The 69630-nt window shown below is 33.9% G+C and overlaps 9 protein-coding genes and 1 long non-coding RNA gene across 19 annotated transcripts; 6 read left to right on the top strand and 4 right to left on the bottom strand.

Annotated features, from left to right (window-relative positions):
• The first annotated feature begins 4527 nt into the window (after nucleotides 1-4527).
• LOC140818144 (senescence/dehydration-associated protein At4g35985, chloroplastic-like) lies at nucleotides 4528-7119 on the top strand. The gene is made up of 5 exons (XM_073178003.1): nucleotides 4528-5190; nucleotides 5825-5958; nucleotides 6062-6228; nucleotides 6378-6462; nucleotides 6859-7119. The coding sequence occupies exons 1-5, from the start codon at nucleotides 4612-4614 to the stop codon at nucleotides 7007-7009; spliced, it is 1116 nt and encodes a 371-aa protein (XP_073034104.1). The 5' UTR covers nucleotides 4528-4611; the 3' UTR covers nucleotides 7010-7119.
• Nucleotides 7120-10752: 3633 nt separating this feature from the next.
• On the top strand, nucleotides 10753-14799 carry LOC140818508 (uncharacterized protein C3F10.06c). Of its 2 annotated transcripts, none has more exons than XM_073178489.1 (7): nucleotides 10753-11136; nucleotides 11539-11693; nucleotides 12286-12955; nucleotides 13152-13249; nucleotides 13400-13508; nucleotides 13852-13911; nucleotides 14170-14796. In XM_073178489.1, exons 1-7 carry the CDS (start codon nucleotides 10845-10847, stop codon nucleotides 14346-14348), a joined length of 1563 nt encoding a protein of 520 aa, XP_073034590.1. In that variant the 5' UTR covers nucleotides 10753-10844; the 3' UTR covers nucleotides 14349-14796. The 2 variants fall into 2 exon arrangements, with proteins under 2 accessions (XP_073034590.1, XP_073034591.1); XM_073178490.1 differs by having other exon boundaries at nucleotides 10910-11136; nucleotides 11544-11693; nucleotides 14170-14799.
• A 9504-nt stretch (nucleotides 14800-24303) lies between these two features.
• On the top strand, nucleotides 24304-25775 carry LOC140818352 (uncharacterized). Its single transcript, XR_012114961.1, has 2 exons — nucleotides 24304-24378; nucleotides 25075-25775. It is a non-coding gene; the product is annotated as an uncharacterized lncRNA (long non-coding RNA).
• A 6500-nt stretch (nucleotides 25776-32275) lies between these two features.
• On the top strand, nucleotides 32276-38456 carry LOC140818032 (azadirone synthase LFS-like). 7 transcript variants are annotated; one of them, XR_012114894.1, is made up of 11 exons: nucleotides 32276-32448; nucleotides 33273-33468; nucleotides 34504-34602; nucleotides 34849-34900; nucleotides 35820-35941; nucleotides 36026-36126; nucleotides 36208-36266; nucleotides 36694-36750; nucleotides 37237-37282; nucleotides 37769-38019; nucleotides 38157-38456. XR_012114894.1 is itself a non-coding variant. In XM_073177831.1 (11 exons), exons 1-11 carry the CDS (start codon nucleotides 32338-32340, stop codon nucleotides 38242-38244), a joined length of 1011 nt encoding a protein of 336 aa, XP_073033932.1. In that variant the 5' UTR covers nucleotides 32276-32337; the 3' UTR covers nucleotides 38245-38456. The 7 variants fall into 7 exon arrangements, 5 of the variants coding, with proteins under 5 accessions (XP_073033932.1, XP_073033933.1, XP_073033936.1 ...); XM_073177831.1 differs by having other exon boundaries at nucleotides 37940-38019; XM_073177832.1 differs by lacking the exon at nucleotides 38157-38456 and having other exon boundaries at nucleotides 37769-37843; nucleotides 37940-38003.
• A 3215-nt stretch (nucleotides 38457-41671) lies between these two features.
• On the bottom strand, nucleotides 41672-42256 carry LOC140818719 (uncharacterized). The gene has a single exon (XM_073178762.1). The coding sequence runs from the start codon at nucleotides 42254-42256 to the stop codon at nucleotides 41672-41674; it is 585 nt and encodes a 194-aa protein (XP_073034863.1).
• A 4990-nt stretch (nucleotides 42257-47246) lies between these two features.
• Nucleotides 47247-48858, bottom strand: LOC140818668 (pentatricopeptide repeat-containing protein At1g77170, mitochondrial). Its single transcript, XM_073178715.1, has one exon. It carries the CDS (start codon nucleotides 48829-48831, stop codon nucleotides 47413-47415), a length of 1419 nt encoding a protein of 472 aa, XP_073034816.1. The 5' UTR covers nucleotides 48832-48858; the 3' UTR covers nucleotides 47247-47412.
• A 608-nt stretch (nucleotides 48859-49466) lies between these two features.
• LOC140818034 (uncharacterized) lies at nucleotides 49467-50280 on the top strand. The gene is made up of 3 exons (XM_073177839.1): nucleotides 49467-49718; nucleotides 49832-49888; nucleotides 50023-50280. Exons 1-3 carry the CDS (start codon nucleotides 49659-49661, stop codon nucleotides 50143-50145), a joined length of 240 nt encoding a protein of 79 aa, XP_073033940.1. The 5' UTR covers nucleotides 49467-49658; the 3' UTR covers nucleotides 50146-50280.
• LOC140818033 (protein CONTINUOUS VASCULAR RING 1-like) lies at nucleotides 50085-56067 on the bottom strand. 3 transcript variants are annotated; one of them, XR_012114895.1, is made up of 8 exons: nucleotides 55746-56067; nucleotides 54889-54941; nucleotides 54020-54129; nucleotides 53573-53740; nucleotides 53394-53491; nucleotides 52598-52724; nucleotides 51014-51141; nucleotides 50085-50912 (listed from the first exon to the last, which is right to left on the bottom strand). XR_012114895.1 is itself a non-coding variant. In XM_073177838.1 (7 exons), exons 1-7 carry the CDS (start codon nucleotides 55929-55931, stop codon nucleotides 51137-51139), a joined length of 747 nt encoding a protein of 248 aa, XP_073033939.1. In that variant the 5' UTR covers nucleotides 55932-56067; the 3' UTR covers nucleotides 50085-51136. The 3 variants fall into 3 exon arrangements, 2 of the variants coding, with proteins under 2 accessions (XP_073033939.1, XP_073033938.1); XM_073177838.1 differs by having other exon boundaries at nucleotides 50085-51141; XM_073177837.1 differs by lacking the exons at nucleotides 50085-50912; nucleotides 51014-51141 and adding an exon at nucleotides 51468-51794.
• A 1488-nt stretch (nucleotides 56068-57555) lies between these two features.
• Nucleotides 57556-62324, top strand: LOC140818718 (protein NRT1/ PTR FAMILY 1.2-like). Its single transcript, XM_073178760.1, has 5 exons — nucleotides 57556-57646; nucleotides 57735-57952; nucleotides 58858-59399; nucleotides 60872-61352; nucleotides 61423-62324. The coding sequence occupies exons 1-5, from the start codon at nucleotides 57556-57558 to the stop codon at nucleotides 61849-61851; spliced, it is 1761 nt and encodes a 586-aa protein (XP_073034861.1). The 3' UTR covers nucleotides 61852-62324.
• Nucleotides 62325-62815: 491 nt separating this feature from the next.
• On the bottom strand, nucleotides 62816-65321 carry LOC140817793 (uncharacterized). The gene has a single exon (XM_073177581.1). The coding sequence runs from the start codon at nucleotides 65046-65048 to the stop codon at nucleotides 63450-63452; it is 1599 nt and encodes a 532-aa protein (XP_073033682.1). The 5' UTR covers nucleotides 65049-65321; the 3' UTR covers nucleotides 62816-63449.
• Nucleotides 65322-69630: the final 4309 nt, after the last annotated feature.

Here is a 69630-nt window from a genome sequence, read left to right as displayed (position 1 = left end):
ATGAATGTTAAACCAAAAAATATTAAATTTGACATTAAATAAAATGACGGGTCATGTCATCAAAATTTTTAGTATATAATCTGATCAAGTTTTTTTAAATATAGTTCCTTTCGCATATTTTAATTCCAGTTTCAGTTAAATTTTTTTCATTTTAGAAACTAAAATTTAATTGCAAGTATTCCGTTTTGATTCCTATTCTGGTTTTTAAGCCAAGACCGTCGGCTTACAAGGTTAATATAAATAGAGCTTTATTGGGAAATTATGTTTAAAAAATCAATGGAGAATTGCTGACACTAAAAGTTATAATTGTTCTAGATCAATAAATGCTACAATTTTGAAGTGTTTCAAGGGTGATTTTGAGAGCCTACTTCATCGTACCACATCGGATTGTGAGACATATGCGAATGAGTTACGACATAACTACCCAGAAGACTCCTATTGCTAGGGGTGAGCAAGATATCGGTTAAATCGAATTAATCGACCGAACTGAGCCAATTCGAGAATTCGGTTCGGGTATTTCGGAAATTCGGTTTTCAAATTAAAAAAAATCGGTTATATCGATTAATTCGGTTCGGTTACGGTTTTCAAAATTTTGAAATCGATTAACCGAATTAATCAATATAATAAATATTATTATTTAATAAATTTTTTTATTTATCAATTTTTATAAATATTTTAATTTTTAATTTTAAAATCGAAATAATATGTATTAATTATGTTCAAATAAAACTTATATATTTGTGATGTGTGTGATTTTATGTTTTTATGCATTTGTGTGAACTATAGTGTTTAAAAAAATTACATATATAATTAAAGTTAAATCACAAATATTTTTTTAAACTAATCGGTTAATTCGTGTATCAAACTAATCCTTTCACCTTGTAGACCAAAATATGGAAGATAAAACTCCATTTTTTAAAAAAAAAAAAAACAGAGGGGCATTCGGATTAGTTTCGCACAGCACTTAGTAGGAAAAGCCAAAAACAGAACCAAAAAGAAAAAGTCTGTGAGTCACAAACAAATTCGTAACAGGTCTTAAGACTATGGGTGGGAAAAAAATATTGAATTTTCGGTATGATATATGGTATGGTATCGATACCGTAATATTCGATATGGTAACAGTATAGAATTTGAAATTTTTGATATATATCGAAATACGAAATTATATATAAAAATTAAAAAATATATAATATTTTAAAATAATAAAGTTAAATTTTTAAAAAATACAAGGTATTTTTTTTTTTTTTATAAAACGATATATATTGATACCGTACCAAAATAAAGAATTTAACTTCTGTTTGGACTCATCATGTTGGAATAGTCCAAATCAAAGTTCAATGAAGCAACTCGACTCATAGTTGAGAATATAAACTTTTGAAAAGTCTTATTTTTGTCGTCAAATCTTACAGCTAGCTAGAGAACTGTATGTTGGGCCTCGACTTGTTAAAAAGCTGACAGACTTAAAAAATCGCAGGACCTCTGACATTGTTGCAAAGATAGCGGATGAAGAAGTCACACATGATGCATTTGAAGTTTATCGGTGTTCATTGATGTCTTGGATCTCCATACATATGTTGCAGTTGATGTTTATGGTCTTGATTGATTTGTTTTGTATATATCTTTCCTAGTCTCTTTGATTATCTTGAGGGATTTGTTTAGTATTGATGATCACTGGCCTTGGAATTACAAAAGAATGAATTTTTTTACATATAGTTTCGGTATGACGATATTTTACCAAAATTTCAGCATGCCGACTTTTCGGTACCGAAAAGTCGGTACGGTAACGATATCATCTTTCTCATACCAATATTTTTGATACGGTATATGATATCTGAAATTTCGGTACGGTCAACCAACTCTACTCAAGACCCTGAATTCCATTTTTCTCTTACTGATATAGTACTGAAACTTCAGCATATCGACTTTTCGGTGTCCAGTGACGGTATTATTTTTGTCATATCGATATTTTCAACATGGTATACAGCATCCGAAATTTCGGTCGGGTACCGTACCACCTCTACCAACATAGTATACAGCATCCGAAATTTCGATCAAGTACCGTACCACCTCTACTCAAGACCCTGAATTCCATTTTAAAACCCACTTTCAATTTTTAGATAATTAAAAGATGGGGCCATGCAATATCAAGTTTTGTAATTTCATCAATATAAAAACCTCAGTGGTTACAAATTTTCACAAAACCTAAGCTCTGACAACGCCAAGTTTATAGAATATTTCCGAAGCACAAAAACTGAATCGTCACATGAATATTCAATAGAATTCTTCTATCGTACCTTATCTAATCGATGTAAAAACATACTGTATTTAACAAATGGTCATTGTTTTAATAACTAAAGCTAGGCAATAGCAGTAATAAAATCAAAATAACTTAGATTTGGCCAAAATGTGTTACTCGTCCATCCCATGAGGTATCTAATCCGGATTGGACCTGTTTGACCAGATAAAAATTTTATACTTTTTAAAATTTAATTATTATGCAATAAATTTTTTAAAAAATAATAATTATTAAAATTATTTTTTCTATTAATAATATTTTAAAAAATATTGTCGGAAATTAAAATATATTAATTTATATTCAACTCATAACAAAATAACATTATCATTATATATTTTCATTTTATATATGAATGATTTTTAATTTCATTTCTTCGGATTTCGAAAGAATTTATTGAGGGATCGACCGGCCAAAGCTAAGTCCAGACGAGCTGTGACCACCATATTCCAATACATGGTGCATAAAGAGATCAAGAGTAGACTTTTCATTCGTGTGGCGGAGTAGCGATTTAGGATACTATGTAAGCCAATTTGATATTTTGGTATTATCACGACAAAAACAAGCTTTCAAATTTTTTTCTCATTCATTTTAATCGGTAGAGAAGAGGGCTACTCATGTGGTGCTACGATAGAGGAAAAAGACATTATTGCCGATAAAGTAGAATCTACTATTGTATGCTGCCTTCCATGTCATTCAATCTCTCTTCCTCTCGGGGTTTAGCTCCCGATCATTAGATAGAGAATATCACCAAAATTGCATGATCCGCTGCCGAGCTTATTCCAATTCCAACAGTTCGGATCGAAACCGATTCGATCCGAGTTCTCTAATTGAATGGCTCATTCAACGAAAATAGTTTATAATTCCTAAAAGTGGATGACAAAGAGTTAACCTTATCGTGCTTAGTGACATCTTACTTCAAGAAGAAAGACGGAGCGAGCGCTTAAATAATATTGATATTAATATTAATTTTTTTGAAAATATTGATAATGATGCCACCCGGGTCAAACGGTCGAGTCGGGTCGGGAACTCTGCCGGGTAGACTATCAAAAATGTTGAAGAAAGTATGAGTCTGAGCGTGGAACTTTGGGTTATGACTCCTCGAGTGCTGCGAAGGACCTGAGACCAAGGAAATCAACCACGTGAATGGGCGCCGGAGGGGTGTCCGGCGTGGCCACTCCGATGCTTAAGTCAGCAGGGTACTCAAGCAATAAAACCAATGTAACCAAGTGATGCTTGTGGTGATTGGTGTGTAATAAATGAGAGTATTAAATGTTCATCAATAATCTGAATGAATATAATAGGGTGGCTGATTGTACCCTATTGTTCTGACATATCAAATCGTACTAATCATGTCCAATCTGTCTTGTCACCCATTAATGTTAACCAAAGAAAGATATGTCGGCCGCATGCACTCTATTAATGTCAACGCAATTAAATGCTTGAAAAACTTCTTGGGTAATTGTGCCAGAACTCGGGCGCCAGGCCCTAAACCCACAACCCGGGATATGAGTGTGTGCTTCCACATTTAATTTTAACAATATTCTGTCCTGACCCGGGCGCATTCCACATGTCCCGAGAGATCCCGGGCCCTAGCAACGTCCCGGGACATATCGGGGCATCACCAGATAACATCATTAATAATAATATAATAATAAATTCAGGTTTGGAGAATCGCTCTGTCTCATTAATATTTTTGAAATGAGGATGAGACTTTGATTTCTTATATTACCTAATTTCGAAAAAGGGAAGATCCATATGGATCTAAATACTGATATAAAATTCCCACTCCGTTTTCATCCCTAAGGGTGTGGCCGTCTGACTTGGGCCGGGTCTCACAATGATATCGGAAGTCGTAATGTCTTTTAGAAAATGAATTATTCTGTTCATGTACTAAACTTACAATTTATCCTTCTAGTCAAAGTTGGAATTGAAAACATTATTAAATAATTAAAAGTAATAAATTATTAAGTATTAATTCATGTATTTTTATGTAATAAATATTAAGGAATTTATTTATCGGTTACTAAAATCGGGAAAAAAAATATTTGGACTAAAATGAGACAGACACAGAGGGAAAAAAATGTAATTTTCCGTAATAAATAAATATTTAAACTTTTTTTAATCCGATGCTCTCTTATTCCTTATCAATTAACACCGCCGAAAGCAACATATTGGCATCAACTTCTTCAACAAGAACAGAATAAAGTCGGAAATTATGGAATCAATCACAGCATATCTTTCTCCATTAAATTTTCATCTTCACAAATTTATCAGCATTATCTTCCCATATTATTTTTCAATTGTAATTCAAGAACATGAACTGTTTCAAGCTCAAGAAATCAAAAACTTCAGCAAAAACCCCATCACAAACTGAACAAACGCAAGTAATCCCAGAAAACAGAATCGTGATGCATGAAGTTTTGCTGAAAATAAAAGATTGCAAGGTCCATCTTATGGACGAAGAGGACGCATTGGAACTCGCCAATGGAGATTTCGAGGTTTTCCGAGTATCGGACTCGAATATATCTCTTGCCACGACTATAAAAGTTGGCGATGAACTTCAATGGCCTCTTACAAAAGACGAGCCTGTGGTGAAGCTTGATGCCTTTCATTATCTCTTCTCTTTGCCGATGAAAGATGGCAAGGCTTTGAGTTACGGGGTAACGTTTTCGCAGAAGCAACACGGTGATTTGAGCTTGCTGGATGCATTTCTTAAAGAAAATTCACTGTTTACAAGTGCTGCTTCTTCTTCTAGCCGGAAGGAAGTTGTCGACTGGAAAGAGTTTGCACCAGCGGTAGATGAGTATAATAGTGTACTGGCTAGGGCCATTGCTGGAGGGACTGGTCAGATCGTTAAAGGAATCTTCAAATGTAGCAATGCTTACAGCAATCAGGTAAGAATGCGTTTTAGTAGATTTGGAGACATAACTTTTACATTAATTTGGGAAAATAGTTTGTTTTTTTTTTTTTTTTACAATTTTTTGTTTGGCCCACTAAATTTTTAAAGTTTGCTATAGTATAATAATTTTTTATTTTTAGTTGTTTTGGTGTAATAGTTAACGTCACATCGAACATCAATATTTTGTCACATCAGCATTTTGTTTATGTAATTCATATCAGCATTTTCTAGTATCATATCAGTAATTGAACTAAAATAGTTGAAAATTAAAGATGACATATTAAAATTAAAATTTGAAAATTTAGTGGACTAAAACTCAAAATTTAACAAATTAGTACAACATGAAGTTTAAGTTAAAACAACGAAACTAAATTTGCTTATTTTAGGTTTTCGTTCTCCAAATTAAATAGTCAAAATTTGGTGAACCGACACTCTTTTTTAGTAAACAATTTTCGGTGTTACGTCACTAGCTCACACATTAATACTCTGAACCAAAACCAACATACTGCATCAAAACCAAACTTAGAGTATATATCTGCATAACCAAGACCCAAAATAAACTTGGGAACCATTTCAGACATTTTTCCCGATATTTTAAATTATGATACACATGCATGTATTAATAATAGGTGCACATGGGAGGGGAAACAATTTTAATTCGTGCAGTGGAAGATAAAAAACGGCTACCGTCAAATGAAATTCGCAAAAGCAATAGCAATGTTGCAAAGAAAAAGAGTGGTACTGTCAACCAAAGCCTGAAACGGTACTACTTCATCACTGCGAAAATTAGAACATCTATACATTGTGTATTTGTCTATAATTTCTGTAAATCACTCCTTCCATTAAATTTTTGCCTGACACGAAAGGGTGAGAAAGCTATCCAAAATGACTGAAAAATTAAGCAAAACAATGCTTGATGCTGTTGGGGTTGCCACTGGCTCCGTGATTGTGCCCGTTGTTCGATCCGGACCCGGAAAAAATTTCTTATCCATGGTTCCTGGAGAAGTTCTCTTAGCTTCACTCGATGCTGTCAGTAAGTTGATATCTATGACTATGAGTAAATCTCTCTTCTTCTTTTTTTTAATTAATTTACTTCCTTTTTCTAAAAAAGTGCAATATTACAAGTACGTGCGTTTTTGGGAAGAAATGAAATGGTTTGTGCATTATTATATCAAATGGCAGATAAGATAATCGATGCAGCAGAAGCAGCAGAGAAGCAGGCCATGGCCGCCACCTCTGGTGCAGTTACAAGGATGGTAACTGAAAGGTGACTCTAGATACCATTAATATTAGCATAATAAATTAACTTTATGGGTATTTTTGTCTCATACCCTTCATTTCATGTATGTTGGATTGTGGGAGAAACTTGGACGAAGTTATAAATTCTTGAAATTAATATCACAATACTTTTTTTTTCATTACATCCGGAGGTGGGGTGATTTTTGTTTTTACATGCGATCGAAGTTCGAACCAACGTGATTTTAACGGAGAGAAGGCTGCTGAGGCTGAGGCCGGACTCGGCAGCCATTTTCTAAGTGACCCCTCTCACCTAGCTCGACATGTTTCAATCACCTCTCGGTTTTGCATATCCGTCCCTAGGTTGGGCGTGAATCCTACACAATTTTTATACATAAACTATCAATGATGAACACGACGCATGCAGGTTTGGAGAGAGTGCTGGTGAGGCAACAGAGGATGCACTTGCAACTGCGGGACATTGTGCAGGAACTGCTTGGAATGTAATCAAAATTCGGAAGGCCATCAACCCTGCCTCGTCGACGGTACCCTCAGGACTAATCAAGAGAAAGCCATAAAATTATGGATCATCATATATATATTTCAGAATTAAGTCTTGTCTGTGTATTGGATCATTTAAATGAATTAAAATGAAGCTCGTTAGCATTTACATTAGCAAACCAGATTGCTTTCGAAACAATATTTGATATTTAAAAGAACATATATATGACATCGTTCTGGTTATTAATATTTCATGCCCGCTCTAGCACATTGATCAACGTATTGAGACCAAAAAGCTCCTGTTTTTCGCACATTAAGCCCGTTCAATACGACATACCACTGATTGACATGTTTTTTCATGCTTTTGACCAAATCGTTGTGTTGATCTACTCGTGTTTCATGCTTAATCCCGTCTTTTAAAAGACTGATATATAGAATAGAACAATGTATAATATAGAGTCGAAATAAAGACTAGACATCTACCAACAAGTATTAAATTATTTCTCAAGCCGTTTATAATGTCTTTCTCTGGTACCTAAATCTTTCTTCCTCAATCACTGGCTTCAAATTAAAACTGGTTTAAAATTTTGAAAGGAAGCGAATAAAGTTCAAGAAAGATAATAAAATTGTCACGTCTCGAGACCAGTGTTAGTCGACACTCGCGTTATTCAACAATCACATAATTGCTAAACAATAAGGCTCGTAATACAGTATAATCCAAAATCAGTTTGTTTCATAAATACCTTAAAATGGAATCATTTTTACAACGTTAACTTTGAAAACGATAAAAATATGTGGAAGCGTTTATAACTTTAATAAAAAATTCAAAAGAACATAAACTTAATTAAACTTCTTCATTGTTCATTGTTAGCCCCAAAACTGATGTCTAATTTTTCTTCCTCTATTTATTCTTCTGACTTATCTTGGGAGGGTAGAGTAAGAGGTGAGTGATATGGCTGTCACTCAACAAGTGGGGGCCGTTCGAGCACAACATAACAAAATACATACAATTCGAAATGCATACCATGCATAACATGACTCATAGCACATGCATATCATTGATCAGACACTGAGATTTCTCTACTTTCTATAGTTTACTGGTATTAATTCCTAATTTTTACTTCTCTAAAAAGGCTAGACCGTATAATAGTTACAATCTCACCGTTCAAGGGCCATAAACATATTATGCATATTGGAATTCTCATCCATGTCTAGTCAAATCCTCACAGTACCAAAATACAACTATAGGATAATCGTATCAAGAATGGAGTAGAAAAAGAATTTGCACTCGACCGAATTTTCAAAAAACGAAATAATTCATAAACAAAATTATATTTATAAAACAAGTCCACTTACCTTAGACCTGGAATAAAACGTGAAGAATTCAAAAATCATAAAAGAATCATGCAACTGGCACTTCAGAAACGCAGCATCACATCGTCCGGAAAATTAGCCGTCTTGAAAAATTCTTTGCCTTATTGAACTGTTGGATCGGGCTTAAACTTTTACATTACGTTTAAACTATGTAAAATAAATTGTGAACGGTGGATATCAGGTTTGGAAGTCCTTTTAACCTACTTATGAACGAAAAATCGTAGGTATGTTGTTTTCACCTAAAATATGAACAATTTTCTTGCGAAGGATAAATATGAAAAATTAACCATTGGTTTTGGCCGAATTTTGGATAAGTTATTTGAAACATATGGAAGCATATTATGAACTGTGAAGATCAGATTCCGAGCAGTTGAGCGAGTGAAATAATTTTGTGAATTTGGATAGAACTTTGATCATGACTTGTGCAGAATTTTGGATAAGAATTTCGAAATATGAGCAAAAAATGAATTTCGAAATATGAGCAAAAAATTTGATGGGTAAATGCAGTGTACATTTCGAATAGGAGCTTATCCTATTTATAGAGATGGGTGCAATTTTCGGGTAAAATAGGGTAAATAGTCGGATCGGGTGTGTATAGAGTTGGTACCCGAATTACCCGATCGGGTACCCGATTTTTAAAAAAAAAAACATATTGGCTTCTAATGACCGGTCACTTTAATAAATTGGAAAGGCCAAAGTCCAAAAGCCAAGCTTATAATTCTACGTTTCAGAATTCTAAAATCCATTCCAAAGGCCGAAGCCAAAGCACCTCGTGAGACTTCTACTTAGAACGGTTATCAAACTCAGATAATGAGATTATAGAAAATTCAAGAGTTCATCAATTGGACCAGTTTTACCTTATCAAATATTTTAAAAAAAAATTTGAAAATTTATAAATTATGAATATTACCAAAGTATATAATTCAAATTTTTTTATTAAAAAAGTCTGTCAATTACGAGAACGATTATTTTTTGTTTAATTAATTTTAATATGTTATAAAATTAGTACTCTATATTGTGTTGTTTGTGGTATTAAAAAATGAGAGCAGAAGCAAGAAGAAAACAAAGAATATGGCTTTGTAGAGGCAAGTGTTGAACACTTTCTCCTTAAGAAGAATTTGCCCTCACAATGTGCTAGAGGTTGTGGCAATCTTCTCCCAAAATACAACTACAACACTTGAATAATGATCACTCAAATATTCAAGTTCTATCATAAAGAAATGAAGAAACTCTCTCTTGTAGAAGAAGAAAGAATATGCCAAAGATGATATGATGTAATGTGTATTTGATTTTTAATAATCAATCATTTAATGTTTTTCATGTTAAAAGACATGATCTTTCATTCATAGGGATGTCTCTTGGCCTTTGTAACTGACCACAATCATCAAACAATGTCAAGAAAATGAAAAAATGCAAGAAAAATTCGAAGGGACACGAAGACCTGCAGGGACGACAGGCGCGCACCCGCCCGCGGGTGTACACGCGAAATTTATTTATTTATTTATTTATTTTTATTTATTTTTCTTTGATTTTCGTCCCTTACACGTTCTGACTACTCGTTTAAGTTTCTTTCAACATTTGATGAACTCTTCTCGAGTTTATTCAGAACCATCGAACTTAATATTCGTTCATTAAGCTTCGTTCTTCGTTTCAAATTTTTTCAACTCAAACACATTGATTTATTTGCTTAATTTTCATTCATTAAGCTATCAAAATTCCAACAAATGTCAATAGTTTATGCTCGATTTAAAGATTTGTTAATTATAATACTCATTCTAAGTTTTGAGATAAATATTTGTTGTGTAACTTTTGTACATATTTACGAGACCATATTATTTTGATAAGCCAATTGTCTCGTCATATATTATTTGTTAAACACAAAATGACAAAATGTTACTTTGTCCAAAAAAAAAACCCGAACCCGACCCTTACCCGAACCCGAAATTATCGGGTAGTGGCCTAAATAAATCGGATCGGGTTCGGGTAACTAAAATGCTACCCGAAAAAATCGGGTACCTGACCTGAACTATCTGAAACCCGAAAAATCCGACCCGTGCCCACCCCTATTTACTTGTAAGACCATCTGATAAGATTTATTTTTTCCAAAAATAACAAAGAGAATGATGACAAACAAAAAATAAGTAATCAAATAATACTAAAGTTCTCCAAAAACTCCGAGGTTTTATATATTAATCAATTTTACGTTAAATTTTATATTTATGGATCCATCACGCTTTTAACACCAACAAAAGTCGAATATATTGATTTTTGAATTTCTCAACATATTTGTTCGATTCGATCGGTTGAGCTTCGTCATCATATATGTACAATTTTGAGAAATTTAAGATTTCTAACAAAGATTTTTAATGTATCAATTTTTTAAATTTGATTGATTTTTGTTCTTGTTAAGTAATTATTATTAAAAATTAATTTTGGAAAAAAAAATTATGTACCTTGGAAACGTGTTAACACAGAATTTGTCCGAAGGACAATACGGCCGCATCTACCTTCTCAGTTCCGACACTGTTTACCCCTGCTATGGAATCCACGCAAGAGAGATTGAGCAACAGCATATACAAGGTGTCCAGAGCCATCAAACGCAGGGATAATTCTCTCTACAACGCTCTCCGATCCATTTACGAGGATTCCATCTTCGTCGGAGAAATCTCGCAGCTGTGGCCTGAGCTGCCGCTTCTGGCCAACCTCCGATGCGGCCTTTGGTACTCTCCAAAGTTCGACTCCAATTGCTACTTCAAATCCACCGACGGCCACACCAACAACTTGTCCTTCAACACCTCCCGCCTCAACCTTCACGTTGCCCTTGTTGCTGGTACCTTCTTTTCTTGGGAATCACTGACTTTCTTTTGAGCATGTATTGGAGATTCTTCATTTGTCAGACATCGGTTTTATAAAATTTTATTGGTCTTGTTTTGGAAATCTTGATTATTCCATCTCCTGTATCCATGTTGATCTGCCAATGTTGTCGCAAATAGCAAGAAAATGTGTGATAAAATGAGGTGTATGTCGGTTATATTGTAACGGGTGAAAATGAAATTATAAAAACATGCTAGATAACAAGAAAGAAACCGAAACTTGCACCGTGACACAAATTGATGTGGATTCACTCTCATCACTCTTGTGTGGTGTATATGCATTTCATGTGGCAAGCTGCGCAGTCATCTATGCTGATATGGAACGGACAATGACTTGTTCAATTTATTTCTGGTGGTAGGACAGAGGGGAGGATGCATGATCGTTGATTCAACGCGAAAAGGGAAGAGATTTCCCGACAGCATGTCCAAGACTATACCGATATGGACTTGTGTCTTAAATCGTGCAATTCTCAATTATCGCATGGCATTGGGTGGACTTCATGTTTCTGAGAATGTAAGTGAAAGAAATTCCATTTCCTGGATAGAGTGCCTTCGATATTCACACTTGAAGAAATGTGCCTATATTATTTATTCAGATTTATGTTAATTGATGATTGTATGCTGTGAACAAGTGTTGATAATAAATAGCCAGTGAGAAATTTGATTCTGCTGTAATAGGGAATACTCATAGTTTGTTATTGCATTGTGTTTTCAAGGCTAAGCTTAAGATGTTAAATGACAGAGGTCACCTTGTAGCATTTACTTCAAGATGGTCGCGTATTTTCGCAAGGCTTCTCTAATATATCATCTTGTGGACTGCTCGAATAGGATTGATCTTGAATGCTAGCTTCATTTTTTGTAATTAATAAATATTGCGGGATGTATCCTATCATCCAGGAAAATGATTTGAAGCTTCAAGAACTTAATTTAAACTGGAATGTTATATATTATCCATTAACATTTTTTTCACACTCAATTTTCAAAATTTGTCCATAGTTAAAAAGATTTAGGTCATCGAACTGTCAAGTGGAGATATAATTACTTGTTGATAGATTTATGTAATGATATTTACATGCATCATAATTGACTTAAATGCACTTCAACAGCACTCAAATGATTTAGGACAAGACTCGACATATTGGGATTGTTCCTTGCATCTTCCCCTTTGGGTTTCACAAACTGAGAAACTAATGATTGAAAACCGATTGGAAGGGTGGACCAAGGAATTGGAGGCTAGTGGAGCTGATATTGCTTCTGTTGCATCATCACTTAAAAAGCCTCTAAGACCATTATGGATTTCACAGAAGACTGTAATATGGGTGAATGAAGTCCCAGATTATGATTCATGGGGTTTTACACCAATAATACTTGTCTCAGCGTCATCCTCAAATGGCAATTATCAACATCATACTTCTTCAGAGTTTAGTTGGAATTATATTGCCGGGGCGGGAGACGATGAGGAAAGTTGGTCTAGAGGTCTACGCCCTGATCTTTTCTGGAAACATGCCCATGATGTAATAAGATCAGATCCAGCCTCGTGTAATCAAAAGATTGCGGATATTGTTGAAAAGGACAGAGTTCGTCGTGCACAGAGGGGGGAAAATGCTCCTCAGGTGTCTGCCAAGCCTTCAAAGCTGGGGACAGAGAACAAGTTTGCCCCAGAAAGGGCATTAGACTTGGATACTAAAACCGTAATTGAGAATGAACAATTGTTTGGAGAGGTTTCTTTATTTTGGTTGGGACCAACCAATATAGCAGTTGGCAGAACTCAACTTGGTACAACTCTTTTGTTTAGCAGTTCCCCTAGTTATTTACTTTTCAAAGCATAAGTTTGTGAAGTCACAGATGGGGTCAATATCATATGAAAGTTATGTTACTTGAAATTTTACTCCAGTTATTTTCTATTTCACCGGTGCATCTTTATTTGCATCTTGGACTAGAAAACAAGTGCACTAAATTTCCAATTTTTCAGCCATGGAGGTGACTCCTGATAATTGCATCTTGAACTGTGATAAAGAGTCTAATGTCTCTCCGAAGAACTCTGGATTTCATTTGCACTTGCCCATTTTGGTATGTCTGTCGGTTGATTCTATTCCATCAAAATTTTCTACATTTGTGATTCATTTTGTTTGTTTCTTTCGTTCTGTTTTTAGAAGTGAATGGGATTCCAAATTCCTTCTTTGTCAAGATTGCTCAAACTTATGTTCTAATTGTGAACAGGACTCCAAACATGATCGTTTCTCTTTGTTAAGACATCTCCCTTCTGCGCTGAATTTTTCCCAGACACAGTTGCGCGAGGGGAGAAAGCTTTTAGTTTGCTGCCAAAATGGTAAGAATTCTATAATTTTGAAATTATCAGCTACATTGTTGTCCCACCAGTGACATCTCGGTAAGAGAAACACAAGTGATGGTTTTCTTCGATCTAACTCATAGCTTCTTGTGTGATATCTTCTATGCCTTCCCCATTCTGCTGATACTGAATACTCTCTCTTTTTCCCTTTTATTGTCGTAAGACTGAACTTTTTCTTTGCTCGTGTAGCTTAAATTTTGAATGCTTTTGCATATCCTGTAGTTTCTTGCTTCTCAAAGCAAACGAAATCAAATGGATCATTGTATTCATATTGTTTCAGCCTATTATTAAATATCCTTTTTGTTGGTTTCTTTCTTCACAGGAGAAGATGTAAGCATCTGCATCTGTTTGGCAATCTTGACTTTATTATATGATGAAGCAGGTAAAACTTGAAACCTTGTCTTGGGTTCTATGTCGTCGGGGTGTGTGAGATATTTTCTTTATGGTTTGAGTTTATGCTCGTTGAAAAATTGGACATGATGCTAGAACTTTCTTTTATGCTATCCAGAAGAGAATCCTAGTTCTAAGAATGAATCATTATCACAAAATGTTACAGCAACTGAGTGGCTGGTTTCATTTATGACTTTCATTTTGTTTATGCCTTCCACGGATTTCGTTAGTTCTCGAGCTTTTTCAACAGGAAACTTCGATGACGGGAAATCCTTCAATAATTCCCATATCTCCAAGTTTGAGATCCGAAGACGATTAGTATTTATCTCTAAATTTGCTGTCAATGCCCGGCCATCGAGAGGGAATTTGAGACAAGTATTCAATTACCTTAATGAAAGAAGGTATGGTCACCCTCCTTCAGTTTCATGACAAGTCTCGTCTCTGATAACATGCTGAGCAATGTCGAAATAAGTAAACATGGGCTCTGACTATGCTCCACTCGAGTGTTACACTCCGCACCCCATACATACAAATAGGGGCCTACATGAATGCGTATAGGGGCACGGGTGTATCCCCAAGGGCTTATATCATATATCTAGAGTAGCATTTTTCGTACAACATAGTTATTTCAGAGAACTCTTCTTCGGACCCACCCTTGTTTTCGATAAGAAGAGGCTGTCTTCAACCCCCACCCCTTAAAGTAGTAAAGAAGGGTCATTCGGTCAGAATGTTACATGAAGAACATAAACGGAAGGACCTAGGATATATCTATTCTATCTCATTAATCAACATATTCTCATACTCAGTTAGAAACCATTTATTTTTTAAAAGTTCGTTGGTTGTTATTTTATCTGAAGCACGTTAATATTTACGAGTTCTACACAGCGAACCAGGGTTGTTGTAACTCAAGTCAATTGTGATGTGTTTCGATTCTCCCGAACAAGAGAGGTTTGACGTGACATTGCTTTCGTTAAGTTATTTTAGAAGCTCTCATATCTTATGACGAGTCGTTACAACTGAGAGGGGACAACATGAATTCATGTTGTCCTTACATTATATATCTATATTAGCATTCCTAGTAGAACATAGTTATTTCCAGGAAAGCTCATTTGTTCAATGCAATCTCACTTAAGTAACAAACATTACAACACGCGCCTCAACAAATTACCTTAATTATCGCGATTAACAATAAGAATTTCAAAATGTTTGGGTTGTCAAACATATTAGTGTATACAGTTTTAATATGTTGTATATTTATCGTACACACTTATGTGAGTATCGATGATATGATACTCATCTATTGGATGTGATGAAACATAGAAATATTATACATCCAATAGCTGAGTGTCGCATCATTATTGCTTACGTAAGTGTACGATAAATGTGTAACATATCAAAATTGTTAGTGCATAACTAATAACATTTGACATAAGCAACAAGAACTGAAAATGTTACCTATACGAATTAATATAATTTATTGTATTAATACAAAATGAATTCTTCAATAAAATGAAATTAAAATTCATGGGAGTATATTGTTTTCGTGATTACATTTAATTATTTGGTAATCGCCTAGAATAAATTCTGTTATTAATTTTATGTTGTGTTGGTTATATTTTAAACAGAAGAATGAAAATGGAAAGAGAAGTCTAATCCATGGACTCATTCTTTCTTACAAAAAATTGAACTAAACTTATCTATGAATAAATCCAAGTATGATATATAATTACTAATAAATGTCAAAAACTTATGTGAGACGGTCTCACAAGACAGATCTCTTATTTGAGTCATCCTTAAAAAAATATTATTTTTATGCTAAGAGTATGACTTTTTATTGTGAATATCGGTAGGATTGATCCGTCTCACAGATAAAGATTCGTGAGACCGTCTCACAAGAGACCTACTCCTAATAAATTGTAGTTGATTTATCCCGTCTCACAAGAGACCTACTCTTAATAAATTATAGTTGATTTATCCATCAAATAAATTAAAGGTATTTTGGACAAATTATACAAATTGTAAAAATATTTATAATTATTACTATCAGAGACAGTAATTACGAAATCGCACAAAAATCCCCTATATTGAATGGGGTGAACTAAAAAAAACTATCAGGTATTTTTTTTAATTTAAATAACTATAGTTTTGGATAAATTTTTCAGAAAAGTGATCTAGTTAGCTATGTAGGAAAAAAAAATGACGTTAGATCTTAACGTAATACTATTTCTGTTAGGGATACGGTCGACGATAAGGAAAAAGTAAGACTGATATCTAAAAGATATGAAACAGCACCAATAGATAGATATAGGGGTATGCAACCGGTCTATTCGGTTACCAACAAAATCGAATAAACCTATAATTGATTTAACCGATTTTATTTCCAAATAACCAAATCTATCGAAATATTCATATAAATCAAATTAACCAAACCAATTTTCAAATCAGTTATTTCGGTTACCGACCGAAATAGCTGATATTTTTTTTAAAAAATGTGAATTTTAACACACAAAAAACATTGCAGAGCTCATAAATAACAAAAAACATTGAACAAATAATATTAATAATAAATAGAAATATTGAAGATAAAATCATTGGATAAATGAGCTTCTTTCTAATGTATGAAAGTTGAGTTTCCTTCTAATGTATTTTTAATATCCATATACAATTTAAATTAATATATATGCTAAATCAGTTAATTCGGTTTAACAAAATTTTTCAAATCAAATCAAAAACCAACCGAATTAACCGATTGTTTAAAATTTCAAAATCGAACTTCCGAAATAACCGAACCAAATTTCCGAACTAATTCGGTTTGGTCGGTTAATTTGCTTTAACCGAAATTTTGCAAACCCCTAGATAGACATGCATATCTCCGAGCTCATAGACATAATTGCTCGACCAATTATCACTCAAGTAAATGTATATGTACTATCACAAATATAAAAAAAATAAAATTACTTTTTAATTAATAACTATAATTTTTCACCTATTATTAAGAGTTTGATCCAACAATTAATTTTTTAGATTTTGTTAAAAAAATTATTTTATTAATACATATAAAACTGAAAAGTCGTCATGACTGGTGGTCTACATGAATTGGGTGGAACAAGAAAAACTTGTTAGGCGGCTAAATTAAATATAAATTTGAATTTTTATATACAAATATTTATTGATAAAAATTAAATGCATAATCGTATATATCAAATTTAATAAATCATAATTGATAATACTTCAACCAAATATATACAAAAAAGATTAAAAAATATTTAAAGTATTATTATTCATTAAAGTTTTTTTATGACAATTTTTCAGATTGAATGAAAAAACAAAATTAATTATAAATAATTTAATTTATTCACACATCTAAATTTATTTAGTATATAAAAGGACCAATTATATGCAAGAAGGTAATAAAAGTAATTCAAATTTATGTATATCATAATAATAATAATAATAATAATAATAATAATAATAATAATAATAATAATACCCAATATTAATTAAAATAAAAATAAAAATTAAAATGAAACATGAGAAAAATACCAGTCCATATGGGATTTTAAAATAAAATAAAAAAATTTACTTTGTAGTCACCTTCCTACACTTGTCCCCTCCACATCTTGCAAGTTGCCAATGGTGACGTCATCAACGCCGCCTCAGGCTCGCCGCGCATTAACTGTGATATCCTTTTGACTTTCTTACGACACCTATCAAGTTGCGTGGACAATTCGCCCTTCCAAAACCTCTATAAATTCTCTTCCCAGAACTCCAACATCGCCATCGATCGTTTCTTGAATCCCATTTTCCCCCACCCACCAAATTCTATCAAGTGCCGAAAATCATGTTGCCGAGGTTCGAAATTTATCGAGTTTTTGACCTTGATGAAGCCTTGACCATGCCGGAAGATTCGACAGCTGAACTGAATGAACCTGAAGCTGGACCCTTATCGTCTGCCAATTACATCCTGTTCGACGAAATTCCGGCGGTGGTGACCGGCGGAGGTCGCTGCGCTGTGTGCATGAAAGGGTTCAGAGTAAGCGGAGCAGGGTGTACGCAGGTCCCATGTGGCCATGTTTTCCATGTACATTGCATCGCGCAGTGGGCTTGGGTCAATAGCTCTTGCCCTCTGTGTCGGACACAGCTGCCTTCCTAAGGTTGATTTGTATTGTAAATCGTTTCTTGTCATATTTTTTTCCTTCTTCTTCTAAACAGTTTATTATATCTTCTTTTACCAAATTTATGGATTGTCATTAAATCTTTAAATTGTAACAGACTGCCTAATCTTACATCAATTTTTATTTTTTTCCCGTCTTGTTTGCTATTTGATAATATAATCCCCCGAATTTAAGATACGTTCGAGGGTATTGGAATTTCCGACAAATTGATCGAGAAGTTACTAAAATAATCGTTTATATGCAAAAATTCATATTAGACTATCTCTCGGATCATATTTCGTGAGACAGATATCTTATTTAGATTATCCATGAAAAAATATTAGTTTTTATATTAAGAAGAGTATTAATTTTTATCGTAAATATCGGTAGGACTGATCTGTCTAACAAATAAAGATTCGTAAGATCGTTTCACAATAGATTTATTCTATATCGATATTTTATTAGTTTAAGTCAACTAATAGTAGAAGAAATTTTGATATCAATGTAATAAATAAACACATTTTGTTTTTTTTTTATATAGATATTATTGATGTCATGTGGATATTTTAGTTAAAAAATAAAATTGTAACGGAAAAAAATCAGATATTTTGTTGTACCGAGACAAATTTTTTATTATTTCATATACTAAAACCCAAAATAGGAAATCTCCAAAATTTTGTAATTTTATGTAAAAAAATATGTAATCGACGGAGTTCTAATTTTATTATTATTTTATAATTCAACATAATTGAGAAATGATTCTCGGTTGACAACGATTCTAGACCGGTAAATTTGTTTATATCATAAAATGAGGAAAAATGCAATAAACACAAAATGTGAATAAAAAGTTCTCATTCTATCAAAGACAGGAAGTACAAGGGTTCCCTGTGGCTGTCTCGGTTGCGGTCCAAATCTGGTGTCGGCGGTTCAGGAACCAGGCCAAACCGGTTCCAACACCTTGGAGCTAATTCAATCTGGTTCTCGGTTTTGTATCATCGTGCGGTTCCAATGCTAACTAAAACCTTTTAATATTTTTTTAAAACGAAATACAGATTTATTTCTATGTGGAGCCGGTCTGAACGGTTCCGATTCTTATCATTTGTCTAATGGTCTGACAGTTCTGAATCATGTTCCAAGAAACGGGTTTCGAACCGGTTGTTAACGAGTGGTTTGGACGGCTCAACAACCCTATCTACTTCACGTATAAAACTAAAAAGTTGCATCTTTATGATCACCTTCCTTGGACATCACCTCTGGTAATCCGCATCGATCATTTCTTGAATCCCATTTTTCCGATTCTAATTCTATCAAGCGTCGAAACATGATGCAGCCGTTTGAAATAGATCAACTTTTTGACCTCGATGAAGCCTTGACCATGCTGGAATACTCAGCCACGGAGTTAGACGAACGGCACGAAGCCGAAGCAACACCCAAATCGGCGGCCGACATACGGTTCGATGAAATGCCGGCGAAGGTCGCTGCGTGGCAGGATTCAGAATAGGCGGAGCAGGGGGTACGCAGGTCCCTTGTGGCCATGTTTTTCTTTTTTCATTGCATCGCGCAGTGGGTTACGGTGAACAGCTCTTGCCCTCTGTGCAGGTCAGCCGGCTGTCGCCCTTAGGGCTGATTTGCAATCTAATTTGTTTTCTACGAATTTTTTTTTTTGCTTTTCCAAAACTGTTTCGTGTTTGTTTTTTTATCAAATTTGTCGATTAATTTCATACCTAATTTGTGAGGACACTAGAAACTTGTTTCGGGACTTGTGAAATAATTAGTTTAGTTAAAGATTAATTTCAAAAGTTATCGGAAAGTTATGTCAATAACCTGTGCTAAGATTGGCTTAATTTAAATGTGTGATTGATAGGATAAGTTTTTATAATTAAGTCAATAGCTATAGTTGTTAGACAAAGTATAATTTATTTTATTTATATTTGTAACAATACAGAGTGTACCTACTTGAATGCTAATGAGTCGGGTTGTTAGACTCATTTCGTTACTGTCGGCCCTATCTCTAATAGATGTAATATTACCTGTTAAGATCTGGTGTCATTCTTTTACAGCCTACTTAGCCAATCAGATCAAGCTGCGCAATGTCAATAACTTCACGCATGAGATTTCTCAAGAAATAATCTATCCCAATACTATCATCATTCATACACGATGAACCCAATAGTGATATTATCAAATTCAAGGCAGAATTATGAAGTATTTTTGGGCGTGTGTTGCACAAAGTTTGCATAGTGTAATTTCGAAAATATTCGAAATTATTAGCTAGCTATTTGATCCATTGCTCAAACATTAAGATTCGAAGCTCGAAATTTTCGAAATGTATATGTAACTAATATATAATTATATTATATTAATAAAATATTAAAGCTCGTGACTATGAAACAAATAATTTTGAATCGATTTCGGCTCGAAAAAAAATCTGAAGATGTTTGAGTTCGGCTCTGTTGGTAAGGATGTCTTATTTGAATATGCTTCTGTCAGGGGACTCACCTTGTTAATTGTTGTTGTAGGAGACCTATGCGAATCCTTCGGCAAATCAGACAGGGAATTAGGGATGACAATTTCCTCCGAACCCGTTGGAGGATCCGATACCCGACCCGAATAGAAGAGGGTATGGAGGGATTTTTAGACCCGATTAAATAATTGGGTAATTGGGTATGGGGATTTTCGGGTTCGGGTATGGAGGCGGATTTGATATAATCCGACCCACACCCGACCCGATTACCCGTTTAAATTAATATATATATATATATATATATATGTATGTATATATGTATATATATAGTAATTATATTTATTTATATTAAAGATGCATCTTCTCAAATCCAAGTAAATCGATATCTTTTCTTTTCTGTTCCCTTTCACTTTCACTTTTACATTTCAAGGTTTTACCACTTTTTTATTTTTCATTCAATTTCTCATCTTCTCCGCTGGTAAGTTTATTCCATGTTTGATTTCAAAAATTGAAAAAATGGTTTATTTCTTGATTATGGTTCATCGTATTCCTTAGTTCGGAGACATGTATGATTAGTTCGGAGATGAAGACATGTGCGTCTTAGTTCATTGTATTCCTTCTACAATGTCAAGTGAAGAAGACATGTACGGTTAGTTCGGAGATAAACCGATCTAGTTTTATTTTGGGTTGATAATGTTTGCATATGATTAAACTAGGGGTAGCCCATACATTATTAATCAATTGAATTAAAATTTTTTGGATATGATGTAAATTCTACTATATTTTTGTTGAATTGCATACTTTTGTTCAACTAATATAAATTGAATTGCATACTTTTGTTCAACTAATATAAACTATTTTTAATATTTTGTTATTTTTTCTATAAAGTTTATTTTGTAAATTTTTATCATTAATAAATTTTTTTATTGTTCATTTAAATAATTTTTTAAATATTCATAATTTCATTGAAACAATTTAAATTTGAAAAAAATTCAATTGTATATGATGGGTATTTGGGCAGGGTATGGGTATCCGATAATCCGATGGGTATGAGGATGAGTATTGAAATTCAATACCCGATGGGTATGGGGATGGGTTTGGGGATGAATTTAATAAATGGGTATGGGGATGGATGTATGAAATCCGACCCATACCCTACCCATTGTCATCCCTACAGGGAATGCAAGGCGTGTACAATAATTTTTCTTAAGAAACTATTTGTTCTCCAAAAGATGTTACACTCATACTATGAAAATGTTCTCTCAAAATACAATGCATTCCTAATAATGTTGTTTCCAATATGCATACTTGAAAACAATCTTGAATACCTTGTGATGATACTCTTGGGACATCTCGGGTCGTGGGTGTGAATTGTGTTCAGGTCATGGATAACCCGAGACATTTGATTATGCCCCCATAAGAGCTCGGATCATGGATGACCCGGGATGTCCATGACCCGGGATGCTAAACGGATAGCCCAAATCTGGGTTAAGTTGCAGGATAGATTTTTTAGAAGCCAGGCAGGTAAATGTTCGGGACATATTCTCTCCGGACAACCAGATGTGCGGGCTCTCGAGCCATCTCCCAAGAAGCATCACCCAGGCTACCTCGATAACAGTGCCGCACTCGAGTACTATCTTATCTGTCAGAACTACAGGGGTTTGACGTGTCAGAGAAGCTATCAGAGGTAGGGTGACTTGACAAAAAGTCAACATCAAAGACTATGAGTGGTAGGTGTACGCACAAATCGAGGTAATTTTTGATTTTCCTTACTATAAATAGCATGTATGCATCTCATTTAAAGGATTCTAAAAACTTTAAACTCTCAAGCACACATATATTCTCACATATATAGCTTCTTTGTCTTCAACCTGCCGACTTTAGCATCGAAGTGGTCACGTCGGACACCCCTCCGACACTCATTCACGATTTCTTTTCATTGTTTGCAGGTCGCGATCGAAGCCATCTACTTTGCTCATTTTCCTGAACAACATTATTGATTCGATCCGGTGGAGCACCTAACCCGGCTCATCCATTTCATTATGATCGCATCACCTTGGATTTCTTCAAACTTGCTAATTGAATGTTTGATATTTGTTTATACTGTATAACAATATCCAAACAACACTTTGAAAGCAAAGTAATTTGGAAGAAGAAATTTATGCTACGAAGTTGATGGAGGTTTTGCACATTAATTTCATGTGTTGTCTATGGAAAATGATTAGTCAAAAAATGACGAACGATTCATAATTTATTGTGTTAGAATCATTCTCCATGATAAGACATGTCTTTTGGATCATAATCATTCGTTCAAACATCAAAAGATACCAAAATAATGAAATGAACGCCATAAATAAATGTAAGTAACATTGTATAGCAATTATAATACGGATAAACATCATGAACAGATGCAATTATTTGTTACATGGTGCACAACGCTTCTGGTTCACTTAGGTTCTTACAAACCCGATTTTCCGGCTAGCACCGACTCTTTGGTTTCTGTTGAAGTCATGTCTCAAGCGATTTTAACTATCTCATTAGACTATTTTCTAAAAGCTTAATGAATCCTTCTTTGTTGAGATCAAGTGTGCCTGCTGCGATTGTCATAGTCGATGTCCAGTCATCTATAACATATTCTCTGTTTTTGAAATCCAATACGTCAAGACTAAGCATAACTCCATAAGGATATATTGGTTCTAAAAAGACTTCTCATAGAGTATTTGTTGCAAAGAATTTGATTTCTCATTGACTTGTTCACGCTAGGGTGCTCCTCCACCTTATTGAAAATCTGTTTAGGGTTCTCTCATATTTATATTATAAGATCACATACTTTCTTTTTGTGATTCATGGGAAGATGACCAAGTTATTAATGAAGGTTTACCTCTGTTGTATTCATTTTCAGATCTACAACTTTGAATTCGCAAAAGATTCTGCGAAGTCTTGAAGATCTTTTAGATCAACTTTTTCTATAGTTGTCATCGGCTTAATTTATCTTTTGAGACAGTTTCAATCAAATTGATCTTTTTTCTTTGTCGTTTAAATGTTTTGGCATTTCCTTGGACTTCCTCTCAGGTGTAATAAGAGTTCAATACCAAATGATGATGATAATCTTCCTTTCGAGGCCTTTTACTATAACTTGGTTGTTATTCTAGAGTATAAATTCTTGTTTGAATATTCTTTATTGTTCCAAAAATTTCTTCTTATTTTTCAAGGATTTCCTTAATTTTATATGGTACATAATATTGTTGATTACATAATTTTGTACCGTCTTTTGGATCTCTCTACGATCTTCCGAGAGTTTAGAGAAATCCAGTACTATTTTTAGAAACCTATTATTTTGAATAATTAGTTTACATTAAGACTCTGATGTGTTTCTTTTTGTTTAATATATCTAACATTTGTTAGATCTTTTTGTAAATATTCCAAAGTATTGGAATAAATCATATAAATAATTAATCTCGAAGATAGATTCAAATCCATAAATTTTGAGAAAATTCTCCTCCTCGAACATTTAATTACACATTAATAATAACATTGTATGTCGAAGTATTTTTACTCCGACTCTAATATCATTTCTGATTCAATCATAAATAATTAATAATTGTAGAAATATTTTTGTCATACTAAAAAATTTAAACAATGCTTATAAAGTATAAAAAATGAATAACATACTTTTTAATTCGAGAATTTATCTCCCATTCTCCCTTAAAAAATCTCGATTATGGCAAAAATTAGAGAAACGTGTGAATCCTACTTGCACTGTTACACATATCATTCCAGCAAAAAAGTTAGCTTTATATCACCTTCCTCCGACATCGCTCGTCCCCTTCACCTCTTGAAAGTTGCCTCAGGGTATCTCCAACCCTGCGCCAAAATGGCGTTTTACACCATTTTGGCGCAGGGTTTCTTCCCCAATGGAGCTGCGCTATTTTGCCAAAATAGCGCAGCTCCATCTCCTCTGCGCCAAATTTGGCGCAGAGCTCTTTAATTTTTTTTATTTTTTTTTGTTTTTATTTATTATAAATATTATATTAAAAATTATAAATATTATTTAAATAATAATTTAATATTAATATATTATTTTAATAATTAGATATAATGATTTATAAATAATAATTAAGGAATAATTTGATTTAATAAATAATAAGAAAAAATTAAATAAATAAATAAAAAATAAGGAATAATTTGATTTAATGATTTTTTTAATGTTTTTTAATTAATATAAATATGTATTAAATATTTTTAATAATAATATTATATAAATGAAGAGTAAAATTAAATGTGTTGATATAAAATATAATTCATAATAAAAATTCAAACACAAAAAAATTAATTATAACTATAATACTAATATTAACATTAATTATAATTATATTGTTAAATTTATAAATAAATAGTAAACAAAAAGAATATTTTAGGAATATACTTTTTAGTGTAAGATTTGAAGTAAATGGGTTGGAGTTGGATGTTATATTTGGTGTAAAAACTACACTATTTTGGTACAGAAACTGTACCAAAATAGATTTATAGGTTGGAGATGGCCTCATGTTCATTAAATATTTTAATTGCGTCATCCTTTGACTATGCAAGAACTCCTATCAAGTTGCGTGGACACTTCGTCCTTCCGGAACCTCTATAAATTCAGACGTTCCCAGAACCCAAAATCCAGATCGATAATTTCATTGAATCCCATTTTTCCCATTCTGATACTATCAAGTGCCGAATCATGTTGCCGCGGTTTGAAATTGATCAAGTTTTTGACCTTGATGAGGCCTTGACCATGCCGCGGGAAGATTCAACAGCGGAGTTGAATGAGCCTGAAGCCAGACCCGTATCGTCTGCCGACATTCTGTTCGATGAAATCCCGAACGTGGTGATCGGCGGAGGCCGCTGTGCCGTCTGCATGAAAGGGTTCAGAGTAGGTGGAGCAGGGGGTACGCAGGTCCCCTGTGGCCATGTTTTCCATGTGAATTGCATCGCGCAGTGGGTTTCAGTCAATTGCTCGTGCCCCTTGTGCCGGGACCGGCTGTCGTCCTGAGGCTGATTTTTGTCATTTCCTTTTTCTTTTGAAATTTGTTTCTTGTATGTTTTTTTTTTTTTTTTGGGCCATGTTTTTAGTTAGTTTCTTACCTGATATGTGAAGCTCCATACAAACAAACTTGTGGCAAGATTGGGTTAAATCTGTCACAGAATCCTTCCTAAACTTAAAAATCATATGCATTTCTCTTGCAAATTGTCCATTTCAGTCTGATTTTAATTATGCATGTTTTGATATGTGATATTTTTAGCTATGTATGTTTCGTTAATCAATTATAGACATGCAATTTTGTTTTTTTAATCAATTTTAGTTATTCTCGTTAAAATTACGTAATTAAATGATTTATATTTTGTGAAAATTTATAATTAAGTTGTCAAACATACGTAAATTTCTCGAGAAATTTTTTAGACGTACTTTCAGAAATTTAACAATAAAATTGATAATTTAATTATATTATTTTGGAGAGAATGACTAAAATTGATTATAAAACATAATTATATGACTATAATTGATTCAGAGAAATATATATAATTGATTATATGACTATAATATATATATATATAATTGATTATATATATATATATATATATATATATATATATATATATATATATATATATATATATATATATATATATATATAAACACACACAATTGACATCTTACCGCATTTCTCTTAACATCTCCTGTAAATTTTGTCTATGTAAGAATTTTATTTGTGTGAATTATCATACAATTATAAAATCAGATGAAAGTAGTAGGCCATATGAAAATTGTATAAGTATTTTGTGAGACGGTCTTATGAATCTTTATCAGTGAGACGAGTCAACCCTACGGATATTGACAATAAAAAATAATACTCTTATCATAAAATATAATATTTTTTCATGGATGACCCAAATAAGATATTCGACCCACAAAATTGATCTGTCAGACAGTCTCACAAGAATTATTTTTTGTGATGAAAAATTTATCCCGCGATAATGACGTTTTTGGTAATTATTGTTTTGTGTTTTTCATGTTCACGAAATTCAAGTAATATGAGAACGGAAAAATAAAAAAAATTAAGTAGAAAACACATGGCTCGTCATATTGCATGAGTCACGTTCCACCCCCCGCATAGGTCATGTATGATTCATGTTCCACTCATGTTGTGTAAATCGTGTTTATATATATATATATATAAACACGATTTACACAACATGAGTGGAACATGAATCATATATAAACACGATTTACACCACATGAGTATATATATATATATATATATATATATATATATATATATATATATATATATATATATATATATATATATATTTTATTGATGCGATCTCGTTGAAATGGATGAGCCGGGTAAAGGGCTCCAATGGATCAAATCAGAATTTCTAGTGTTTAAGAATTTGAGGGAAGATAATGGCTTCGATAACACCTGCGAACAAGAAAATGAACTCGTGAATGGGTGCCGGAGTGTTGTCCGACGTAGCCACTCCGATGCTTAAGTTAGCAGGTTGAAGATGAACGAACATAAGCAAATATATGAGAGAATATATGTGAGTGCTTGGGAGTTCAAAGATTTTCAAAATCTGTAAATGACATTAATACGTGCTACTTATAGTAGAAAATGAGGTATGTACCTCGTTTCGAGTGTCACCTACTAAGTATGGCAAGTCGGCTGCCCATACTATAGCTTCTGATAACTTTTAGAACACTCCAAACCCAAGTGTTTCTGACAGATTAGACAGCCTGTATTAATCATACTCGAGTGTGGTGCAATTCTCGAGGTGATTCGAGTGGTAAGGTGCCCGGGTACTTGTATGAGGACCTGGGCTATCTGGTGCAATTCTCGAAGTTTGATATTTTAAAATTAAACCATGATTGTATTTGGTTATTTCTATATCAATTTGAATTAACCATTTTCGTAAAACGGCGATGATTACAGAGTATTTGCTATAGAAGTTTTATTGCGCAGTCGCACTTACGCGAGCCTGAACTCGAGACGTAATAATGATACTAAAATTAATTACTCTATGTTAATTAATCTTAGTAATATAAAAATAAGTAATTGGATATTTCATTTGACGACGAACACTAAATAATGAACATTCATGTTCGATTTGTTCAACTCCAATTTGGTGTGTCGCGATAGGAAAATACATGTAGGTGGGCTTGGCTGAATCGTGGAAATTAAATATAAATGAACTTATTTTCCCAACCTTCATTGATTAGGCATCAACGTTATTTGGCAATTTATTCAACAAATATTTATTATTTGATATTTCTTCCTTCAAAAAACTAGATGCATGCCCAAGACCGTAATCAAGGCTCGAGTACTAAGGGCGGGGCTTGTCATATTAAAAAAAATTAGTAGATATCGTGAGACTATCTCACATATCTTTATCTATGAGGCGAATCAACCATGTCCATATTTATAATAATAAGTAATAATTTTAACATAAAAACAATATTTTTTCATGGATGACTCAAATTGAAGATCAGACTGACAAAAAAGTTTTTGCGCTAAAAATTATAGCCCGAATAGTTTATTTTCATTTTATTTACATTAAAGTTCATTAATTGACGTCATAAATAAGAACTCAAGCTCATGTCAATGCATGCATATAATTCAAGGTTTTAAAAAGCGTGAAGCGTCCCGAAGCGCGGATGTCGAGCTCCAAGCTTTTCAAGCTTAAGCGAGATTAGCACAAGTTTAAGAGTAAAAAAATGTTTTTTTTATCTTTGGTGTAATTATAATTATCTCAAACCAATAAATATATAAAATAATACATAAATATGATAAATATAAGTCTTATGCATTAATTCATATATTTATAAAAGCATAAAAATATCAAAATTATAATCTTTATTTTATTTTTTGCAACTAGACCATATTAAAAAAATGTTAAATATTTTTCAAATCATTATCAAACATGCTTAATCATAACTAAAATTTAAAAATAAACATCTAAATTATAAACCGAATTTATTATTTTAAAATAAAAAAATACCTTCAAAATAATTTTTTTAAAATAAATAGATGAGATTAATTGTGTTAAGCACACTTAATTACGCTTAATTCGATCAAACTACAGTTTAAGCATTTTTCTCCGACGCGGGGTGTTTTTGTCGAGCTTCAAGTTTAAGCGAACTTTTTTAGAACACTGATATAATTATGTCACATATATTCTAAAAATATTACTCGAGAGAAAAATTCTTCAAAACATGAGTATTTTGATATATTTGAACCCGATAATTTAAAAAACAAATGATATAATCTTAGAATTCGCTCGAAAAAATAACGAGTAGACTCAATTCACTTGCACATTATAAAATTGAGCTTGGATGTGAATTCCATTGGCAATCTCTTTGTGTATGAAATGTTTGGCAATCCTAGAAATATTACTTAGCAAGTGGCTGTGGTCCTCATGAAATAGACATCTTAATTCAACCCTCACTAGAGTTAGTCAAACATTAATTGCCAAATAATGCTATCTCTTACTTTTTTAAAAAAAATATATAAAAAAATAAATAAATAAATTATGTTAATTTTTTTCCCTCTTATTTGGTTTGTGGGCATTGGTGAGAAAAACAACCAAACTTGTCTTGTAAATTTTGGATTTTGCTTATCTAGTGAATTGGCCAAAATCCATTTTTAATAAAACAAATTGGTCTTCTCTATTATTTTTTTCCCACTTTTAAGTTCTTTTTTATTTGAATGTTGACATGATAACGGATATTGTTAGGACATAACTGGACATTAAAGTTATATGACAAGAATTTGAGAATTTACATGGCTGAATTCTTTAGTAGAGAAAATTTAAATTTTCAGATTTGAAATTCTATTATTTCATATTCCTAACGCATGATATTAATAATTTTGGAGTTGGGATAAAGGTTTATTAATTCAAGTTGGGATATCATTTAGAAAAAAAATTATAATTTTTATGTTGTATGTTTGTCTATTTATAATTTAGAGTTTTTATATTTTCGAATTTCAAAACTAATTCAATTCCTTTGTTTTTTTTTGTTTTTGTTTTTGTTTTTTTACAATTTTATTATTTTTTAAGCAACGTTGATTAAAACTCATATGGAGAAAATGACAAAAAATTGAAAAATACACAATTAAAATTAAAATTTGATAACAATGTCTAAAATCATAAAAAAAAAACATATATTTATCATATAAATTGCGTTTCTTTTTCTTATTATTAATGTAAGTACTCCTTTCTTTGATCCAAAATCATGTTGGGTCGGATAAATGATGGATGAATCTCTCTTAATATCTATTTTTCAAATTTAAAAAATTCAAATGCTGTATATGGTTAAAGAGAATGTGACAAGTCTTTCTTAATGTGTAACACAGGTTGTGACCTATTGGGTCATCCCTAGGATGATCATTAATTTGGTTAAATTAAATTAACTTATAAAAAATTAATTTGAAAAATCGGCTCGTTAGTTCGAGAATTCGATTTTAACTTCAAAAAATACCAGTTACATAGTTTAAATCGATAACCGAAAACCGATTTAACCGAAAATTTTTAGACTAACCGAACCGAACCGAATTTTCACAAAAACCGAATTAACCGAACCGAATTAAAATCGGTTATTTCGGTCGGTAACCGAATTAACCGATTTTTTTAAAAAAAAATTTAAAATTTTAAAATTATATATAAAATTAATAATTAATATTCTAAATAAATTAAAATTTTAAAAATTATACATAAAATTAATAATTAATATTCTATTTTAATCATAATAAAACACTTTATTCGTAAAAAATTTAATTATAATATACAATATTAAATATAAAAATATTATAAATTATATTTAAAACATAATAAAATAAAATCAAAATTATTTATTTAATAATTCGGTTAATTCGGTTAAACCGATATTTTTTTACAAAAACCGAAACCGAACCGAATTAACCGAATTAACCGATTTTTGAAAATTTCGAAACCGAATTAACCGAATTAACCGAACCGAATTTCCGAATTAATTCGGTTTGCTCCGTGTGGGTTTTGGTTTTAAAAAAATTGATTAACCGATATATTTTAAATAATATTGATATTTATATAAGTCTACATACTATTTATAATGTCCATATGTATTGTGGGTCGTGTTCTTTTTTTTTTTCTTTTTTTAATGAAAATTACTTTCATTAAAAAAGAGTAAAAAATTTGAGTTACAACTATACAGGAGATCCTCAAGAAATAGACAAATAAATCAACAAATCAAAAACTAGAACTTAATTAAAACTACAACAATACATGGGCTATAATAAGACATGCACCATACCGTTGAAATCAGTATGGATCGGAAGACGTGAATCTGAACCCTCTTAATTATATCATCCACCATCAGCTTAGCATCCTCAAACATGACTCTGTTACGCATGTTCCATATTTGATAGACCGTTGCTGCAAGTGCAATAATCCCCATCTTCGCTATGGTCGAGTTTCCGCCATAATGATTGTGAAATGCCCTAAGAATAGCAGGTGGAGAGGCCATAATTTTCTTCATGTCAAGCCACTTCCTTATCCCGTCCCATATGCTCTTGGAGACCCGACATTGAAAGAATAAGTGAATAGATGATTCATCGCCTGATTGACAAAGCACACAAGTTTTAATGCTAACAAACCTCAATCCATCTCGTGTGAGTAGTTTCTTGTGTGCTAGCAACCAAAGAATAAATCGATGCTTAGGTAACACGCAGGTTCTACTGAGAAGAGGTTTCCAAGGCCATTTCCCACTTGCTTGAACAAAGAAGTTATAAGCCTTCGATAATCCCTCATTCGTGCTAAACCAACTGTTAAGTCTATCCACCACAGTTGTTACCGAACCATTAGAGCGCACGATTTCGTCTCGGATGAATATAATCTGGTTAATCAAAGGTGATTCCTCTTCATGTCAACCCCAATACCAAACAGCACCAAAGCAACTGTAAAAGTGATTAGCCCACCTAATCCAAGGACTATCTTTCCTCTTTATGCCAACCTCAATACCGAACAATTGGTTCGATTTTATTCGATTACAAAGAAAATTGGTTCAATTTCGATAATATGAAAAAAATCGGTCGGTTCTATCTGCCTCCTGAGCCTTACATGGAGCTCTAGGAAATCTGTATAGTTGTTTGATGTCCAACTCGGGCCTATATGACCGATCAATATAAATAAACACTCAATCTTTGTCATATATTTCATACATCACACTAGATAGATATCATATTTATAGAATAGGATGCACTTTCAAGATGTTTTGGTGGTGAAATAGTAGACACGCGAGACTCAAAATCTCATGCTATAGCAGTCTAGTAATCACAATTAGCTCATCTTAATTTGGGGCATAGTTTATGGGCCAATCCATTTGAGACTTAAACGGGTCTTGAGTTATTCATTTGCATGGTTTGTCAAACGCAGTTTACAAGTTTTCAGGTTGGATTTGAGCACTTTCCAATTTTTACAAGTTTTCAGGTTGGATGTGAATTATTCATTTGCATGGTTTGTCAAACTCATGGATAATGGTGTGTATTCGATAAACTTTATGTTTTATGACGATAGAAATTGCAATCGCTATTATTGAATGTGCATTAGATAATTTTTTTATTTATAAAGACGAAAGTCAGTCGTTATTTTTTGATGTACATTGAATAAATATTAGAGTAATACAAAATAAACAAGGACAAGGTCCATCCATTGTGACAAATGTAATTTAGTTATTTATGTTCAATGCAAACAAACAAAAAAAATATTATTTGCAGGTATGTCGGCGGAAACAAGGACGCAACTTCCAGAATCGGCCAGCGTTTCAGCTCTGAAATGCATCGATCTTTCTAGCCCTGACATTCAGTCCTCCGTTTCACTACTCAAACAGGCAAAATCCCCTAGTTTGAATTACTCTAATTCAGTGTTTCACACGAATTAGTCGACTTCTGTTTGTATGATCCGGTTTACTGAGCGAAAACAGTGATGGGGGTTGATCAGAAGCCCTGCGACTTTTGTGGATTTTCCGAACTTTTTTTTTTATCACTGCATCTGAAGAAATAGTTTTTTGTTCTAAAGAAATTATATCCAACTATTACTGTTTTCATCGCTCGTTTTGCATTATTTTTCTGCTTCACATGATGTGTGTTTCTGTTGTTCTTTGGAGTATGGATTCTTTTGGTTGAGTGAGAGAGATTTGGGGGATGGTAATTGGGCTTTTGGAATTGATTGGATTCCAATATGAATTCTAAGAAATGATGATTATTGATTCTCTTGATTTTGTTATAATCATCAACCTCATTATTGATGGGAAATATTATAAAATAAGCACTCATAATATCTATCACAGTCTTCATAATCTTATATTGATTTGTGATGATCACAATAATATCGAATTCGAGCTTTTTTTATTTTTATAGTTTTATATGTGAATTAAAAATGAGCCACTTGGCTTGATTTCCGTTGAAGATTTTTCATGTACTATTTTATTTCTCATTTCATGTCAATGTAGGAGAACTACTACCAGAGGTGATTTGGGTTACTTGTGGATTAAAATTGATACTCTTTCTGTTTAACTTTATGAACTACAATGTTTGTTTAATTGTTTTCATAAAGGTTCAATTTTGAACTAAGATGCCAGTCTTGTTTCTCTCTCTCTTGTATATCAAAAGCCGATTTTGTATCCTCACACATTAGCTTATTAATGAAGTTTAGGCTTGCTTAGATACTGGGTTCTTCTATGTTATCAATCATGGAATTGACAATGAATTCATGGAGGAGGTTTTCTTCCAAAGCAAAAGATTTTTTGATTTGCCCATGGAAGAAAAGATGAAGCTTTTAAGGAATGAGAAAAATCGAGGCTATACCCCTGTTTTTGATGAACATTTGGATCCTGTCAATCAAATACATGGTTTGTGCTATTCTCTATAACTTTTGTCTTTTTGAGGTTATGATATTGTATTTGTAATATACATTAAGGAAGTGGCCCTTTAGAGAATCATCATGATATCTTTGGTATGGCAGTACTATGGCTCGTTTGGTTTTTCAAAATATAATTTCCTACACGGTATTAGTATATTAATAGCTCGATTGTCTAGCTTTTGTCTATTTTTTTAGATTATTTCTAAAATACCCATCAGTTTAATGTGATATTGGTATGCACACTAATATTTTTTATTTCTTTAGTGTTTTAATTCTTGATGTGTTTTTTTTATATCTCAGACTATGCATTAATTATTTTAATGATATCATACATTAAAATGTTACTCTCTCTATTGCTATGTGTTCTTATGCTAATATCCTTGTTCCTTCAACGATTTATATTTTGAATTGGTAAAAATGTCTTATCAAAGCTTTTAACAACAAAATAGTTGTATGGAAGATAATTTGTTGTCAGTTTGATAATTTTTTACTTATCTATTAATTTTAATATTATGTACTATGATTATTTCTAATATTTTGATACATACTCATTCCGAAAGCAATTATTTCAGATTTTATTCTACATGTATTGTGCGTGCCCCTTTAACTAGTATAAATGAACTCAGTTTACCAAATGTGTGGTTACTTCGGTGTCTAATAATTCTTATGTCATAGCAAATGGTCATTATTATAAGATAAAGGGATTTTGAGTCTGGAAAATCTGAAGCCAAACAGTTGCCTAAGTTTGGGCTGCACATAGAACTTGTGGAAAGAGGATTTTGTTACTCTTTCTCAAGTTTTTCTGCGACCTAAAATTGGTGTAAATTAGCCTCTTTTAACTCCTGTATGCTGGTTCAGCTTCTCACGCTGTGTTAAAAAAATCTACATGTTAATGGTTATAGTTGATGCGTGATAAATGAGGCGGTTGCATGATTGCTAGTCCGTTGGTCACAGCCATCTGGAATTTTTGGTGGTTCATGTATTTAATTGTGTTTAAATCTTATTGTTTCGATGCATGTTTCAGGAGATTATAAAGAGGGGTATTACATTGGCATTGAACTGTCTGAAGATGATCCTGATGCACAGAAACCATTCTACGGGCCAAACCTGTGGCCGCGTGCAGGTAAATATTTTAGGTTGGATTGATTTTTTGCATAACAATTGGTTCAGAAAATAGTTGTCGAATGTTGAAGCCGCATTATGGTAACATGTGCATATTGTAAAATTGAATCACAAACCATCCATGCACACCCTTTAAGCATGTCATAGGATACCAATCATTACGAAAAGTACCAATTCAAAACAAGTTTGTACAAGTTGTGTTTTTATTGTGCATGCTTTGATGATCAATCATTATTTATTGTTGTAGACATCTTGCCTGCATGGAGGGAAACTATGGAGAAGTATCATCAGAAGGCACTGTTAGTTCCAGTTGTCCTAAATTTTGCGATACACATTATTTATTATCACATAGACACCTCCATGTAATTCCAATTTGGTGAATCTTTTCGTTGTTGGAGGTTTAATTATATCTGTATAGTCCATTTCTATATGCTTTTTGAATTATTTCCGATTTTTTCTGGTATTTTGTAAATTGCTAATGTCACTGAAATAAAACATGAGAAAATCAGATGATTTATTCAAATAAAAGCAATGCATAATGATAATGACCTCTAATGGTTTCATGGTTAATGTAGTTTGATGTTACTATATGGCAATGGCACCTGAATTATTAGCATATGAAAAACGAACTCATATCCGTGCCTTGATTGACAATGCTTCATCCCCTATTTAAGCTCATACTTAGTAACTAGTTGTCTGTGTCATAACTTTGACGACAACCTATGAGCCTGCAACTTATTATTTTGTTCTGTGAGACACCTCTTATTCTGTCACGAGGAAGACTCATTTCATCTATTGAATATATTTAAATGTTCTAAATTCTGGATAATAATGTGAGTTGTCTTTGTGGCAAGAAAATAGTTTCTAGCATGATGCTTAGTGGCAAGCCCGTAAATTTTACAATTAAGAAAAAACTAATGTTTTTACTTAAAGGACCACGTGATATTCAAGCAGGCACCATTAGTCCTATGATCTTTTATTTAAATCATAAAGGCACAATATACACTTTTAACATTCTCGTGAAGTTCTCTGAATATTAATCTTCTTTGTGTGACTGGTGATACATTTATTGTTTCTCCTCCTTTATATATTTATAATTTTTAAAAAAAATCATCTTTTCTTCTTTCAGATTACCAGAATTTACCAATCCTTCGAACTGTATTCCGTATGATCAATTTTCTTTTTTCCTTATTCCCCTTTATATTTATTTGTCCACAGTGAAGTAGCAAAAGCTGTTTCACGATTGATAGCCCAGGCACTTGATTTAATATTTGACTTTTTTGATCAAACCGAAATGCTTGGAAAACCCATTGCAGTCTTGCGGCTTCTACATTATTCAGGTGATGATTAATTTAAATTTAATGAAGAGTGGTATTTCTTGATTGACACTATTTAAGTATTTGTGAATTGTGACTATGATTTAGATCAGGTTTCTGAGCCTGCAAAAGGCATATTTGGAGCTGGGGCACATTCTGATTATGGTTTAATTACTCTTTTGGCTACAGACAATGTCTTTGGCCTTCAGGTATGGATTAAGATAAAAACTTTAAAATACTCTTTCGTTAATTTTCCTCGAATATGTTCTTGAACCTTGTAATATACACAGATATGTAGAGACAAGGATGCTAATCCTCAGATATGGGAATATGTCCCTCCATTAAAAGGGTAGCTTTATGTTCTGTTTCTTATCTTCTCAGGAAGAATTTTCCTTTCCTTATGTTAGTGGTTTTCTAGTCAATTATTGTCCATGCATGATCTGAAATATGCAGTTGGTCGCCTAAAACATTTTATTTTTCCTGGAAACATTCTGCGATATTCCTGTTTGAAGGATGCAAAGAAATCGTCTATTTCATTGTTCACAATTCTGGAGTGATTGGTGCGGTATCAAAATGTTATTTCTAACATTGGATTAACAATTTCAAAGGATTAGTTATGTACCAAGTCTTAAGAATTGAACAAGTTGTACATGTATTTTCTAACCTTTATATACATTAAAAACTTTGGCTGTCTGAACTTCAAATGCATATTTAGATGTTTATCAATTTAGTGACGATGCTTTCTCAATATCTTATTGCTGGTACTTGATTTTCAGGGCATTTATCGTAAATCTTGGCGATATGCTGGAACGCTGGAGCAACTGTACCTTCAGGTAATGTGCAAGTGTATAGAAGTATTTTCTGTTAGCAGTGTTTTATTCCCTGATTTGGAGCTGACATTCGCATAAAGTTGGCCGCTTGTTGACTTGATCGCAAAATATTGGCATGTTTTGTAATGTAGCAATATAAGTTTTAAAAATGAATATAATCATGATGTAATTATTTGATGTGATTCTTTCATTTGGAGCAGCAATAAATACCTGTCTGCCCTATTTTGAATTCAATAAACTTTTCTGACTTTTGGTGTCAATGTGCTTACTTACTGACCATATATACTCTATGCAATATTAAGGCATTGGTGCGAGTAGAAACTTGATTTTGTATTTCACAATTCATATTTTTGAATGCATGGGAGGTCCAAGTTTGTTAAATTTTCTCCATCGAATCTCGATCGACTTACCGATTATAGGAAATGTATGGATACTTTGCATATGAACTTGCTAGGTTATAAAAGTGTTTGCTTTTATTTCTCTATACAGGTCTACCTTACACCGGGTAGTGTGTACTGGTCAAGAAAGATATTCTGTAAGGCTTCCAAAGTTTTTGAAATTTCTCTTCGTGTAGTCTCCCTTGGCGAGTTCCTCTTGTCATGCAATATCTCTTATGTTTAATTTGTGCATGGTTGTTTCTTGTTTTTGTTTGTTTCATCACCGACCATCCATGCAACCCAGCAAAGGTTAGAAAACATATGTACCTACTCCAGCAATGGGTGAGATCGTACTGCAATGGGATTTTCTTGGCTAGACTAGGTAATAGTGCAGAACTTGTGGTCTGCATAGGCAAAGAGTATTGTACTGATTCTAGCCATGAACAAACCATTGATCTGATCTTGTCGGAGTGGGTCATGAATTGAAGTGGATTTACGTCTTTTCAATTTGGGATCGAAACACAGCCCTTTAAATTAAGAGCACTTGGGAAAGTTCACAAGTTTTTGGTTGATCTTCTCTGCCGTCATTAGATACCACATAGAGTGTAAATAAAGTGAGATAGCTTCTTTTGCAATGTGAAAAGGTGTCTATTTTGGAGAGCCCGAATGTGTGAGCTCAATTCCAAGTTCTGGTCATATTTCACTACGGATTGGACTGGGTATTGTCTGTGTCTGTTCTGAATCCACCTTAATACTTTTTTGTTTGGTACGGCAAGACAGGATGTCAATCAATCTTGATTAACGTTCTTCTACAGATAGCTTACTTTGTTGAACCTAATCACGATTGCATTGTAGAATGCCTGCAAACATGCCAATCACAGAAGAATCCTCCCATGTGAGTACATCCATAGTGCTAGCTTTTTTTCTTATAGTTGATTCTAATATCACTACTCCTTTTGCCAATATTGTTTTCCTTTCGCATGTTAAATCTCTAGATTCTTATTTTATATAATGCAACACAATGTTTTTTAGGTTTCCTCCAATAAAATGCCAAGATTACCTAGATATGAAGTACAAAGATACTCATGCTGACTTGAACTCCTACCACGTTTCTAAATGAGGTTACTGATGTGGAAGGTGATGCCACCTCAGGAATTTCGATATGCATAGACTGGGCAAGTGTTTCCTCTAGTAACACACATTGATTTATGTAAAAATATACTTATATTGGCCTAAGAAGTGAAAATTAAGTCAAATTTATGTCTTGATGGATTTGTGTATTACACCGTTTGAGTTTACACGCTGATCTTCTATAAATGATGTTTTTTTTTTTCTGAGTTGGGAGAGATGTTTGTGACTATTGAGTATCGAACTTGACCTAAAACCTCGTCTTAAACTTGGGCTCTAGTGTCAGATCTACAAGTCATCGACTACTTTTGATTGAACCCTGTTATTCACAGGAAGTATTTTGCATCTAGCATTAGGAGTCTCTTATCCTATGTATGATTAATTGTATCTAAAGTTCCTATTCGACATGTTGCATTGTAGAATGTCAGTGGCTTTGGGACCCTAAACTGAGTTACATTAGATTCAATTTGTGATTGCCAGTCAAATGTTGTTGAAATTACCATAACCGAAAATGCATTATTTCCACAATTTTGACCTTAACTGCCTTGTCATATTTTGTACATTCAACGCTTATCACCTTCTGGATTTTGCCAACTGATCTTTTCAAGTCCTGTATTCGTTGGTAGAATTCTGACTCCACGGGTACGGTGGATATCCAGACATGTTAATACTTAGCTCAATTTCGAATCTTGAGGTGCAACAGTCAATAACCATGCTGTTTATGTCATTAGTTACACGAACATAACCTCTCGGCTCAGTCAGTGTGGCGACGAGTTCTCTTGTCTCGCTGGCTTTTGAAGTCGTAAAATTTCGCGATCATCATCCTTAGCCAGGATCCATCCGCTCCCTTTTGAGGCATATGAACCCCCCTGCTTTTCAAATTTGGAAAAAGCACTACTTCAAACTCTCAAAGTATTGTATGGGATAAAAACGATTTATCTTTCGGATTCGGAAAATGTCTCCATATTTTTGGGGGCAAATAGGAGGTGGCTAGCTTTTTCCAAGTTAAGAACCATTATTTGCACTTAATGTGGCTTTGGCTGGCTCGAAGTAAGTTTACATGGAAGTAACACCTATTGGTAGCTGCTATCACCAAACAGAAATATAAGAATCTTTTGAAATATGATGCATGACTGGATAAGAATGATTTCCCAATGAATAGAGCCTATCAAATAAAGAATAAAGGCTGCAAGAACAAAAAACATTCAACGCCCCTTTTTATTGCGAGAGAGACTTTTATTTAATAATGGGAAATTATGTCCACAACCTATTCAACCTAGTATTTATTAGTTGGTTAGTGGTATGTTTCTTTGCCATAGCTTTTCTGTCTCGGAGATATCTGTGTGCGGTTTGGTTGAGGTACTATTTTAGTGGCCTATTTGAAAGTGGTCTCAGACGGGTCAACATATTTGGGTAACGAGTTAGTGAGACGGATCCATCCTACTGATATTCAAAATAAAAAATAATACTTTTAGAATAAAAAGTAATAATTTTCATGGATGATCCAAATAAGAGATTCGTCTCACAAATACGACCCGTGAGACCGTCTCATACAAGTTTTTGCCTTGAGTAACGGGGCGGGGTCGTCAGCTAGTTTGTTTAAAATATATTTTTTATTATATTATTTCAATGATGCATGCATGCTTGATGAGTTTATGTTGATGAATTTTGAATGATTTATATTATTTGCAATAGTTTATTAATTTGATAAAATTTGAAAGATTTATGTATTATTTATAACGTTTTATATGCGATTAATGAATCTTGAAATAGTTTATTATTTATAATGATTTATATATGATAATATATTGATGAATTTTGAAAGATTTATATTATTTATAATAATTTATGTATGAGTTTTTTAAACAAAACGTGGCGGGTGTGGTGGGTAGGCCTGCTCGGTTTTCGGCAGGGCAGGACAGGATGGTATGTTATGTTTGACAACTCTAAGTAACTCTTTTTGTTTTGGAATTTATCTATTAAGTATTCAAAAAGTTTGGTTTTGGTGTGTTGATTTTTTGGCTTTTGGTTTTATTTCGTAAGCATATGTGATACCAAAAAATATTGATGTATTTCCGAAAAATATTGGCCTACATGGTGACGTATTCGTCACCATGCCAAAAATCAAAATAGTTGGAAATTAAAATTTTATATATCAAGTCTAAAGTTTGACAAGTTAATAGATTAAACACAAAATTAAAAAGTGACCAAAACATTAATTTTCAATATAATATATCTACTTATTATAGATCAGGAGGATCTTAGACTAACTAAATTTGGTGTCTTTTGACATAAAAAATATCGTATTTGCTTTCATATGTATTGAAGCTAGAAAGAGCATGATTCCAGTAGTTTTTAATCGAGATAATAAAAAAATTGTGGGGAGATTTTGTTTAAAGTTGCATAATAATAGGAAGTTTCTTCCCATTAGATCTGTACTTAACATCTCCAACCGTTGGGAACGATAACTACGACTATAAATTAACACAAAAAATTTCATGAGATGATCTCATGTGTTTATTTTGTGAGACGGGTCTCAAACTCAAGTCATGAAAAATATTATTTTTCATTGTAAATATAAATCAAATTTATACGTTTCACGAATAAATCGTCTCAAAAGAGACTTACTGAAAAACTAAAAGAGAAAAATCAACCAGTGTAGGTTGTTAAATAATATGACTTAAATAGGCCAGGTCTGGTCATCGTCATGATCCGGGTGGAAGAACCAATATATGTTATCGATCTTATACACATCTAGTTTATCCAAACGAGTCGTGTCCGAGTCTGATACTATCGCAATGTACCCTTAATTCCATATGTCGTGCATGAAAAATGACGTTTCAACCATTTGGGAGACTGGAACACGTTGAGTCACGAGTTCGAGTGGCCTTATTTGTAGCAGCAATTAATTATTGCTAGCCTTTGAGCCAGCCATCAACTTCAATGTCAAGTATATTTAATTTCTGCTCAAAATTTTAGCAACTTTTTGTCCAAGAAACAGTAACTGAATATTTAAAATTAAGGAATAAAAATTTAAAACATAAATCTATTCAATGAATTTTACTTTACTTTGATATATTTTACAATATAGGAAAAAATATGTACTATGAATTAATTAATAAATGCAATATATTCTCCCCATTGTACTGATGTTCCATGCATTTAATTATTTGAAGCTAACTATATAATTAAATAATTACTTAAATTTTGATTTTATAATTCTAATTTTTTTAAAAAAATATAATAATTTTATACCAAGAATATATACGTTTGCCAACTAGCTCGTTTTGCATGCAAATCGTGGTAAAAATAATAATAGAAGTTGTCTTACACAGGACCACAATTACCCTGGAATTAAGATGTTGAAAGAACAGTGGGAAAGAAACAAATTAGATTACAAGTTGCTTCGAGCTATGGATCTATCGAGCCCATTTGTGATATGGTGATGGAGATTCCAACGCCGCTATTCTCTTCTGGTTCTTCAAATCCTTGTAGAACTTCTTGATGAACACCTCTGCATCTTTGTCCACCTGGTGGTTTTTGTCAGCATCTTTCAGCTGGGTCGCCAGCGAGTCCGCCGCCATGCAGGTTCCACGGGGCGCTGGGGAAGCATCCGGGGTGTTGTCATCGTCGTCGTAGTCTTTCAAGATCTCGAACACCTTTTGCACGACATTAATCTCTTGAGCCGTATGGCGGCGGAGGCCATGGTATTGGTGGTGGCGATGATTCTTGACGGGGGTGTTGCTGCAGCTGAACTCATACTCCCGGGGGGAGATGAACGACATGCGAGAGTCGTCGGATCGGCAGGTGAGGGCCGCGAAGTAGGTGTGGTGGCTGTGGAGGATGAGCTTATTGATGGCCTCGCTCGCGAGTTTGCCTTGGCTGAGGAGCATGTGGAAGTCCAGCAGTAGCTTGCTCTTGCACACGCCTTTTCTCATCATGTAGAGCATTATTTTCAGCATGTTCCAATACTTCTTGCCTATCTCCTTCGGGCTTTTTTCCATTTCCACCTTTTTTTGTTTTATTTTGTATTTCTTTTGTTTGGAGAGGAGTGAGTTAGCTGTGGGAGAGATTCGATGGAGAAATTAGTTGATTGTTTGGTGGTTGGTTCAGTGTTGAAAAATAAAAAGAAGGGGTTATTTATATAGAGACATTACAAGAAATTCTGCATACAATAACACACAACGACGGGTTTTGTGAGGAACCACAAAGAATAAGTGCAAACAATATGGTATTTATTCAAGACCCTACCACACCCACTCAACCACATGCACGGGTAGTAGTTAAAAATGTAAAGCTAGAGGTTAACTGTTGGACCTGCTTTGTTTCTTTAAGGTTATGCTACACCCAATTTATTAGACGCATTAAAACGTGATGTAAACAAATCGAACTGGTTCGTAAGAATGAAATTATCGATTTTGACTCAAACTCAAATATATTCGAATTATTTAATTCAGACTATATATGTTTTGAGTGAGTCTTATGTGAGACCGTCTCACGGATTATAATATGTGAGACGGGTCAACCCTACCCATACTCACAATAAAAAGTAATACTTTTAGCATAAAAAAGAATACTTTTTCATGGGTGACCCAAATAAAAGATCCGTCTCACAAATACGACCCGTGAGACCGACTCACACAAGTTTTTGTCATATGTTTTATAGTTTGCGAGTTGCTTGCATAGTATATTAAATAAATATATTTTGAACATTTTGAGATTTTATTTTTGGAAAATTAATTAGATAACATGCAAATATTGTTAAATATTTCAAGTGGAATCAAAGTTGAACTCTAGTTCAAACCGAATCCGAACATTTTGTTAAGATTAGAAATGTGTTGAGAGAGAAAGTGAATAAATATTTTAAAATATTTTGCGAGTAACTTTTGAAGTCAAGCTGAATTAGCAGCTCAAGTTCAGTTCTCGATCATTGCTACAAGTAACTAAATGTATTTAGAAGTTCATAAAAAGATTGTGTTACAAAGGGAGCTGATATACTTAACGAATAGTATAATGTATACACATATAACTTGCTGGATGCAATAATTGTCCCTACTTAGTAGAGCGATCGAACCGTAGTGCTTGTGCTGCTGTACGATTTAAAAGATTTGAGTTGCACCATTACCACTAGCTATAGCTTTTGGTAAAGCAGTAAGCACTCGATCCTACATAATTAAAAATAGATAGAGTTGATAATTTGTTTATGGAAATCGAAAGGAAAAACTTCTACGTCTTTTTTTTTTATTTTTTGTTTCCAGAAGGATTCCACTAACTATTTTACAAGCCTACTTCAGCTCAATTCAACAATCATATTGAGCTGAAATCCCTGGCAATTTCTCAACAACTATAGTATTTTTAGAAACAAACTTATGAAAGTTTTACAAACAATGCTCTACTCAAATATGTTATAATACAAAAGCTTGAGTGTGAATCAAAATGCACAAAATGATCTTGAAATGAGCTAATAAAGATTCATAGCATATGCAATCAGCTTGAACAAAATAAGGCACGAAGAGATGTTGAAGACTTCAAATGCTGTTTGAAAAAGCAAATATATTGCTGTAGTAGTCCAAACACTCTGAAGCATTGATCTTTTTATAAGTGTTGGTTAATACCAATGTAAATAAATGTATCTGGTACGGACAACTGCACTGTATATATCCGACACTCATGTAGAAAATGTCACATGTTCATGTCGTCTATTCAATTATAGTACTAAACTATAAATTTTCTTATACACTAGCTAGATATGAAAACAAACAACTTTTTATTTTGTTACGAAGAGAATGATATTCACAAAAAGACTTGGAGAGATCTGACAATTAACTGCAAAGAATGTCTTCGGATCGGTTGGACTGTCTCAATGTCAACTTGATAAGTGAACTGATTCCATAGTTATCAGTCTGACAGGTCCAAAATCTTCTTAATATTCGACTCGACTGGATTCGAAGCCCAAAACTTGAATTACTCAAATTTAATCGATCGATTTTAATTGGTCATCTAAATTATCTCTTAAGAAATCAATATGAAATATTGTTACGCCCATTGTTCTGATATACTCCACATCTCATGGGATTCAAGATGTGTTCAAGCCTGCATGAGCTTAGCTCAGTTGATCAGCAGCAGTAAATCTTGGAGAAATGACCAGGGATCGAGTCTCGCAAGCGGCAGTGTGAGAGTTAAATTCCCTCCAATGAGGGGGAATCTCTTGTGCGCGGCGTAGCATAAGGTCTAGCTGCTGCTGGTTGGCTGAGTCACCATGATTTACCTCCTCTCACATTCCTGTCGGGCCGGGGGGTGAGGGACACCAAAAATGAGCGATTTCACCTTTTTGGAGCAACAAAGATGTGTGTTCAAATACTATTTTATGATAAGATAACAAACATTCTTTCCATATTGAGTGTGACGGTAAATTTTATATATATATATATATATATATATATATATATATATATATATATATATATATATATATATATATATATATATTAGGAGTAGGAATTATTGAGTGTGACGGCAAATTAATTTTGCGAGCATTTATATCCACAAGATTAAATGAGTATCGGACCGTCTACTTTTCTCTCTCAGCATTAATGAACTCTGAAATGGACAATGCGTAAGCCGAGGGGTCACCCACGATTATTTAATCTGGTCCCGTAATTAATTCCATTCCACCCATTTATATAATTTCAATTAATTCTATATATATATATATATAAAATTATATTAATTCTATATATATACACACACACGTAAGTCGAGGGGTCACCCACGATTATTTACTCTGGTCCCGTAATTAATTCCATTCCACGCATATATGCAATTTCAATTAATTAATTAATTAATTAATTATATATATATATATACATATTTATATTTTTAATTGAGGTAGCAAACACCTAGTGAATAAATAATTTTTTTCAAATTTCCCACATCGTCTGAATTGAATATTTGAGAATTACATATATAGACTTAGGTAATCATCTCTCTAGAACTAACTTTTGAGGTAGAGTTAAATACAATTCTCACTCTCAACATGATATTAGAGACACGTTTCGATATATCTTGGCCAAGGCCCACCACCGTTATGTGGACGTGAGAGAGTGTGTTAAATGTTTTACATCGGCTGTATTAAATTCTCGAGAATTCTATATATGTATTTGAACAATCTTCTCTCTTTGAGCTAGATTTTGAGCTTGATTTATATCCAAATTCTAATATTGACAATTTTAATATGTTTCATCACATCACATAGGTGAGTGTCACATCAACGATGAATACAAATGTGAACATGAATGGAAGAAAATTAGATCTATATATATACAGTTTTGTTATCCTGCACACCCACCGTGCACACCTCCGTGAGCACCTATGAGGTGTCACTCACCTATTGGATGTGATGGAATATAGAAAAATTGCGCATCTAATGGGTGAGTGACACCTCATAGGTGCTCACGGAGGTGTGCACGGTGGATGTGCAGGATAACAAAACTATATATATATATATATATATATATATATATATATATATATATATATATATATATATATATATATATACACGTGATATAATTCTTATTAATTTTTGCCTCTGCCTCTCAATTTCTTTTTCTTTTGGTGTATGAATCATGAATACGAGGGGGATATATGTTGGTTTATTAATCGGAAAATTTAAATTTTAAAAAGCATTAAATAATAATATAAATGATGCATTTTAAATTAATATGTCTTTGGCTCCTCAAGATGTCACTTCTTTTTATGATAATCAGTAATTCATTTAACATCAAGATCTTAAATTTAAGATGACGTCTTAACTTCATACCCTATTATAATAATCATATTCCCAACTTTTAAAAAAATACGACTTATTCTAATGGTTTCCTTACTTTTCAATGTGTCGACGATAACAATTGCAACAACCCCACTTTCATATTTTTGCTTCTGCTATTTGAACAAAAATTTGGGAACGATTAAATGATTCATACACCAAAATAAAAAGAAATTGAAAGGCAAAGGTATTCAAGGCAAGCCCATTTTATCCAGAATAAGTCTCTTGTGAGATGGTCTCACGAATCTTTATCTGTGAGACGGGTCAACCCTAATGATATTCACAATAAAAGGTAATACTCTTGGTATAAAAAGTAATATTTTTTTTATGAATGACCCAAATAAATATATCTCACAAACTACAATCTGTGAAACCGTCTCACATAAGTTTTTGTCTTTCATCCATCGACCTCGAAGTGTGTATTAAACACATATTTAGCCAAGAGTGGACACCATTTATTCTCAAAGGCTTCACTGATAGAGCATTATCTTAGCTTTTCCATAGATAGGTGGAAAATTTATCGGATAATCCAAAATGATTATTGTGAAATTTTGACTCAGTATGCCAATCGAGCAGGGTCTCAATCCAAAATGGTGGTCAACATGCACTAAAAGATATTTGATGATTAAAGACTGAAAATCGGTGGCTAATTTGTCTCTATTTCAAAATAACATGGGGCTGATTCAATGACCAAATGTTGCTTTTGGATTAGTTGATTTGATTTGTAAAAAAGATTTGCTAAATAGATTTTAAATTCATTCATCTTGTGTATATTTGAAATTTATCGTAATTATCACTGAAAATCGTTACTTGATATATATTGAATTTGAAATCCACCTCAGTTTTGACCATTGTTTTAAGTCAAAAATTTGAAATTATGGATACAAAATGATCAAATTCATCAGTACAAGCAAGCGTAGCCAATCCAAACTTTCAATGATCATTTCATTATTTTTCTAAATGGTGCAACTAAAAGGACAAATACGTTGGGTTGGGATAAAATTGGACTTTAATCAGGCCAAACTTATAACACCAATGTTAACATGCGGCATATTCTCCCCTCGAGAGGTGCCAAAATGGGCAAGACCCGTCGAGTTGGTCCGGCCAGCCATATAAATTAGGCGAGTTAGGTTGGCAATTTCTCATCCCATAACATCAAGCTAATTCGATAGAATGCTCATCATTTATTCACGACTATATTAAAGTTATGCTGCTGTAACAGCAAGTCACGAACTCTTATTGAGCTCATCATCAGCTCAAACTTAATTAACTGAGCTTGAGCAAAAAAAAATAAATTTGAGCCTCGAATCGAACTCCGATTAACATAAGGCTTCAGTATGAACCATCAGGCAAGCTATAAGCAGGAATCTTGGCCAGTTTCCTCTGCTTCATAATTTCCCTCATCCTCTCCACTTCTTCCCACATACAATGACTGGCATATATATTCGACAAAGCCACGAATACCCCGTCGTTCTCTGGCTCCAACTCCACCAAATGTTTACTCACCCATTCCCCCATCTGTGCATCTCCGTACTTTTCACATGCACCCATCAAACTCCCCCATATCACGACATTAGCTTTCATCGGCATCTGCTCCACCATAGACTTGGCCTCGTTGAGCAGCCCTGCACGGGCTAGCAAATCCACCATGCACCCATAGTGAGGTAATAAAGGCCAAATCCCATAAATCTTCGTCATTATGTCGAAATAATGTTTCCCCTGTTGGACCAATCCTCCGTGCACACAAGCACTCAAAACTCCAACAAAAGTGACGTGATTCGGCCAAATGCTAGCTTCTGTCATACGGTGGAAACATGCGAGGGCATCACTCACATGCCCGTGCGCAGAATAGCCAACAATTAGAGAAGTCCACGAGGACACATTCTTCTCCTCCATTTCACCGAAAACCGTACGAGCCAAGTCCATTCGACCACATTTTCCATACATATCTATAAGGGAATTCATCATAAGAAGGTCAGATTTTACGAAATCTTTAACCTGAAACACAAATTTGTGCAATTGTTGAGCTAAATTCAAGTCACCCAGATTACCGCAGGCCGAAGTGACACTAACCATAGTCACATCATCAGGCTTAAACCCACTTTGTTTCATTTCCACAAACATCTGTATGGCGTCCTTTGCACGCCCACCTTGCGATAACCCTCCTATGATAGCATTCCAAGAACCCAGTTTTCTGTCAGTACTGTTCACGAACACGTTGCGCGCATTTTCAAAATCACCCGCCTTACAATACACACTGATCAACCCACTCTCACAATACATGTCAGTTTCCAGCCCAAACTTCACAGCTATCCCATGCACTTGTCTTGCAAACTCAAAATCGTAACTTTGGCTCGCCGCTTTCAAAATAATAGGCAGTGAAAATGGATCAGGCGTGATTCCAGCGCGACACATCGTTATGTAAACATGTAACGATTCTGTGTATGATTCTAATCTCCCGTAGGTTCTACTGATGTTGTTATAATGGAATGAATCCGGGTAACATTCCATAAAATGGGTGCGAATCACATGGCCAAAAACCTGGCGAAGGTGTTTCAGATTTGTAGAATTTGATACAAGTAGCGCAATTTCTTTTGCTCGGTGAATTGGTTGGCGAGACGGGAGGGTGGCAGAATGGTTTTGAAGATCATCAGGTGGCGAACTGCGTATGGCTACATTGTGATTCAAATGGCAAAAGGCGAGGCTTTGATTTCTTGAATGTTTGAGAGAAATTTTCTTGAAAGACTTCATGCATTTTATTAATTTGGATCAAGCATGGGTTGGTATGCAAGAATGGGTATCATAACTATTTTTTGAAATATTTATACGTGATACGAGTCAAATAAAAAATAATATTTTTAATATAAAAAATAATAAATTTTTATGGATGAACGAAATAAGAAATATGTCTCATAAAATACGATCAGTTAAACTATTTCACACAAGTTTTTGCTATTATGCCATCCAAAATTAATTATTAATAAGCGGACGGGGTATTAAATTTATAAACTAAAATTAAAAATACGTTTAATCTGATTGGGTATCTAAAAATAATATAGTGGTTTTTAATCAATTATTTTTCACAATATTTTTTCGAATGAATATGTGGTTTCAAATTTGTCCAATATGATTTATTTGATTAACATGATTATGTTATTTCCGATACCCGAAAATAACATACAATTTCGGATATCCACGTGATCGGGTTGCTGTCGGATAGTAAAAAATATCCGAACTCGAAAAACTCGACCCGTGCTCACCCCTAGTCTATTACATATGATATATATATATATATATATATATATATATATATATATATATATATATATATATATATTATCTTGCACCAATCCGAAATTAATAATTTGATCATATATAAATAGTTATCAATTGGAAATGATTTTTTTTTTAAATTGTGCTAAATCAAAGATGGAATAATCCATGTTAATTGGAATATTATACGTGAATTTTTACCAATAAATTATATTTTTGTGAAGATAAAATTCCTTAACAAAATCTGCATAAGATTTCCAAACATTCATACTAGCACGAGCTTGACTTCCCCCAGCAGATCGAAGATGAAGCTGAAGCAGCTGGAGAGCTACCTTGGTTCTCTGCAACAGTTCGTCAACCCAAAGGTCTTGAATTTTTCCATGCTTATGCTGGAGTTTTCTTTGTGCGTATGCAAGTTTATTTGTTCGTTCTGTATATTATGATCAGTGTGAATTAAAGTATTGTTTTGATCAAACAGATTGAATTGGATCAATATCCGACAGGACCCCACATCGCATCTCGGTTGCTCTACACTGTTAGATTCTTCTCCTTTTCCTTACTTTTAGCGGATGCACTTTTCTTCATATGCTGAATTTATGCCTTTTTTTTGTTTGCCATTTATGTTTACCTTATGGTCATGAATAGATTCTGTATTTTGCTTAAAATTAGGCGGATAATTCATTTGGGGATGTGAACGATAAGGTTGTGGCAGATTTTGGTTGCGGCTGCGGTGCATCTCCATTACATCTGTCTCGTGTGGAAAACCACAAGTCCCACATAGACAGCATATAATTGGATGTTATCCCTGAACTAATCAGATATTCAAGATGTATAAAAATGAGACAGTATCTCTCCATGATGACATCCCATAGTATGTTATTTGTAAAGCTAGCAACAAATCTAGATATTGTTCTTTTCTGTCTTGCAGTTTCCAAACATCATCATCTTTTGAGTTTTACATTGAAAGATAATAATTCATTCTTTAATTTCAGCTGTGCATGTTTTGAATTTATGCAAATTCCAACAGTAAGTTGGTTAGTATGCACTAAAATTGTGTGGTTTCATTTTTATTTTTGTCGTTGTCTAGAGAGGCCAGACTTCTGCTAATTCGAAAAACTTGTTGTTCTTACGCGACTGAATTTGAAAGGTTTGACATGGTTTATTTTTTTTTCACGGTGAATGGCAATTGCAGTTGGATGTGGATTTCATCCAATGTGATATAAGGCACTTAAGATGGCGAGGTAGTTCTTTCTCTGGATCCACCTAACCAAAAATACAAAACTTACTTTGATTAATACATCTCTGTTACATTTGATGAATTTCTCTTGAAAGAGAGTATTCGAAACTTGCTTGGTGTAAAATGAACATACCAAAAACAAAAAAACGCACAAAATAAAGTTGACATTTTCTTCACGGTAACACATTGACTTCAGAACGTCTTTAAGTAGACCATCCGGTTCAAAGCTTACTAAAGACCAAGAAAATGCTTTCCCATGTAATAAATACCTTCCAATGTCTCTCACCAAATATATAGCCTGCTGTCCACTTATATAACACACCTGAGTTAGTTTATTCATGCTGTTATTACAACTTGAAATATAGAACAATACAGCTAATTTCACAACCAAACTCTTTGTTTATGGAGTAATACGGTACCGACCGAGCAAGTCTCAGTTACTTCTCATTAATAAGAACTCATAACTTCGTCCAGGAACCGTCTACTGATTCAAAATATTTTAAAATCATTTCCTAGACGTAGTTCTCGGACTGATCAGATTAGGCATCACCCTGTAAAACAACCATGCCATATGTTAACTAATGAAATTATGTGCCTTTATGATGAAGTTATATGGGTGGAATGAACTGACGCTGATAATTTGACATGAAATGGAGATATATAGATAAATCTCAAAGCACGTATAGAGATTGAAATAGTTTCCACTGTACTTCCATGAGAGGAACAAGAATGCACAACGCATTTGGACTGAAGAATTTGTATCTATCACACTGACTTAGTTGTTCCTCCCCAAGTAATAATGAGGACCAGTCATAACCAGAAACACGGCTCACCTTGTAAAATTTTGGATCGACAATGCTTACCAGAAACCATCAAGAAATCAAAGACTAGGAGCCGAGCACATTGATAAACTTGAAAGCTCCATCGAAAAGGAAAATAACAAAATGAGTCCTTATAATTTCATATTACTGAAACATTGAATAATAGTTACATACGTGACGGGAATCTATTACTTTAAGATGCTATCCCAAGTAAACTATGAGAACATGCCAGCGGCTAATCTACAAACATGTAAAGCAGTGAAGTAGAGAAAATGTTGTTCACATCCACTTTCATGCATCTCAGTTTCTATCGACTTGAATAATTCTTCGATCCAAGGTAGACAATATCTGGGGCATTGACATGCCACCAGACACGACAATTTCTGCACATAACAAACAAATAGTAAACATACAGGAGAGCACCAATGCTAATGAAGAACTATTTATTGAAGTCTTATTAGGCCTTGAGCATTCTTGAGCCTAATATCAAGGATTTGCATCTCAACTCCTCCCCCTGGTTTCTTTTTAACATATGTGGTGAAGGAACAAGAATATGTCAAGTCTGTTCATTGCATGGCAGCAGTGTTAATCAACAAAAGCTAAAACGCCTTCTAATGCCAGAGAAATAATAATTTACCTATGGGTAAAGCATTGTCACCTTGATTTGAAGTTATCAGCAGCATGGTATCGATAGACATTATCTATTGAATTTCGATATGATATTTTTTGTGTTTTTATGCACTTCAAATCTGTTAAATTTCCTCTGCTATTGCAAAGGTATCATTTTACATTTACTCAAAAAGCTTCACCAATGCCTTGAACTTAAGAAACCATCGATGAATATACTAAAAGGGAGTGCCAAGATACAATTTGATATTGATCAATATCCAAAATTTAAGATCACGTCACTTTCTTGCTCCGCCTCCAATTATTAAAAAACATGTTTCTTTACTCTATTGAGAGCTGTAGCTGCCTGCAGGCATCTCAAATTACTAAATCTCTGGTTTACCCGACACTGTTAGACTGCTATTCAATATCCAAGAGTTATAAACACAAGCACTTGTGAAATAGAAACATATGCCCTCAGGTATTGAAATGCCTTGTTGAAAAGTAAAATACCACATGAAGGCAAAAAAGTTGAGGATAAATTTTAGCAGACAGAAGATTCATGGCACAGGCATCATACCAATCCCTTCTCGAACAGATAGGTTTGGTCTTATAACATCTTTGGCACCGACCAAGAATATATCACCAATGTAAAGATGGTTTGTTGGGACATAAACACAGCATAGCTCTTCCTCTCCTGAATAATTCTGGAATCATAGATAAAATTTATGCAAACTTTGATATAAAACAATGGATCTATTGACTAAAAAAGGAAACAAAAAAAAGCAATAAACATAGATTATTCCATGATCACATCAAGGGAGATGCCATTATAATAGTGGTTACAAAATAGATCATTCAAGTCCAAATTTTAACCTGAATATGAAGAAACAAACAATTTAGAATTTTAGAGAAACTAAAACATTCTAAAATTGTATCGACTCATACTCATCCCACCATTTCAATCTTAAATCATAGGATTCATCGTGCCAAAGTTAGCACGAGGTGCCACCACAAGGCAAAAACCCAAAAACACAAACATTACATGAAATGAGCCGAGAAGAGACGAGACGAGCTAATCTTCTTGAGATGACTGATATATCACCATCAATAATAAGAAAAGAAGTCAAGTGGTAAAATGTTATTACATCAGCATTGTAGAAGTGGAAATCCCTCTACTTAAGGTCTTTATAGAGCAACTGTGTAAACAAATATTTAGAATTAACAATCAGATTATCATCATAAGCTGGAGAAATGAACTCTTAATATCCACAAAAACTAACTCAGATGAAAAAAAGGAACAAGTTTGAAGACAAAAATATGTAGCTTCCCTAAAAAAACAGTGCTAAATGAAAAAGATGCAAAACATGGCAGACCTGGAGGGTCAAAGATGAAGTTATGAACCCAAATGCATATTCACCAATGCGCGGATGCCTTATAATGGCCACTTCCTTGAAAGCCTGAGTGTTCTGATCTGCAATCAAATTGGAAAAGCTACGCTCCATGCTTACAATGTCTATCAACAAGAAAAATGCAAGAAGAAAAAGAAGTGTACCTGGAGATATAGCTGCACTAATTTGCTTGGAGGCATTGTAAATGTGACGAACAAATGGCATTCGCTTAATAAACCACTCGCCAAGGCTCAGAATAGAAGTCCCCAACCATGAAGACATAAATACTCCAACCAAGAAAATGAAAGTGATTGAGGTAACAAATCCTAGACCTAAACATAACATGTAGCAAATGTCAATGCACCAAAAGACGTGAGAGACGGAAAACATTTATCTGGATGCTTAATTGTTAACCATAGATATATGATACTGCAGCAGAAGGTGCCCTAAAGAAAACAAACAACATATTACAGCTTCAAATGGGTAGTTCAGCGAGATAACTCAAATTAACAGAGGCAATGAACGCATTAATGCACAGAATCAGCGCATATCATCAAAACGATTAATAATTTATTCCTACTTTTTTCATCATCATGTAATAGTAAGCTTACCAAATATATTGATCCCTAGTTGGGCATAGATTGGAGAGAAGAATCCATCCACAAAATGAATAAACCACCATGTAATATAGAAAGTTATTGCTATAGGAAAGAGGATGACACTGCAAATCAAAATAGTAAGAAAAATCAGTCACAACAAGAAGGATCACTCTATAGAGAAATTACTTCATCCTCTAATAAAAAGTGTATTACGTTCCTCCAGTAGTTCATCTTCTCTCTCACCAGCATAAATTCCACTTATCACAGCCTAGCAAGCTGGATTCACATTACTATCAACTGCGAACTTACAAGAATTTAAAGACCTTTTTCTTTGCAGGTGAATGATATGTAAAAATGAGATTTGGTGAAGAAGATGGTATGATGTTAGGGGCTTGCAATTCTTTGTTTTACTATCTGATTTTCAAAATGGGGACTAAAGATCCAAACATATAACAAAATGAAAATGATGCTCACGTCAAGAATTTTTATAAAGCCTCACACCGAGCATTGGCATTGGCTCGCATCACCTCTACCTTTACAATGATAATTTACTAACTCAAAGGCAAAATAATTTGAATGACTTGCTTTCGGACCTAAGATCTTGCACATTCTATTTGACACACAGACGTCAACAGATCAAACCTCCTTAGTTTGTTTAGTAAATCAAGAAAAGCCTTAACTTACGATACACTAAGTTATGAAAACATGCATAAATTAAGATAACCAAAACTAAGGGAACATCATGTTTATGTGCCAAAGAATGGAAACAGCGTAACCATTCAAACAACCAAGTGTCTAAGCAGGTCCTTCAATTATATGTTTGATGGTATCCTTCTAACTTAAATCACATATTACATAAAACAGGGATTTACAACAATTACCATCCAGTCATAAATTTCTTCGATGCCCAGCTCCTCACGACTTTGTAGAAGGCCTGAACAGTAAGCAAGACGGATGATAATATTTCACTATCCGTCACAGGAAGAATCACAGATTCTATAGAGGTACCACAATCCAAATTGTTCGCCGAAGGAAACAAATTAACATGACTCGGATGATACAAGCACAAGGTACACAGTACACGTAAACCTACTCCAAATTCAAGTGTTCTTCCTCATGTAGCTAAATTCACAGGGCCAATACATCACTGAAACCACTTTTAAAAGAAAAACGAAAGATAACTGGGCCTCTCCTCTCTTCTAATTTGGAACAGATGATCGAAAACAATTAAAAAAAACCTTTCACATGCCAGCGAAATTCTCACGCTCATCCTGAACAAGTTGAGTTACATTAGAAACAAATCCACCTTCCACAATTATAGCTAGGCCACACATTTCACCTCGGGTTTTAGAAATGCATGCGTGATAATTAAATTCCACAACTGAAGAATCGAACTAAGAAAGGTAACAACCAAATTTGGCAGGTTCCCTTTTACTATCTACACTTAATTAAACAATAACTCACAGATCATTTTTTTCTTCACAATTATCTGTCGCTGTCATGAAAACACCAAGCTTTCAGTCACAGCAATTAAACAAGCCCTCCAATCGTCATTACTGAACACCGCATTGCTCAACACAAAGCAAACATGCGCCAAATTTAGCAGATAATTAATGAGGACCCAAAAGCAACCACTTCCCGAAAAGTTCATCCAATCAAATAAATCAAACGACTAGTAATAACAAGGTAAACCCTAAAATGGGAAACTTGAACACAAACAGGACGCATATCATGATACCTCGCAGCCAGAATGATGGTGAGATGAAGAAGAAGAAGAGGGGGAGGGCTTGGAGGAGGAGGAGGAAGCGCCCTCGTCATCGTGGTGCTGATGGTGGTCAACAGAATCCGCTACCGGTATCAGAAGCTCTCGATCCCTTTCTCTACCGCTGCTCCCCATTATCCCTAAAGATTTCTCATCTCCCATCACTCACACGAAAAATTCACGATTAGATTATTCCTCGAGTGTACCAGTCTTGCAGATTTCGCCTTCTCTCCGAAGACTCTGCTTTTTCAACTTTAAGCTTAAATCAGTACTCGCGCAGCTCAACTTTTTTAATGGAGAATTGAGCTGAATGCTCGGCTCGGCTGGGCTCGACACGAGTCTCGAAAGGTTTTGACCTATTTCAAAATTATATCATAATAAATAAGAATTACAATTGTCACTTATGATATTATTCGTTTTGATCCGAGATCTCACAGCTTTAAAACATTTCACAAGAGGTTGATATACGCTCATTTAAATGTCCAGCATATCATCTATTGTTTGGCGACGTGAGATTTAAATAAGCGTATAGCATCCTCTTATGACGTGTTTTAAAATTGTGAGATCTCAAGATAAAACGGACAATATTATAAGTGGGCTGGACCGTGACATTATTGATACTTATTTATTATGATATAATTTTTAAAATAAATATACTCTTTTTGATATATGTCATCACAAAAATAAATAAAATAATTTTGAAATTAAAAATATGTATCTAATTAAATCTAATAAAAATATATGGGGTTAAAGCCATTTAAGTTAAGGGTAAAATTGAACTTTTAGTTGAATCATATACCAATTAAAACTACTTACAGTAATTCATGTACTAATTTGTCTATTTATCGATAGTTCATATATCAAAATTTTTTAGTACATATATAAAGCTCTTACGAATGAGGTAAATCTACATGAATTTTGAAAATGGAGGATTTCCACTTATTAATATTAGAGTATGTATTTGTGAGACGATCTCATGAATCTTTATTTGTGAGACGGGTCAATCCTACCGATATTCACAATAAAAAGTAATAATCTTAGCATAAAAAGTAATATTTTTTCATAGATTACTCAAATAAGAGATATGTCTCACAAAATATGATCTGTGAGACTGTGTCACACAAGTTTTTATGTTAATTTATTATTCTATCAATTATATACTTTTTAGACATTTCGCATAGACCTATTGCGATAACACCATTTTGGCCTAAGCACAAAATTTTAAATTTTAATTATGAGGATGTGTTTAGATTTTATGAAGTTTTTTATAAGCTACAAATATTAACCAAGGAAAATTACATATTTTGTCTTTTATTTTTAATATTTGCTATTTTGGTCATCTGTGTTGTCAAAATTTAGTCTCATTTCTGTAATTTTTCGATTTGACAATTTTATTATATTTTCATCAAGATTGCAGGCATGTCACTGCACGCGTCAATTACATTCGGTATCACATTGATGTCAATATCAAAAAAATGACTAAAACTACAAATATAACGACTGCAATTTGAAAATGACGGAAAAATAAATATAAACTACCAAAAGACAGTTTTCTCGTAATGTTCTTTTACAAACGAGAAAAAGGTAAAGACAACCGTTCTGCATATTCTCACATCCCAAAAATATACAACCAAACAATAACAGTCTCGTTTCTCTAGTTTTCTCCGATAGTTCTGATGCCAAACTCAATTTATATGTCTTAAATTTGTTCCCATTAATCATCTCGTGCATCTCTAAGCAAAAAATGCACTAAATTTAATTCCCTGCAGTTTTGTGAATAACAAAAATGGAGGGTGGTTCTGATCATGCTTCACAGATTGATCCGAAGAAGTATCGACGGAGAAAAGGCGGCCCTTGGACCATGCCTTTTGTTATAGGCAAGATCAAGATCATCTTATGTTCTATATCGATATTTAGTCAATTTAATGATGCATATAAAGTTAGATTTTTTTTAAATGTTTTCAGCAAATGAGGCATTTGAAAAGATTGCAAGTTTTGGACTTCTACCAAATATGATATTGTACTTGATAACAGAGTATCATTTTGATAGTGCAAGTGGAACAAGCGTGTTGTTCATATGGGGAGCCATCTCCAACTTCTTGCCAATCTTGGGTGCTTTTCTTTCGGATTCGTACGTTGGTCGATACCTCGTCATTTCCATGGGAACGATCACGACGTTCATGGTGAGCACTGATATATGAATTACTGGCTGGACTATAGATTACATTTTGCTGTGATTTACGAGTTTGTTTGGATGGAATGGAGAAGTTCTTTTTTAATGATTTGGAGTTGGGGGATTATATTATATGATTTTAAAGCTTTTAAAGAGCTTCGAAAATTAATAAAATATTATGTATGATATGATTTTAAAGCTTTTAAAGAGATTAACAGATTGATAGAAATTGTGTTTTTAGAAAAGCCAAAATATGGTTGGTTGGTTACATTTTATTTTGGAATGTTGGATGATTTGGTTTGAGGAAAGATTTGATATTCAAATTTTCTTTTTTACACAACAGATTCAAATTCCAACAAGAAAAATTAGGATTTTGGTTTTGTAAATGGATATGGTTTTTTTTAGTCCTATAACTTTGGTGTTTGGTTTTCATTCAGTAATTTAGATTTTTTTGTTTTGATTTTTTTTCTCGAAATCACTAAATTCAACTAATATATATTACTTATTTAACATCGACTCACTCTTATGTGTCTCATATGATGCAAATAAAACTCATATGTTACACATTAAAACGCATCAGAGCACAAATAAAGGGAAAAATTAAACCAAAACGACACTAAAAATATTCCAAAAAAGAAGGGAAAATCTTTTCAATTCGCTTATATATAGTTTAATATATGTTTTATGAGTCACGTAGGAGATCATAAATGAAAATAAGAAATATTCATTGGATTTAGTGATTTCGAGAAAAAAGTTACCGAACCAAAAAAATCCAACTTATTGGATTAAAACAAACTCTGACAAATTACAACCCACATGATTAAAACAAAAAAAAACTCCTAATTTTTCCGATTTCAACACAAAATTATGGTAAAATGATTTAATACTTAAATTCAAAAACTTTTCTTGCGTTAGGGTTTGGTACTATTGTGGTTCACGGCCATATTCCAAGACCTAAGGCCACCACCATGTGATCCACTAACTGGAAACTGTATCAAGCGGAAGCCAGGCCAACTCGCGGCTCTTTTCACGGCATTTGCTCTCATGTCGATTGGAGCCGGCGGAGTCAGGCCTTGCTCGATGGCTTTCGGAGCAGACCAGTTCGACAACCCCGAAAACCCTAGTAACTCTAGGGTCTTACAGAGCTTCTTCAACTGGTATTACGCCTCAGTGGGGGTATCACTTATGATAGCAGTCACAGTTATAGTTTACATTCAAAACAGATTCGGTTGGATCGTGGGCTTCGGCGTCCCTGTCGGGCTCATGCTGTTCTCTGGGATCGTGTTCTTCTTGGGTTCAAGATTTTATGTGATCGTGAAGCCGAACAAGAGTTTGCTCACTGGTTTGTTTCAAGTTGCGGTGGCATCTTGGAAGAATAGGAAGCTTGATGATATTGGAGGCTGCTCTTATTATTATGCCAAAGGTTCAAAACTTGTTCAACCAACGGACTCTTTAAGGTACTTGCACCTCTTGATGTGATATTATAACTAGCATGTTTTTAATTTCATGTTATTTATAAATTCACGGTCTTAGCCACACTTTATCTTTTTTATGTTCGGAGTGTTGAAATAGCATCAGACATATTAGCAATGTTTATGATCACATCAGCATTTTCCGATGACGAATTGTCATATTTTTGTGTCATGTCAATATTCTGATAAAAAAAGAGAGAAATTGCAAATTATGTGCAAAAAGTGGATTAAGACCATAAATTAACTGAAAACGTGAAAAGATGAAAAACATAAAGGTTATAGGACCCAAAAATATAATTTTCCCTTTTATCTCTATGTTATGATAAGATGCTCATATATATTTACTAAGTTAATATTAGTTAATAATTTAATTTATTATATAGTTTTTTTTCCTAGCTTTATTTTTAATGTTTTCATTTTCTTTTAATAAGACGTTAATTTATAAAGTAAGACCATTTATCTATTAAATTTGAAGGGACTTGATGAGTATAATTACTTCATTTATAGGCTGCTTTTATAACACAAGCCCCCGTAATAATGCACATATTGATTTTTATAAGGGTGCATATATCATATATTATGTTTGCATATAAATTAGTCATTTTATATATAATATTTTTTATGGTGTTTACATTATTTGTGTAAAAAATTTAGAGGTTATGTTAAAATCAAGAAATAAATTTTTTCTTATACTCCTTGATGATTTATTAAAATAATTATTTGGAAAATGATAGTTTCTGTTATTTTTAAAATTATGTTTTTTTTTATAGTATGATTTTTAAATTTTTAGATTGCGGTGATATAATTATTCTATGATTATAAAAAGACATTACACAAAAACTCTTATGAGATTGTCTTGTGAGTCAATTTTATGAGACAAATGTCATATCCGACCCAGTTTTAGATAAAAATATTATTTTTTTATGTCAAAAGTAATATTTTTCACTTCATATATGGACTAGATCGATCCATCTTAAAGATCTATATTCGTGATACCGTCTTGTTAAATACTTACTCCACTAAAGTATTCAGCAACGTCCCTTATCTATTACTAATATTTTCTGCAAGTACAATGTTTAAAATTGTTAAAATTTAGGATAATTGTTGTGTTTACGCATCTATTTCTATATTGTGTGTAATACTTGAACCATAATAAAAATGTCTTTGTTTAATTTTTAAATTTTTTTTTTCATGAAAAATATCAGTTTATATTTTAAATATTCAATTCTTTTTAAGGATACGCATCGCTCACACACGAGAACTAGTGTACTAATAACAAATTTCATATGAATATTTTGGAATTATCAATTACATGCATAATTTTTTAGGGGAAAAAAATCAGGAAATAGATTTATGTGATTCAAACCTTAAATCAACAGCAACAAATTATCCCAATGCAATAGTTTACATTAATTTTGAGGGATAATTTGATGTTTATTAAAATAATATGTAATTAGGTACCTAAACAAAGCTTGCATCATAAGAGACCCCGAGAAAGAGACAAACACAGATGGCTCAGCTTCAGATCCATGGAAACTATGCACAGTCCAGCAAGTAGAAGTACTCAAACTAGTCATCAAACTGGTGCCCATTTGGTCCGCCGGAATCATGATCGCCGTAACCATGAGCCAGCATACATTCCCAGTTCTTCAAGCAAGCACACTAGATCGTCGTCTATTCGGGAACTTCAAAATCCCGCCAGGATCTTTCAGCATATTTGGACTCCTAACACTGACAGCTTGGGTCACATTGTATGATCGGATACTCGTCCCTCATCTCTCCAAGTACACGTCCAACCCTCGGGGAATCGGGGTGAAAGAACGTATTGGCATTGGGCTTTTCATCTCTTGCATGGCCACCGCAGCGGCTGCCATGGTAGAGAGGACCCGGAGGGCCCGAGCTATAGAGGAGGGATTGTTGGAAACTCCAAAAGAACAGGTATTATATGTTGATCATCATTTTTTAAATCTTCATCTTTTTGCCTGATCATGTATGTGTACATACGCAGGTGAACATGATGGCCACGTGGTTGATACCGCAGCACTGTCTTGCCGGACTAGCGGAGGCTTTCAATGCGATTGGTCAAATTGAGCTATATTACTCTCAATTTCCGAACAGCATGGGCAGCATCGCGGTTGCACTTTTCTCCTTAGCTTTGGCCATTGGAAACCTCGTGCGCAGCCTCATCGTGACTATTGTGGACACTGCATCCAAAAGGGGTGGGAAAGAAAGTTGGGTTTCAACTAATCTGAACAAGGGACACTATGACTATTATTATTGGATTCTCACCATTTTGAGCGCTGCAAATTTCTTCTACTACATTGTGTGCAGCAGGTCCTATAAATGCTGTGAAAATGACAAAATATGGGATGAAAATACCGAAGAGGAAGTGAATACCGGGGTCATTGTCTGTAAAGAAGCTGCCGCTATATACTGATATGCTAAAACCTAAAGATTCCTCTTCTTCCCTATACCTATCTACCTAATTAATCGATTATATACATGTTGAAAAATTCGAAGCTGATGCAAGAATTCAACTATCTTTTTCTCCCTTTCTGTGAATTCTACATTGAATTTCTCTTGACACAACCTAATTTAGTCTACATAGGATCTTTTCTTTTAACATTTAACATTTTAATTAATCAAATTAGTCACGCAATTAAATCGGAGTGGAACATATTTTACACCTTTGAGGGAAAATGCCCGCTGTTGAACTAATTCATGCAATTACGACATTATATACCAATTCATCAGTTACATCTAGAAACTCAAAAAGAAATCGTACCAATTACCATAACTGGAGCTGGTGGCTTGGCTTCAGTTCAGCACATACACTCAGAGAACAAGTACGTCTACTCCCCGTACTACCAAAAATCAATCTCTTCTAGGCAGATGACATCTTAAATCATCCTAAAATCATTAGGTTAAACATAAGTATGAATACATACAAAAGCACAAGAATAATCACATGAACTATGTGGTTTCATGCATATCGTAGAGGCATAAACAATTAAATATTAAATTTAAAGAAAAAATAAAGAATCGTGACTGAATTTCAACAAAAATAAATTAAGACACCAGTAGACAACTTGAGCAGAGACGACCTGTCATATCAAAATTCTAGAAAACAGCAACCCGAAAAATCTTGGATGGAGTAAACTGAACCTACGGTCTTATTGATGAATTCATGAAATAAAATTTTTTAAAATGTAAAGTGAAACCAGTCAAATTCAAAAACTCCATGTACATCTGCAAAATTATACTCTTCAGAACTCTAAAACAAACTTGAAAATCTAGCAAACTTCAAACTCTTCAAATTCTACTAAAAGCGAAAAAGATGAAAAGAAGAGGTACATTCAGAGGGCCGATCTTCTTGGTTTGGAGACACCAAGAGCAGCATGAGCAATGGAGTGAGCCATGCGATTTTCTCTTATACGAGACTTTTGTAATTGCAAAGGAAATGTAAGAGATGGACCCAAATGGGAGGAGGTCGTGAAATCCATAGACAATAAGAAATCCATAGACAATCATGATGATAAAAATGTGAAGCCCACAAATAAGTTGATGCAATCCAAGTGAGGGAAGAGGAGACTACTCGGCTGGTAGCCAGTATCATTGTGTCCGACTCCTTTTATTTATTGAAGATGGATCATAAAAACAACTTGATGCACCATCAATATCTTATGAGAGATTGTTGTATATGTTACCATTTGATCCCCCACATATTTGGTTGTAGGAAGGAGTACAAATTTTAACTCGACCAACTCTGCCGGTGATTAAGAGCCAAGAGGGCTCGTACTTTCATCTTAGCATCCACGATATGTCGATATCCAGTAACATCCGAACTAAAAACTCATTCGCTTTCTTATAAAAAGTTCCAGCTCCGTAGTTCAGTAGATGCAGAAGAAAAATTATTTTCTCAAAAGTTATATGAACTCGTTGGTAGGGGTAAACTTTTCTGTGATCTAGTGCTCAAACTACAACCTCCAATAATGCCACACAGACAATCTCAAAGAACATAGAGACAGTCTATTATCATCCATATTCAACTGACTTGATGGCCACTTTCCCAAAATCTTTTGGCATAAGTCGCTGAGATTCGATCTCCTTGCACAAATCCATGGCCAGCTCCTCTCTATCACATTGGAAGAGTCCGTTGCATAGATAAGACAATGTCTCTGAATCAGGGGCTAAAGCTCTCCCGATCATTTCTCTCAAAACCTTAACTGCTCCAATGTAATCTTCATTCTTTAAGAAAGCAGATATCAGAATCTTAAAAGTTACTTCATTAGGGTGACAACCACTACATGCCATGGTTTTATAGAGCTGAAAAGCACGCTCTGCATTATTTCTGACACACTGACCTGTAATAAGAGCAGCAAAGGTTGAGGCGTTGGGTACTAACTTTTCATTATCAAGTTTTTTTACCATATATGCAGCTTTCTTGGTCTTCCCCTCCTTGCACAGTCCCTTTATCACAGCATTATAAGTTATGATATCAGCCTTGATTCCTGTCACGGCCATCTCCTCAAAAAGGCGGTTCCCCATCTCAATATTTCCACTTTCACAATAACCATTGATTAATGTATTATAAGTTACAATAGTGGGAGCTACTTTCATTATTTGCATTTCACTCAAGAGCTTGTTTGCTTCATGTAATTTCCCCTCCTTACAGAATGCATTAATTAGGGTGTTATAAGTAACAGCATTTGGTCTCATCCCTTTTTTGTCCATCACATTCTTGAGCTTCATACCGCTGCTCGAGAGACCCTTACTGCAATATCCTGCGATTAATGTATTATATGACACAACATTACAGGCTAATCCCTTTCGTTCCATCTTCTTAAACACTTCAACTGCCATTTCCAATTTTCCCACTCTACAAAAAGCGCCAATAACAATATTATGAGTAAAAACATTAGGCGAAATCCGACATCTGCAGATTTCTTTATAAAATGCCAAGGCAACATCTGCATGATTCGAACCATTCAACATACTTAAGTGTAAATTACAAGATTCAATGGTGGGATAAAACCCATACTCACGCATCCAGCAAAATGCATCAGTAGCATTCCTGAACTTCTTCATATATGCATAAGTCCTGAATAACGCATCAAAAACACGTGGGGACGAATCACACATCCTGTAAGAGTAGACCAAAGCCTCAAACACTTTACGCGGATAATCCAACTCCACTATGCCCACTCCAAGGAGTTTACTCAAAATTGACTCCGCAGTTTTAAACTTCAGATGCTTAGTCAAACTGTGGAGGACTATCGAATGCACATCAAGGGTGTTGAGTTTGGAATTTTGGAGCTCAACCCACTTGAAAAATTCAAGGGAAAGAACATTATCTTTTCGGGTTAACAGCAAAATGTGCTTAATTCGAAATGGCGTCAGACCTGATGATAGGCTTCTAAGTTTATCCCATTCGGAATTAATCAAATGACTGTACGCTACATTCACAAAGTCACTATCTTGTCCTTTGGCCGCCGGCAATAATCTATAGGGTAACGGAAGAGGATTGCTTTTGCAACTGATGGGAACTGGAAATGGTCCCGGGGGATTCTTGAGGTGGGTTTTGATGGTTGAATCAAGAAACGTAGAGTATCGGCGGAATTTAAACAAACTCATGGTGGTATAAAGTAAGAACCCACCGATAATCAAAACGGGAAGCGCATTACTTGTTTTCAAACTCAACGTGAAACCAAAGTCGGTTATCACGAGAGAGACAAAGAATTACTAACCTGGTAAACTCGGTTAACTGAAGCTGGAATTCATATTTTTGCCACGAATCGTATACGGGGATTGAATCTAAAACTGATTTCAGAATGTAGGAATAGAAGGAGGGGTCGACCGTCGACGAATAGAGGGTTCTGATGCGAAAATGAGGAAAGTGGGAGCGAAGGAAGTATTTATTATTCAAATAAAAGAGAGTCGAGTCGTATTTTATTTTTTTCTTTTATTTGAACTTATCTAAAACTTAATTTTTTTATTATATATTTAAATTTAAATTTAAATTTTAACTTTATATATAATCAAATTTAAAATTAAATTAAATTTTGTTGAAAATAAATGATTTGAATATTGAAAAGTAATAGATGAATATTAGAAATTTGTGTGTGCTGATTGTAGATAATGATGTATTTTATTTTTTGGATTATGTATAATGAAACTCTATAAATAGATCTCTCATTTGTGAAGAAAATCACAATTGAGTAGAGAGAAAAATATTATAAAATGTGTTGGTTGGTAAATTTTGAGAGTTTGAGATTTTTACTTTTTACCACAAATTTTTTATTTTTTCACAACACGTTATCAGCACGAAGCTCTAAAAGTCCTACATACATTTCCAAGCTCCAAACAGAAGAAAAAGGTAACAAAAGTAATAATATTTATTTTACTGTTATTTATTTATTGTGTATTTATTTAATATACAATATAATGTTATTATTAGAAATAATAAAAATAAATTTTTCATAAACTTGTTATAAATCCTGGGAGGATGTTAAGACGACATCACACACTCCCGGTAAGGGATACGACAAGTATAAAATCCTATAAGGTTTTTAAACAAAATAAATTATGAAACTCATTATAATATTATGATATGATATACATAATTATTTAAACATGTCTAATATTATATATACCATATTATTATCATAATATTATACAAATACATACCTTTATTTTTTTGTACACCAACGGTCATAAATGGTAAAAAAACGGCTAGTTTTTGCCCTATAAATATGATCTCACAAACACATTCAATCACTCCAACTTTCTCTTCTTCTCTAAAAATTATTCATCATCAAATTTATCGAAGAAAAAAGAAGATGGCTTTCTCAATGATATTTTTAATTATTTTGGTTATCATACTCACGAGTCTTGTATTTATCGGAGAATATCCTCCTCGTGCGTTTTCTTTATTTTTACAAATACTTGTACTTGTTGTTTATCCGTTACTTTGTATTGCAATATTTATTAACTAATAAAATGCATCGTAATTTTTTTAGTACCACCATGTCAAATTTAACAAAGCTCGAATTTGTTGCGCTCGACATAACGGGAAAGAATTATATGCCATGGACTCTAGATGTAGAAATGCATCTTGAGTCATTGGGTCTAAGCGAGACCATTAAAGAAAATGGCATATGCACGTCACAAGAAAAGGCAAGAGCCATGATATTTTTGCGTCGACATCTCGACGATGGATTGAAATGTGAATATCTGACTGAAAAAATTCACATGGCTTTGTGGAAGGGATTAAAAGAAAGATTCGAACATATAAGAGAAGTTATACTTCCGACCGCCCGGGATGAATGGAATACATTGTGATTCCAAGACTTTAAAAAAGTCAGTGATTACAATCCGGCGATGTATAGAATAATCTCGCAATTAAAATTTTGTGGACATGAGGTCACAGAATCTGAGATGCTTGAAAAAACATTTTCCACGTTTCATGCATCAAATATTACTCTACAGCAACAATATAGAGTACGTGGATTCGCGAGATATTCTGAACTCATCGTCTGTCTTCTTGTGGCGGAAAAAAACAACGAGCTATTAATGAGAAATCATCAGTCCCGACCCACTGGATCAACAGCATTTCCAGAAGTAAATGTTGTAAGTAAAAATGGAATTTAAACCTGGAAACCAAAATCAATTTCAAAGACAAGGATTTGGTCGAGGTCGAGGCACTAGCGGGGAGCTGCTGGTCTTGTAGCAGAGCTGTGCTCTAGTTGGGAGCTAGCGGCATCAGCGGGCTAGCGACGGACGAAGGTTTGGAATTTTATCAGTATTTATCTCAGGATTATCTAGTTAAGTCTGGTAGATAAGTTTAGTGATGGTTTTCACTTGATGAATAGGCTTGGATTAGACCTGTTGTCTGGTTGTTCCAGTGGATTAGGATTGCTGTGATAGAGGTACGAAAGTACTATCCGAGATATCCTGGTTGAGTATACATTCTTATATGTGTTGCATGATTATGTGGTGCATTGATATATGTCATATGATGCATGCTATTATGTCACGTTTATTACTACACGTTGCATTTCATGTTGAGCCGTATCTTCTTCGAGATAGCCTTTACTGTTGAGCTGTATCTCTTTCGAGATAAGCTATATCTTGGGGCCGCTCAGCCCTGTCTTGTGGACGCATGGACACCGAGAGTACACAGTGGCCGACGGGTCGGGAGGGCTTCGGTGGTCCGGGACATTTTAGGTCCACGTCTGTCTTGTAGTGGATGCAGTGACCCAGAGGTTGGACCGCGCGGCACTATCCACTTGGCGCCTCTAGACTGAGCATTGTTGAGATCCTTTTGTGACTCCTGTTTCTTGACTACCCCGGTATCATGATCATAGCATGTGCATTTCATATAGGTCTGTATACTCATACTTTTGTACTGGGCGTTCTTATCGCTCACGTCCTCGGTTTTTGTTTATCTTGGACACCCCATTCCCTCGGGGCAGGCCTCAGGTTGGACAGCTCAGGAGGAGCAGGAGGAGGACGTTGAGTAGCTGGTTGGTTTAGTTTATCGGTATTGTTGTTGACTTTTCCGCTGTTATCTCTGATTATTGTTAATTAGGTTAATTGCATGCTTAGTTTTTGATTAGTAGGTGATTCTGGAACGGGTCACTACATCGAGGTCGAGGTCGTGGACGTGGACGTGGAATTGGTCGTGGTCGTGGACGCGGCCGTGGTTTTGAAAATAATAGAGATAGTTATTTTTATAACTCATCTCAAAAGAGCGTCCCAAACCATCCACTGAAAATGCATCATGAGAATACAAGTGTTAATGAGAATCACTCAAAAAGATATGAAAGTTCTTGTTACAGATGTGGTACTCCAGGACATTGGTCCAAAATTTGTCGAGCCCCTGAGCACCTTTGTAAACTTTATAAAGAATCATTAAAGGGGAAAGAAAAGGAGACCAACTTCACTGAACGCAGTGACCGTTTGAGTGATTCAACTCATTTTGATGTTGGTGATTTTATGAATGATTTCTCTGGAAATGATCAACATGTTGGTGGGATAGAAATGAACAATTTTGATGCTACAGATTTTCTCAATGATTTCTCTGAAAATGAACAATTTAATGGTAGAATATAAATGTACAATAATTTATTTTTCATGTATTCATGTAATAATGTTTTATTGTACAATTATGATATGTGTTATATTTACATATGTATTTTCAGTAATTTTATTTCATTGCATATTTTTTTTGAAGTTCAAATATGGAAAATGCTATGAGCAAAGCTGAAGTTTGCATACCCGATAGTGGTACAACGCACACTATCCTCCGAGATAAAAGATATTTCTTGGAACTAAAACCAACAAAAACAACGGTGAATACAATATCAGGTCCTGTAGACTTGATTAAAGGATGTGGTAAAGCACAATTTTTGTTACCTAATGATACAAAATTTTTTATCAATGATGCTTTATATTCACCACAATTGAAAAGAAATTTGTTGAGTTTTAATGATATATATTCTCATGGGTATGATACTCAAACAATAAATGAAGGGAATGAGAAATATATGTGCCTTATCACATATAAATCAGGAAAGAAATATGTGATTGAAAAACTACCAATGCTCCCTACTGGATTGCATTATACACATATAAGTCCCATTGAATCAAACATGGTAGTTGATAATTCTTCGATATTAACCAATTGGCATGATCGATTGGGACATCCTGGTTCAACAATGATGCGAAGAATTATAGAAAATACACATGGTCATCCACTGAAAGACCAGAAGATCTTTCAGAATAATAAGTTTCAATGTAAAGCATGTTCTCTTGGAAAACTTATTATAAGACCATCACCAGCCAAAATCCAAACTGAATCACCAATGTTTCTTGAACGTATTCAGGGTGATATTTGTGGACCAATCCATCCACCATGTGGACCATTCAGATACTTTATGGTATTGATTGATGCCTCCAGCAGATAGTCACATGTATGTTTATTGTCAACTCGAAATGTTGCATTTGCAAGATTACTTGCTCAAATAATAAAATTGAGGAATCAGTTTCCCGATTATACAATCAAGAAAATTAGACTTGATAATGCTGGTGAATTTACTTCCCAGACATGCAATTTTACATGCTGCTTCATTAATTCACATCAGACCAAGTGCATATCATAAATACTCCCCATTACAGCTTGCATTTGGTAAAGAACCAGACATTTCTCATCTGA

Source organism: Primulina eburnea, chromosome 17 (genome assembly GCF_022965805.1).
Source record: "Primulina eburnea isolate SZY01 chromosome 17, ASM2296580v1, whole genome shotgun sequence".
Taxonomy (NCBI): Eukaryota; Viridiplantae; Streptophyta; class Magnoliopsida; order Lamiales; family Gesneriaceae; genus Primulina; species Primulina eburnea.
This window is presented reverse-complemented; position numbering and strand designations above follow the sequence as displayed.

What these genes read in the sequence shown, in the direction of transcription:
- LOC140818144 (XM_073178003.1), top strand. Translation starts at nt 4,612, where the DNA reads ATGAACTGTTTCAAGCTCAAGAAATCAAAAACTTCAGCAAAAACCCCA. An exon ending in GCAATGCTTACAGCAATCAG is followed by an intron (nt 5,191 to 5,824) that starts GTAAGAATGCGT and finishes TATTAATAATAG; the next exon opens with GTGCACATGGGAGGGGAAAC. An exon ending in AGCTTCACTCGATGCTGTCA is followed by an intron (nt 6,229 to 6,377) that starts GTAAGTTGATAT and finishes ATCAAATGGCAG; the next exon opens with ATAAGATAATCGATGCAGCA.
- LOC140818508 (XM_073178489.1), top strand. Translation starts at nt 10,845, where the DNA reads ATGGAATCCACGCAAGAGAGATTGAGCAACAGCATATACAAGGTGTCC. An exon ending in TCACGTTGCCCTTGTTGCTG is followed by an intron (nt 11,137 to 11,538) that starts GTACCTTCTTTT and finishes TTCTGGTGGTAG; the next exon opens with GACAGAGGGGAGGATGCATG. An exon ending in AGTTGGCAGAACTCAACTTG is followed by an intron (nt 12,956 to 13,151) that starts GTACAACTCTTT and finishes CCAATTTTTCAG; the next exon opens with CCATGGAGGTGACTCCTGAT.
- LOC140818032 (XM_073177831.1), top strand. Translation starts at nt 32,338, where the DNA reads ATGTCGGCGGAAACAAGGACGCAACTTCCAGAATCGGCCAGCGTTTCA. An exon ending in TCCTGTCAATCAAATACATG is followed by an intron (nt 33,469 to 34,503) that starts GTTTGTGCTATT and finishes TGCATGTTTCAG; the next exon opens with GAGATTATAAAGAGGGGTAT. An exon ending in TGGAGCAACTGTACCTTCAG is followed by an intron (nt 36,751 to 37,236) that starts GTAATGTGCAAG and finishes TTCTCTATACAG; the next exon opens with GTCTACCTTACACCGGGTAG.
- LOC140818719 (XM_073178762.1), bottom strand. Translation starts at nt 42,256, where the DNA reads ATGGAAAAAAGCCCGAAGGAGATAGGCAAGAAGTATTGGAACATGCTG.
- LOC140818668 (XM_073178715.1), bottom strand. Translation starts at nt 48,831, where the DNA reads ATGAAGTCTTTCAAGAAAATTTCTCTCAAACATTCAAGAAATCAAAGC.
- LOC140818034 (XM_073177839.1), top strand. Translation starts at nt 49,659, where the DNA reads ATGAAGCTGAAGCAGCTGGAGAGCTACCTTGGTTCTCTGCAACAGTTC. An exon ending in AACAGTTCGTCAACCCAAAG is followed by an intron (nt 49,719 to 49,831) that starts GTCTTGAATTTT and finishes TTGATCAAACAG; the next exon opens with ATTGAATTGGATCAATATCC. An exon ending in CATCTCGGTTGCTCTACACT is followed by an intron (nt 49,889 to 50,022) that starts GTTAGATTCTTC and finishes GCTTAAAATTAG; the next exon opens with GCGGATAATTCATTTGGGGA.
- LOC140818033 (XM_073177837.1), bottom strand. Translation starts at nt 55,931, where the DNA reads ATGGGAGATGAGAAATCTTTAGGGATAATGGGGAGCAGCGGTAGAGAA. An exon ending in AAGAAATTTATGACTGGATG is followed by an intron (nt 54,130 to 54,888) that starts GTAATTGTTGTA and finishes TTTGATTTGCAG; the next exon opens with TGTCATCCTCTTTCCTATAG. An exon ending in CTTCATCTTTGACCCTCCAG is followed by an intron (nt 52,725 to 53,393) that starts GTCTGCCATGTT and finishes CTATGATTCCAG; the next exon opens with AATTATTCAGGAGAGGAAGA.
- LOC140818718 (XM_073178760.1), top strand. Translation starts at nt 57,556, where the DNA reads ATGGAGGGTGGTTCTGATCATGCTTCACAGATTGATCCGAAGAAGTAT. An exon ending in GACCATGCCTTTTGTTATAG is followed by an intron (nt 57,647 to 57,734) that starts GCAAGATCAAGA and finishes AAATGTTTTCAG; the next exon opens with CAAATGAGGCATTTGAAAAG. An exon ending in GAACGATCACGACGTTCATG is followed by an intron (nt 57,953 to 58,857) that starts GTGAGCACTGAT and finishes TTCTTGCGTTAG; the next exon opens with GGTTTGGTACTATTGTGGTT.
- LOC140817793 (XM_073177581.1), bottom strand. Translation starts at nt 65,048, where the DNA reads ATGAGTTTGTTTAAATTCCGCCGATACTCTACGTTTCTTGATTCAACC.